Source organism: Cyclopterus lumpus, chromosome 12, assembly GCF_009769545.1.
Source record: "Cyclopterus lumpus isolate fCycLum1 chromosome 12, fCycLum1.pri, whole genome shotgun sequence".
Lineage (NCBI taxonomy): Eukaryota > Metazoa > Chordata > Actinopteri > Perciformes > Cyclopteridae > Cyclopterus > Cyclopterus lumpus.
The window spans coordinates 14,366,781-14,428,619 of record NC_046977.1 but is presented as its reverse complement, the minus strand read 5'-3'; the positions used below and the strand labels follow the sequence as shown (position 1 = coordinate 14,428,619).

At 42.5% G+C, this 61,839-nt stretch overlaps 3 protein-coding genes across 3 annotated transcripts; 2 read left to right on the top strand and 1 right to left on the bottom strand.

Annotated features, from left to right (window-relative positions):
- Nucleotides 1-6,567: 6,567 nt before the first annotated feature.
- On the top strand, nt 6,568-7,644 carry LOC117740121 (heat shock protein 30-like). Its single transcript, XM_034546307.1, is given in 5 exon segments — nt 6,568-6,741; nt 6,743-6,936; nt 7,227-7,449; nt 7,452-7,495; nt 7,534-7,644. Coding segments are annotated over 5 exon segments (696 nt in total). The 5' UTR covers nt 6,568-6,585; the 3' UTR covers nt 7,613-7,644.
- Nucleotides 7,645-9,581: 1,937 nt separating this feature from the next.
- LOC117740120 (N-acetyllactosaminide beta-1,3-N-acetylglucosaminyltransferase 2) lies at nt 9,582-10,922 on the bottom strand. The gene has a single exon (XM_034546306.1). The coding sequence runs from the start codon at nt 10,920-10,922 to the stop codon at nt 9,582-9,584; it is 1,341 nt and encodes a 446-aa protein (XP_034402197.1).
- Nucleotides 10,923-12,640: 1,718 nt separating this feature from the next.
- On the top strand, nt 12,641-28,918 carry smad2 (SMAD family member 2). The gene is made up of 11 exons (XM_034546305.1): nt 12,641-12,802; nt 15,166-15,687; nt 20,085-20,174; nt 20,726-20,919; nt 21,199-21,333; nt 21,528-21,602; nt 21,752-21,805; nt 22,041-22,253; nt 22,528-22,665; nt 23,207-23,351; nt 25,036-28,918. The coding sequence occupies exons 2-11, from the start codon at nt 15,371-15,373 to the stop codon at nt 25,157-25,159; spliced, it is 1,485 nt and encodes a 494-aa protein (XP_034402196.1). The 5' UTR covers nt 12,641-12,802; nt 15,166-15,370; the 3' UTR covers nt 25,160-28,918.
- Nucleotides 28,919-61,839: the final 32,921 nt, after the last annotated feature.

The following is a 61,839-nucleotide window of genomic DNA, read 5'->3' as shown; positions in this document are numbered from 1 at the left end:
TGGACAAACAAAAGACATTACGGAGAACAAAGGCACATGTGTCGGGAACAAAGGCGCTCGTGGAGCAGAGAAACGTGTTGCGGTCCATGATGCTCGTGTGAAATTAAATGATGCCCTATGAAAAGGCGCAGCAGGCGCTTTATTTTTGGCTCTGTAACTGATCTGTCATATGTGAAATGTATCGTGGGTATAAATGTAAATGAATATGTTGGTAAGTGTTCAAGGACAAGTGCATCGATTATTTTCAAAGATGTTTTTTTTTAATCGAGAAAGATTTTCTTCAAATTTCAACAAATCACCGTTATGCTGAACATTTCGACATTTGGGGCTGCCGTTCAACGGTAAACCTAAATAATTGAATACGATTATAAATCAAAAAAGCATGTTTTCACACAAACACAGTTAGTTTTAGTTTTGTGTGCTGAGGATATACAATGTTTAAACTTGAAACATCTATTGGCAACCTAACAGAATGGGAGATCATGGAAATATATATATTTTTTTCTGCTACAATATTTTTTGAATATTTTCCCTGCATTTGCCAATTGGAGTGTGTCAGAACTCTCAGGACATCAGCAGGAAAAGCCATCACTCTCTAGCGTAGAGTGTCAATGTATTCACTATATTGTCAATTTATTCACTATATTGTCAATTTATTCACTATATTGTCAATGTATTCATTGTATTGTCCCCCCAAAAATTCCCCAATGAAACAAGAAATGTCATGTCCATTGCGTGACCACGACTTTCTGCTAAAATTCCCACAATGCAATGCATCACATCCCATTAGAGATGCGACTTGTCAGTGATAATGCAGTGACAATGGTGAGTAAGGGTCTGAAACCTCAAGCTCAGAGTATATGAATTAGTATAAGAAATTAGTGAATGAGTGAACAAAGATGTGATTTTGGAAACAAACCAAAACTACTTTTGGAAACCCCTAGAAGTTTAAGTTGAAAGTTGAAAAATATATTGTTTTTTTCATGATTTCTCCCTTAAATGCAAACGTTACCAGATTTTCATTCCTGATAATATAATCAATGCGATCTCACAGAAATATGACCTTAACAGCACTTTTAGGGTACAAAGCTAACGTTAAGCAACACAGTCTGTCTTTGGGTTAAAAGAACGTTGGTTATGAAACTTCTTAAATAACACATAACTGGGTTAAACAGGCAACCCACTTAGGCGGCCCACACAATTTGAAATTTAGTTTCAAATTGCCAGTCTCCTGGGTGAAAGTCCCGTGTTTGTACTTTTGTTTGTATCGTGCACCCATTTACCCCGACCTCCATCTATAAGTCTGATCCAAACATATTCTCATTGAACCTTGGAATTTGTTTGTCCACCACAACTAATTGACTTCAAATGTACATTGTTTCCGTGATGCTGGGCCATAACTTCAACACTTTACAAAGTGTGCTGATCGGAGGTTGTGATATTGTGTATGTATTTCCGTGAGATCAGGCTGAAATATGAATAAATGTGTCTCTTCTCGAATGGCTCATTTTTTCTGATGAAACAAATAATAAATTTTGCTTCCACCACAACAACAGAGGTGATTGGCAGGTCGCTCACCGTTATATGTTTTTGGTTTACTTTATGCGATGAGGAGCTTCAAAAACCCTTTCTCGGTGGCTAAAGGTTTTTGAAATGCAAAATTCATCTTTCTTGTATAGTATTGTAAGCAGCAGTCTTGTTATATGGAGTTGTTGTCATGGTGTAACGTGTAGTTCTGATCACCACAGTGGTTTGGCTTTGCTTCGGATTCAGAGATCTAAAGACCAGAGAATGATTGTGGTGGCTGACGGGTATTTTGTAGGATTATTGGTTTGATTTTTCATCAAACAAACATTTTACAGTGATGGACTCGGCTCGTATGGATCTGTACCGCTTCACTGTAGAATGTGTGATGGCGGGGGTTTGAAAGATGGGGGCTAATGGGGATTAGGTTAAACAGACCCATTAAAACATGAAAGCTTGTTGAATGCTGATGTGGGAGTATCAGACATCTCCTCTTCGAGACCCAGGGCTTTAGGGCATTGTGTGTGCACGCACGTGTGTGTGTGTGTGTGTGTGTGTGTGTGTGTGTGTGTGTGTGTGCGTGTTGCAAATGAATCAACAGTGATGAGAGCCGGCTGGTTTCTATTACCTATTTAATTATCCTCCATCAAACAAACAGGATAGCACCTTGAGATCACTTAGACCACTGCACACACACACACACACACACACACACGCACACACGCACACACGCACACCCTTGCACTGCGAGTCCTCAATAGTAGGGGGGTCACGTTTACTTTCTGTCATGTTAAATAAAGGAGAATCAAGGTCACCAAAGCCGAGAAAAACACAAATGCTTTCACAAATGAGCAAAGTCCTTTAATTAACCTGGTTCTCTGACCTTTTAAAGGAAGTAAAAACATCATAATAAAGGTAACAAATGAGGCCATTTAGTGGAGATGGTATCTTTTGATTTATCTCATTGAATTCAATGCTAATGGCCATTTTTAATGTCATTGGTTCAGGAACCGCGAGCTCGTGCTGCCATTGACTCAACGCCACCGAGGGTCAGCTCAAGCACCAGCGAAGCATCGTTTCTGCCGAGCAGTCCTTTGTCTGCTGACGCCATCTGACTGGGCATAAAAAGATAAAGCCGCTCTTGGAAATCAAAATATTTATACAGATGATTTTTTTTTCTTTTTTTTGCCATTGCCAAATCTAAAAAACAAGCCATTTGGATGCTGCAGCTGGGAAAGAGCAACACGGAGTCTGTGTCTGAGTGACAGCTGTGAGACATGTGTTACTGCTGGTGTCTGATTAGGCAGGGCGGTCTGTCCTCTGTCTCACTCTCTCTGGCGTGATTACATAACTGGCAGCGAAATCTCAGTGTGTGTACAGTATTTGCGCATTCGAAAGCAAGTTTTTTTGTGTATCGTGCGACTTGCGTAGTGTGACCTAGAAACGTCGAGCATTCTCTCACAGCTTCATTAGGGCATAAACCAAAAGTTCAGAATCTAGAACCTTAAAATGATCACCCTGTCAGCTCCCTGATACACCGTGTGCGTGTTTGTGTTGTGTGTCCTTTTGTGCAGTTGTTTGCCCACTTATTTTTCTAATGTGTTATGAGCTTCTCGCCGTTTTCTTCATGTTGGCCATCATTTATTTCCACTACCTGTTTCTCTCTGTCACTCTCATGCATGGGTTGCATGGGTCACACAAGAAAGAAACGTTCCTTCAGCCTGGAGACCGCTGCTGGTGCATGTTGATTTATTTGTCATGTAACCACCATACTTCAGTTATTTAAACCCCAAACCTCCACCTTTTCCTAAACCTTGGCTGTATGCATCTAACGTGCGGAAATTGACGCGTGCTGTTTGGACCTTCGTAGGAAAACGCACGAATAACGAGGAGTAACTTTTCCATATCACACGAACAAGTTGGATGAGGACACGTTGATAGAAACCAACATTCACCGTTGGAGAGAAACCGGAGACAGACGGCGGTTTCGCGTGTCCATCCACCCCGACTTCCTCCCTTTTGTAGATTCCGCGGCTCCAAAACAACACAACACTACTTCCTCTTTTGCTCCCGACAGACAAGAGTCATAATTTCTCCGCCCTCTAAACGGCCTCTTCACTTGAACATGTTGGCTTTTTTTTTTCGATATGGATACGAGTGACTAATTTTTGTTATTTTACTCGGGATGAAAGCCATATGCCGCAGTGTGTGTTGCCCTCGGGTCGCCATTACTGCGCGGAGGAAGCTTGTCGGGCTTGGAGATCACAGCTATGTGACGAATTCAGAAGGCTTCGTTGTTGCAATTGGAAACAAATTACCGCAGCTGCTGAATTCATGCATCCAAAGTCACCGACACTCCCAATAAGATGCATTGGGAAGGACAAAACTAAAGCGACACTTTATCGCTGGGGTTTTTACATGCATTCATCTTGTTGCAATCATCATCACATCATCATCATCATCATCATCATCATCACAGACTCACTTGTAATGTTGACTTTTTTTTATCACTGGAGCAGACATTTTTCCAACTCTGGAGGTGCACCAGATCCTCACAGTGCAGAAAAGGAACATGCTTTTTACCTCTGGAACTCTCTCCGCTGCAACTCAATAATAGAGATAAGGAAGGCAGTGCAGGAGCGTTATCAGTTCCGGGTCCTCCACACACAGGGCCACTGCAGCATTTCACTACCTCGCTTTCTCACTCGCCCTTCTCTCCCCCCCCCTTGCGTTGCCGAGTCCTGCCTCATCACCTCCCATCCCACTCCTCTGGTGTTCTCTCATCCCCCCCTCCCCGCCGCTGCATCCTCTCTCTCCCCCCCCCCCTCCCCTCTCTACCTCTCTTCCCCTCCTCCCCAAATGTCTGTCTTTTCGAAAACTGGAGCAACGTCTTAATCGAGGCTCGGAGACGTGACGGAAATTTCTAAGCAACCACGGCTCTGCAGTACAGACACACACACGCACACGCACACACGCACACACACACACACACACATTCTGCTTGGCAGCCAATTAACAGCCTGCGATCCAGCGCCAAAGGAATAACTGCATGCTGATGAGCTGGCGGCTCTACGTGTGTGTGTGTGTGTGTGTGTGTGTGTGTGTGTGTGTGTGTGTGTGTGTGTGCGTGTGTGAGTGAGTCTGTGTGTGTTTGTGATGAGCTGGTGGCCGTCAGAACCACTTACACAGATAGAAGGATATCTCTTTTATGTGTTTGGGGGGAGAGAGGGGGATTATGCCGCATTAAAAACCATCTTCGTGAGGGACAAACTAAGACAGGAACAAGGAAGTGTGTGTGTTTGTGTGTGTGTGTGTGTGTGTGTGTGTGTGTGTGAGTTTGATGCTGTCCCGCCTGTCTTCAATACATGTGTGTGTGTTTGTGCATACAAGCAGCATCATGAGAACAATGCGGATGATTTACATAGTCTAATCCACCTCCTCCTCATCCTTCCTCTATTTCCGTTATCTTTCGTTCTCCTCCACCTCCTCCTCCTCAATTCTAGCCTGCCTTCACTTTCGGGAGTTCATCCAAAGGTGAACGCCTGGAAAAAAGAAAAATAACTAAAAAAACTCATATATTCTCTTTTTGTGTCAAAAATACTGACACCAGCCTTCACACGATATCCCCGAGCAGCATAGCGCTGTGTTTGCCAGTCCAGGTTTGATCCTTTTTTCATATTTTTGGGGGGAGATAAAAAATGTGTTGAAAATAAGATTGTGGGTGAAAATCCTGCCTCCTGTGTTGTTGTTGCCCTAGTTTATTGCGCAGTCCTCTATATCAGTCTCCTCAGTACACCGGATGAATCCAATGCTGCCAGGTGAAAGGTGTAAACTACTATTACCAAGTGAAAATATATATATATATATATATATATATATATATATATATATATATAATATCACAATTACGCCAAGGTCAGCGAATAACTCATTCAAAAATAACTCATGTGTACAGTGTTTTACTTACTTTTTTCATTTAAATATTCCTTTTAAAGATAACACAAGTGCTATTTTACTTCTGTTTAACTTCCAGAAATCCAGATACGTCATATTTATTTGAATCAAATAGTGTTGTGTTTGATCTAAACCTAAACCAGCATGTGTGGTATAAATAATGAGTGGAAAGTGCAAATTACCAGTTACAGCGTTAATTAAAAGCTGTCGATGTGCATGTGAAACTTTTTTCATACGTTAGTAGAATGTTGATCTTTTGTTAAACTAGGCTGACAACTAGTGGAGGAAAGTGGCTGTGCTTTGGAGGATAGCACTGCTGGTAAATGTGTGCGTAAGGAAAGGCCACCATCTAGTGGATACATGGATATGAAAGAGGATCAGAGGAAATGATGTGCGGAACATAAAAATAGGTTTGGAAAGACTCATGCTGAGACATGAAACAAACATTGTGTTTCATCCGAGAGGCTCAAACGACTAAACATCGGCTCAAGAGGCTGTCTCTCGTGGATTCTGGTATTTCCTCTGAGGTAGCTGGTAGAACAATGTACAGGAGTCACCACATTTCCATTCAAATTAGTAGATGGATGATCTTCAACTCTAACAACCTTTCATTATGTTCCATCTTTGATAAACCAATTTTAAAAGCATGTATTTTGTATCTATTTGGAACGTAACCTGATGCAAAAAAATACATACAGCGACACACACACACACACTCAAAATTACACAAGAATGATGATTTATAAATATTAGAGAACGACATTGTCTTTATCCTTGTCATTATTAAATCATCCAATAAAGACACTATGGAACCAAATAACATCTCAAGTGTACATTTCACATATATTTTCTTCACTTGATGCTGTATTGCAAGTCAAATCCTAATTTGTACTAATAACATCATGCAGAAGATTATTTCTAACAGCAACATTCCTGATCGATCTGGAATGATCGGGTGACGGCCACAACTCAGAGTAACAGCACCCCCGAGTGGAGAGCTGTGGTAGTGACAGGAAAGTTCCTGAAGACTCTGGACCTCTTCCAGTTCGAGTATAACAGCTGGGGCAGTCCCACTGCAGAGACACACAACAACACAGAAGAGAAGACATGTTAACCAGAGGACTCAACACCAAAGGCTCACTGAAGATGCTGTGCTCTCATGGAGTCCAGTCTGCCCTCAGTCCATTGGGCTTCTCCCGACCTGTACGCAGTCTGTGGCCAGAGGTCAAACCTCTGCTCCAACAGCAGGATCTAGTGCAGAGAAAACCTACAAGAGCTCTGCAGCAGTCTGGAGCTGATGGGCAAACTTCACCACGGGATCCTGGTGGAGACGGAGCCTTTATAAACCAGTGTGGCCCTGAAGCCGGCCCCCTACCAGCTGGGGAGAGAGGGAGAGGGAGAGGGAAAGGGAGAGGGAGAGCACTTTGGCCTGACCCTGGACACTCAAGACTTTTCCCCAGAAGATGGATAGATAGATAGATAATTCATCCCCAGGGGTGAATTTGGTTGTAGCAGCAGCGAGCAAGGTTACAGAGTAAACATAAAACGTTAATGTTAAGTATGAAAAAATGCACAATATATATAATACAATAAAATAGCAGAGCAGGACATATTACATTTAAGAAAAAAATCATAATAAAGAAAATGACAATGAACAAAAATGCAAAGTGTATGTGAAAGCGGTGCAAGGTTTATTTATTGATGTTGTTCAATTTGAGGAGGATCTGGCCAGAGGTGGTTTATTATAAAGAAGAGCTGTCTGTCAGGCATGAGGGCCGCAAGCTGAGAGTCAGCGGGAAGACGGAGTAGAAGCAGAAGGACATGGAAATCTGCTACAGACGCCAGGACTTCAGACGGGAGTTTAATCTGCCTGAAGGGCCGAATCCTGAGGCTGTCATCTGCTACCTGGCTCCAGACGGGAAGCTCCACATCCAGGCAGCCAAAGCTCCATGTGAGGAGGAGGCTGAAAGAGAGAGAGAGAGCTGACGATCAGGAGGAGCTTGGAGGAGAAGACACAGCTGTGTGCGTGTGCGTGTGCTTGTGCGTGTGCGTGTGTGTGTGTCTGTGTGTTCACACACAAGGCAGCAGCACACAAGACAAACCTGAGAACATGGAGTCATCTGCATGTTGTTGAAGCCATGTATAAGTAAATGTGTTGAATGATAATTAGGTTGTCCTATTATTTGTTTGTGTTTTCAGGAATGTGCTGCATTTGCAGACGTTCAACACTAGATGTCACTCAAACTCGTGTTGTTTGATGTACCCAAATTGCAGAAATCATATACTTTCCATATCTCCAATTGTGTCTCACTTTGCTAGATACTAGTCTGGGTTTTATTCGTACAGTTTAAAATACTCATACTAGTAATCAAAGCAGAAGTAGTTCTTCTACTAGCAAGTGTATTTAAAATTGAGAAGCTTTTCCATGTAGCTTAGTTAAATGACATTGTAATTACGTCAACATGCATGTGTTCCCCTTGTCTCCAATACCTTGTTAGTGTTCGGCAGCTCAGTCATCTTCCAAGCACGTTACTCTGAAGCCTCTGTCTGCCTATTGGTACCACAATCAATGATAGACACCACATACTAATATGCTGTAATACAATAAAGAGAAGAAAAGAGAGGATTGCTGCTGAATAGTTCAGTGAGGACACACTCAGTATCTTATCTCTCTTCTCTTCTTGTTGGTGTTTTTCTGCCACAGCAGAACACATTCTCCCTGGACCAGACTCATCATCTGGGGTTTCACCTCCTATCTCCTCATCGTCTCCCAGCAGGGTAAACAAGATGTTTTTTGTAGTTTACTTTGTTTTATTGCACCTTTTAAAATATGTTTAATAGGTATTACTTTTATTGCTGGTAAATATAAGGAACATATTAATGGTTGCCTTATTCATCGTCAAAAAACATAATTTGCATCCAGATGTCATACCGCCCTGTAGAAATGTAAAGCAGTGCACTTCTACAGGGATCAAGGATAACATGGAACATAAAACACTCAACAGTCCAACAACTTTATTGTAATGCTACAGTCACAACTGTGGATTTCATAAGTGTGCTTATGGTAAACATGCAGTTAAATGTGATCACTGTGCTGGGTTTGCAATAAGCTGCGTGACGCTTTGCCTTCATTTTGACTCCACGTCTGCTTTCTTAACGATATATTATGGGAAGCAACCAACATGTGATTTGATAACACCATAAACAGCATCAATAAACGATGCTGTTCGATAAAGATATATTTTTAGAATATTTTTTTGTCATACTTTTTTTTAAATGTATTTAAATCCTTGAGGAGAGCAACAAATTTGTATTATTTGTCGTCCATCCCTTCCGAATAAAAGACAAAATTGACAACATTTTACAATTAATAGTCAATTAGATAAAATGACCAGGCATATTTAACAAGTAAGAGATAAGAAATTGTGGATTTCAGGCGTGAGAAACTGAGAGTGTAAAACAATGTACCCCTTTTAAAATCGGCAACATGTAAAATAAGTGATTTAATTGAAAAGTGACTTTTTTTTGTTGGTTAACACAATTATTCTATACATTGTATACTCCCTGGCTGAATGGTAACCCCTGACAAAGTCAAGCATTGTGATGAATTAGTACTGCAGTTACAAAATAATTAGAAAGGATTAGTTGCATTTGAAATGTTTGCCGGAGAGGAGGTGAGACATTTTAAAATGTGACCTGAGTTGGAACTTAAAGCAAAGAGGAGGAAAACACGAGGAGACACAAAGTAATTCATGTGAACAGTATTCTCTTCAAACAATATGAAACAACATGACAGTTATGTGTTTTTTATTGGGTATATAGTAATATAAAACTTTGAAGTTGAAAGGGTACAAATGCATTTTAAAAGTAGCATGTACGCGCCCTTATTGTGTAATGCCCTCATAATAAAAGTACACTTTGAGGTAGATCAGTCTCCGCCTCAGTGTGACGTCACCCTTCGGAGGAAACATAGTCTTGTGCACTTCACCGGGTTCTGCCTGCTTGAGAGGAAGATGCACTCTCAGTGTGTGCGTTTCCTAAACGAGTGTGGCGGCATCATTCATCCTGCACTCGAGGAGTCCTATTTGGCAGGCAAATGAGCCTCAGCAGTGACGTGGCAGACCCTGGAGCTGCTGCCACAGGGTCAGCATCTCGTTGGGACTCCGCCTGTGCACCAGCAGAACGGACCTGTAAGCACAGGGATTTCCCCTGTCCGTCTGTGGGAGATCAAAAGTTAAAAAGCCCGGGTGATGGCTCGGGGAGAGGCCCAGCCTGTGCAGGCACATGCCCAGATACACGTCGTCTATTGGGAAAAGGCGCACCCTCTCGGACACGTCTTTCAATCGCAATGCAAGTGAGCCAGAATACACCACCCCTCCTCCGCCGGCATACGGCGGGTACACGCCTTTGTAGAAACGCTCTGGGATGTAATATTTAGTGGACGGCTCACGGTTGGGCCTTGCGTTGTAGATCACGTCCCCCACAAACAAATCCAGCTCAGTTTTGTTCGTGTAGGCTTTCCACAGGTTGTGCTCCTCCCACTGCGTGTGCAGGTAATCCAGAAGGGCGCCTGTTCGAACAAAGACGTCGTCATCCCCTTTGAACACGAAGACGGCCGTGGGGCAGTACCGCTGCAGCCAATGCCAGAACAGCAAGTCCTTCAGGGTCAAGTTGAAGAAAGTGTCTTTGAAATCCCACTGCAGGATATCCCCGTATTTGTGGTTCTCGAGCTCCAGGAGGTTTCTGAGGTCCGGGTGAGGACCTGTACTTGAGTCCTGCCTTCCGAGGAGGAACACCGTGCGCACTAGTCCTCCCTTCTTGCTGCTTTCCCCCTTCACCAGGCCACTGTGTCCCCACGTTTCACGGATGGCCTGCCTGTTTTCAAAGTTCCCCACCTGGGATTTGATGGCCATGAGGAGCATGGGAGAATCCAAACCAAAGCTACTGTTCCTCCGACACATACCGGGTTGATTGATGAGTAGGGGGTACTCCATGCAGTGCATCGCCATTATAAATGCCCTCATTTGCTCTGGCAAGCTGTTAAAATCATGCATACGAGGGAGTGAACACTTGTGCGACATGCAGGCAGAAGAGCATTCATCTTCAATGTCTGGTAAAAGCTTAACTTTCGTCTCCCCCGGGGTCCCAGTCGCGTTTCCTCGCAGTATTGGGTTGTGCTGGCGGTCCCAAACATGCTGCAACTGGTTCCACAGTGCACTGTCCTCCAGACGGAGGTTCCAGAAAGGGCCAAGTGGGTGAGAGGCCAGGGCAGAGGAGTTAGCGGTACTCCCGGAGGCAATGTAGTGGAGGGTTATTTTTGGAGGCGTGTAGGAGATGGTGACGAATATGGACACCATGATGTAAATCAGAAGGTGGCTGGTCATCATGCAGGGGAGCAGGAACATGCAGAGCAGTCTGCTGTTGCATTTGCATAATTTGCCCATTGCCTGTTAGTGTACAAAATAACACATAAAGAGATTTATTTTTATTTAGTATCTACAAATCATATCAGAGAACACATTTAAAGTGCACTCATCGCAGACTGAACCACTGCAGCGGCGCTGGTGTACCTGGGATATATCTCTTTATAGCTAACACGGCAGGTAACCCTCTGGAGTTTCTGTCTCCTTGGTGATGGTCCAGTGAGAGTTATTATCTGCTCTTGTCTACACACTCCGAGCATCAACCCATGCCTACCTGCTGATAGGCATACAGCCCCTGAAGACGCAGTGTGGTTTAATAAGAATGTAGTGGATTGACTTACATTATTAATTTGGATTTATTAAGGGTTTGTTAGGGCTTTGTGTGCCCTACATCTATTTACCCCTTTTTTTCTAAATTATCTAATTCACCTGCAAAGTCTCCAACACACTGCCTTTTTACCACATCAACTTGAATTTCAATATATGGAGTCTACACAGACAATTACTTTTAAAGACAATGAATTTAAGACAAAGCAAAACAATACTCACAAGTGCTTCTGATCGTCAAGCCGACTGAGATTTGAATAAAAGACACAGTGAATTGTGGTGTCCACCTTTTGTTGTCGTCGTGTTTTCATCCGGCTTGGTTAGAGTGCTGTTATAGCGTATGGCATCTATAGGTCTGTCGCGCATCATTTATGTCCGTAACGATTAAGGAAAACGACGGACATCCTTTAAGTCGAACACCGGCGTCCTCTTACCGCAGTACAGCCGCAGCTGAGCAACAGGTCCCCAGGTAGCTGTGCGCACTGAGCATGCGCCTCTTTGGGCTCCTTATCATCAGGACAATACTCACAGGATTAACGCAGGCTGCGATATCAATGCTGACAAAAGAACGATTTAAACTCAGGGCATCTGGAAATGATTTATCTCCACAGAAATATGATTTGACTTGATTTGCATGCAGGTGCTGCATGAGCGTTTTTTGTCGGCATATTTGCATGAATGATCAGCACTATGCCCGTCAATTGCTAATGGTTCAACATTTCTCCTACAAACACGAACAATAGACGGCTCTAAACATGATGCATATGTGCATGACGTTTTTAAGGGAAATGGCTAACGAAGAAATAGCATTTAAAACAGGGAACAATTTAATTAAAAAAATCTAAATAAACATTCAAAATGTAACAGGAAATAGGCTATAGTTTATATGTATACATTTCAGATTAGTGACCATTGACTATTCTGTTGCCTGCAAATCTACTATCATATCCGGAATATAAGGGCATCACGTGTTGGTACATAACGTAGTTTGTCATCATTAGGATAGTTTGCGTCATTTTAATAAATTGCTTTATGCTTTCCTGTAATGTCAACATGCAATACAAGTGTGTGAGCGTTACGGTGCAGAGGTGTTAAACCACAGGGATTTTTTTTATTTTAAAAAAAGGAAGCATTTTAAAGATAAGCGCATATTAGTTTGTTCTATCAATTAGATTTAATTGAAGAGCGTCACTATTATGCAACCGTGAAGAGGACAATCAAGGTACCCACTGATAAACATCCCCGACATACCTTCGTATACGAAAAGACACGTTTGACGGACGGAAACCCTCAGCCAATAGAACATACGTCTGGCAACAGGTTATCGGCTGAACTCCGGGAATAAGCCAATAGGGAGAGAGAAGAGGCGGGGCTTGCTGGCCTCTCGTCGCCGTTCGTGTTGTGTGACGTGCGAGGCGATACATGTTTGGTTGAGTTTTGAATGAGGGGCCATCATCCCGGCAGGCTCAGAGGTGGAAAATACAGTTTAAAGTCTCTCTGGATGCATTTAAGATGAACAAGCGTCCGACAGGTGACCCGAACGACTGTTCGTCGCCCTTTCATCTTCTCGTCGGGTAAGTGTGCTTTCGACAATGGCGCGGGTTTGATTCGCGAGGGACAACAACACACAGCAGACCTGTTTTATTTGTCTCACACAAAGTAGCAAGCTTGCTAGCGGATTTTTTCGTACTCTTTTTTTTTTTTTTTTCTTCTTTTTTTTTTGGAGGCGCGGGGAGGCGGAGAGGGGAGGGGAGGGAAGAGGAGGGGGGTGTTCAGTCATTTCGAGACAAAAGAAACCGGAATATTTTCACTGTATTTACAGCTCACAGCAAAAGACACCCAGGAGAGAAATCAACTCGTTTTTGTGTGTGTGTAGCTTGTCAAAGTCCACGCACGCTAGCAGTTTACTGGTGAATCGCCTTAGTCGCGTTAGCTTATTGTTCTCACCGTGTTGGTGTGTATGGTTTTGGAGAAGAAGTAGATGACCCAAACAGACAGTTTTCTCACACACGCACACAAAAAAACAAAAATGACGAGACGGCGCAGAGAAACGTTTCTTTATTTTTGCCCACAAGGCCCTAGTAGCCGTGGTCATCATTTCGAGTTGATATATATATATATATATATATATATATATATATATATATATATATATATATATATATATATATATATATATATATTTATTGTTCTTAACGGAACGACTTTCTGTTCAGTCGGAAAACGGTGTTTTGTCCCGGGGACACCCCATCAACAAAAGGTTGGAGGAGTTTTAAGCCCCCCCCCCCTCTCTCTCTTTGTGTAGACTATCAACATTTAGCAACCCGCTCCTACCTTTTTTTTCTCCTCAGTGATCCATTCTTTTTTGCTAAATAATCATTTTTGCAATGACCCCCAAATCAAGGTGACAACACCTAGCGTGTGTTATTCAAACAATTATGTTTTTTTCCCAGACTGCTTTTAATTCCGGCAACAAAGCTACCCCCACCACACACACACACACACACACACACACACACGCACACAAATAAATCTGTTATGTATCTGTGGCTCCTGATGGATAAGCATGCTTCAATGTTTATACAACACGAGCCACCACAGGTAGATTGTAGCTGATTCTTTCCAGGAGACTCGTTCTGAAAGCCACTCCAAGAGCAAGCAGTCCACGGGGTTAAGCCTGTGAAATTAATTCTTAGAAGGAGCTTGGACTTTCAGAGTACCATGCTAAGGACAGTTATCCCTTCCTCCCGCAACAGCTACATTGAGAACTCTGCATCACCGAGTGGTGCTGTCTGTGTTTTTATTCTTTTATTATTCCAGTCTAATTTATTAATAATAGTTTGCATTAATCTACATATAACACATGTGTTTTTGTTTTGAGATGACTGGGTGCATGGAGAGAAAAAATAAATAAAAAGAAGAAGACACATTTTCAATTTGATTTTAACAATTCAATTGGAGTATTCTCTGTAGGTCCTCCTGTGGCTTTGCTCCTCTGTCTGAGCATGTGTGTTTCCTCATTAGACAGGAAATTGGATCTCTCGGCAATACACCGATATTGGATACGGTTACACTTGCAAATCAGAGCTTGCACGTCAATGCCCAGAACAAACGGTCAAGTGTGTGTGTGATGTGAGCGACTATAGTGTTCCACATTTCACTAGCCTTTCTCAGCACAGTTACCTGTATGCATTTCAATTTCGGCGAGCTGCTCACCTGCTTCCAGACCAGGGGTTGAACACGGCCTGACACCGCTCCACTTGGGTGAACAGTGGTTTTAATGTAACGACAGGGTTTACTGCAGGATTAGAAAATGATTAGTTCAGGTATTGACATATAATTGTCCCCTCATACTTGTATTTCCTCTGTTCTCTTGCTTGAATGTATATTTTCTTCAACATATATATATATTTTTTATGGTTGACCAAAATCAAAAAAAAAAGACGCATGATCTTCCATACCCTCTTTGTTTGGCGCGAAATCGATAATTATTTAACTACCTTGAACGTTTTTGAGTTATTTGTGCAGAGCGACCGGCAGTATTAACAACGTATGAGAAGTTAAGTAACTGGAGCTGTGACTCACCCTCAGTTGTTGAGGTCATACTAAAGATAGAGTATTAAATAAACAGCATTTTCTATATGTACAAATACTGGCAAGATATTCAGTATGTAAGCGATCATTTCCCCATCAATAAAGGCGCCGTTAAAAATAGAGCTCTGCGTTAAAGGGATGTAAATTAGTTTACGTGGTTTTGCACAGTGACAAACATGTTTAGTACAAATGGGCGAGCTACAAACGTATAATGGCTCTAGGCTAAACAAAAAAAAATGCCATGAGCTTCTCGTGTGGGCATCATTTATGTTATCGTTAGGAGAAAATGTTATGTAATGAGTTAATGTGTCCTTTTCTCCTGTGTCCCATCTGTTTCTTATAGGTTTCTTTGGATGTACTCTTCTCACTCCCAACGTTTTGTGCTTTTGAAATGACGTTTCCCCAGACTCCTCAAGACCAATGTCTTAGTTCTGCTTGGATATAAATAACAAAGTACATATATATAGTTAAAAAAAGAAAATCTCCAGCAGGAATTCAGACAACAACCAGACAATCACCCTACTTCCCCTCTCCTTATTTCTCTTTACATGAGAAAGAGGGACATCAAAACTCGCTTAACACACACATACATAAACACACAAGCCACCATGTCCTCCATCCTTCCCTTCACTCCCCCGGTAGTGAAGCGCCTGCTGGGATGGAAGAAGACTTCAACGGGGAGCGGAGGCGCTGGGGGAGGCATTGGAGGAGTAGGGGAGCAGAACGGAGGAGGACAAGAGGATAAGTGGTGCGAAAAAGCTGTGAAGAGCCTGGTGAAGAAGCTAAAGAAGACCGGGCAGCTGGATGAGCTCGAGAAAGCCATCAGCACGCAGAACAGCAACACAAAGTGTGTCACCATACCCAGGTGAGACGAAGACACACACACACACACGCACACACCACACACACCCACACCTCTCTGTAGTTCTATGTTATTCTGTCTGTGTCTTGTCCACAGTTACGTACACAACATGGTCATTGACGCAGAGAATACTATGTGTTTCAAGATGTTTAGGTAAAGCATACATTGTCTCAACCATATGGTCTTGGTTATGGTACACACACACACACACACAATATGAGAAGACACAGTTTTTTTGTTGCACGTTTCCTGATCAATTGATGATCAAAAAAATGTTTTTTCTCGCACTAACACACTTCAAGTTGCGCTCACGGTCACACAAGCGCACAGTCCCTGTGCACTGGTATACCCCAATGCCACCAATACAGCCATCAGCACAGCGAAGTGTGTCAACACAGAAGAAAGTAAGAGGCAGGGTGATGGGCAATCACAGACTTGCAGAAAGAAAAGTTTCTGTTGCGTAACACCAGGTCCACTTCCTCAATCTGTTGTGCCATAGGTTAGTGAGGCAGCAGAAGTGAAACCTACTCGGGGGAGGGGGGGGGACAGATGTCTAACATATGTTGGCAACCAAACGTTGTGAACGTTGTTAGATCTCATTAAGACGTGTACATGCATTCCCATCGTGCGCAGCGTTGTTGACGGATTGCTCTATTCCGAGCAGTCACTGGAAGATGCAAACATTTAAAACAATGTTGTGGCAAAATAATTGCATTTAATCTATGTAAGTTAGTTTTTCAGTTTTGTGTGACATGATTAAAAGTTAAGAAAATGAATCCTAGTTTTGTTGCATCCCAGAACTGGATGTTTTTTCTATGTATTGAACTAGTTTTAGGTGTAAAACATTATTTTTCTCTGGTCAGAAATGTTCTTTGGCGCAAGAAACGTCGAGGAAAATGCTGATGTGCCTTAACTGATGGCACACGTTTGAGTAATGTGGTGGGATCGGTGCTCGACATCGGCTCCTCTCTGCTTTGAGAAGTACTCTATCTTAAAAAAAGCTACCGTAGCACATCTACTTGGAAGTAGAAACTGCAAGAAAAACTGGAAAAAGCTTGCATTAATTAGGTAGACTTACTGTGCAGTAAACAAAGTATTTATGTGACTGATTTAAAAAAAAAAAAAAAAAAAAAAAAAAGTATAACGAAGGTTGTTTGTTAACCTCTTCAACCTTCATATATATATATATATATATATATATATATATATATATATATATATATATATATATATATATATATATACACACACACACAACATAAAGCAGAAATAATGAAAGGCAGTCTTAATGCATTAAGATCTGGGCAGTTGTTTGATGTGAAGAGTTGTTTGTGAGAGTTTTCAAGAAGGAGCAAAGCCACGGCTTTTCATCCATTCCATCTCTACGTGCTCTTTCTTCTTTCCTTCGCAATAAAAAGTAATTTGACAGACTTGAAAGTCAACTTAGTTTGTGTAACTGTTTGCTTTCTGGAAACTTGCTGGACTTGCTTATATACTGTAGATACTGTAGAGCCTCAATGGTGGCAGGTCATGTGTCTGTCAGTGTAGATTGCTACCGTGTCGCATGACAAGGTGCATGAGCCAAGTCACCCAGACCAGGTGAAACCTTATCGCGACGAAGGTGGCAAAGTCAAGGGGGAGCCCCATGAGAAGCGTGTGATTAATGTCAATCAATCCACCGAGGGTCAGCAGAGACGGGAGATAACCGGGCTGCCCTGTGAAGATTTTATGAGCTTCCCCTTCTCTAATTTTCTTTCCGGTCTAACCTTTCTTTTTCTTCCCGGTGTCTTAGTTTTACAAAGTATTAATAATAGAATTTGTGCCCCGTTGCACGCCCACGTCAGTCACAGATTAGCTTACCTGGAAAGAAAGAAAGAGGCAATCAAAACCTAATTTATACCGGATGTTAGAATGTGATTTTGGTAAACCTGGTATGCGTGCGGTCAGACAACGATCGGATAGTGTCTTTGCATTTACAGCTTTTGTATTGACATCAATTCACCCACGCTTTGTGAAGAGGGTGAGAGGCCGGAGAGGTGGCAGGGAAAACAAACAGGCGTGGGGTTGGTAGAGGTGGCGTGTGTGTGTGTGTGTGTGTGTGTGTGTGTGTGTGTGTGTGTGTGTGTGTGTGTGTGTGTGTGTGTGTGTGTGTGTGTGTGTGTGTGTGTGTGTGTGTGTCTGTGTGTGCTTGTGTGTGTTTACTTTTCCATGAAAGGGTTCAGCCTCCCCTTTTCATGACTACAGTGATATCAGAGCGGGATGTTCCCGATGGGTGGATAGTTTCTCAGCAATGCACTCTGCATGGACTGCCAGCTGAGGTCGGGGAGAACTAATCACGTTGCAGTCTTAATGCACGCTGAGTAGATTTACACATGCTGCTTTGTACGGCCTAATATCAAATGTATAGAAAGTCTAAAGTATCGATCCAAGGTGTGTGTGTGTGTGTGTGTGTGTGTGTGTGTGTGTGTGTGTGTGTGTGTGTGTGTGTGTGTGTGTGTGTGTGTGTGTGTGTGTGTGTGTGTGTGTGTGTGTGTGTGTGTGTGTGTGTGTGTGTGTGTGTGTGTGTGTGTGTGTGTGTGTGTGTGTGTGTGTGTGTGTGTGTGTGTGTGTGTGTGTGTGTGTGTGTGTGTGTGTGTGTGTGTGTGTGTGTGTGTGTGTGTGTGTGTGTGTGTGTGTGTGTGTGTGTGTGTCTTCACTCTGAGGAATGTCGGCTTGGTAGCAGCTCCTGAAGTGGTGATGCTGGTTCTTGTGAGGCATTTGAATGAATGCCATTGGAGTCTTCAACCTCCAGAAGAGCGCATTTATTTGATTAACATTTTGCTTCATCTGAGGATTACAGGGTTTGGACCGTACCAAGAAATGTTATTTCTCTTATGAGTCACATCGCCTGCTTGTTTTGCGTGAGGTTTTCGTGTTTGGTGAATAAGGCAATTATTGGTACACAAACACAGTAAACACATGATGACGTGCTTTCTCTCCCTGGTTGGTGAGATGGTATTCTTGTGTTGACTTGATGCCGTAGGCCACAGTTAATACAAAGAGAGGTAGCCTTCCCTGTATAATCACACCGTAAACATTGGAATTAGTGAGTAAATAAATTGTCCTGGCTTATGAAGTTGACAGGTTATTTTTTTTCCTTCTGTTTTTTGGGCAGTGGAGGCTTTTCACAAGATGGCATGTGGAGGGTTTTGCTGATCTCTCTGTTTGAGTGGTTGCAGGAAGAAATACGACGCAGGAAGTGGGCAACAGCTTGAAGGAGTCTGGAGATAGGCACGGGAGATATAGCTTCTTGGGTTGTGGAGGACCCAAGAACGAGATAACGGTTTCATGTTTAGGTTTTTTCTGACTCTGGATGAAATCATCCCCATGGTGTTTTTTTTTTTTTGGAAATGATCTAGTTTAACCGATAATTTACGAGTCTAGCTTTTAATCTCCATGTCCACGGTGACTTTTGGGAAGACGGACAATGCGGGGCTTGTGCTGGTGACCTCTTTAGGTGAGAAAGGAAGAAGGCAAGACTTAATCTGTGTCTTGAGATGGTCCACGCGGGGTACTCTTTTGAGTGCGCTGATAAAGTGTCGATAAAGAAGGCCTTGCACAGACAGGCCTGGCAATTACCTTGCATCCGATAAGACAGCCGGATCTCCTCTACCCTCCTTTGTATCAACATGTTGAGGAAACTTACAAGTTGACGAACAGTCTGGTTGTGTGCTTTCTTCAGCCATAGACACACACACGTTGTGCTTGTATACACACGTTTGCGTTGCATCTCTTTTTTTCTGTCGTGACACATCTCGTACAGTCTATTAAACATCTTTTATTTCCTCATTCACATATTGTTGTTGTGTAGACGCATTGCACGTCACATGTTGTCTTAATAATAATACTGATGATCAGCAGAAATGTGAATCATGTGTACGTGATGGTATGTGCAATCAGGCAATGCAGGAAATCATTTATACTCAAAGCCTTTAAAAAAAACAAACATGTTTTTTGTTCTTTTTTAAAAACGAGTAAAATGATCAGACGTGCACGTTCACATAATGTGAGCAGGAAAAGAGTCTGGCATCGCGTTTCCCTCTAAACGTGTTAACATGCAGTCACAATTCAACCCTGTCTGAAGCCCCCTGCATCACCTGACTGCACCACATCACTGTCTGTCCAATTTGGATTAGTCCCATAATCACCTGTCATCCAGTTAGTGTCTCTTTTTGAAAAAACGCAAGGGAAGGGTCTTTTTTTTAATGTCCTCCCTTTGTGCCAATAAGAGACCAGCTGTACGTGTTTGTGATTTCATCCTAATGATTTGGAATGAAACGCCTCATGTTTACCATCTGTTTTATTTTATTTGTTATGCTTTTTGCACGTGTGTGTGTGTGTGTGTGTGTGTGTGTCTGTAGTAATTGCTCAGATCTATGGGGTCTAGGCTCAGGCCACAAGATAGAGCAGTGGGACTCTACAGGCATGTACGGATACCATGACCACAGCAGGTGAATATACTCACGCACTCAAACACACAACAATCGCCTTACATCTGGTCATTCATTCATTGACTGTTCATCTGTTTTTTTTCTGTAATCTGTAGTGTCACTACACACGTGTGTGTGCGTGTGTGTTTGTGTGTGGCCTTCTCTGTTTATTAAGATCACCGAAAGACTTTGAGACTATCTGTTACGTAATTGCCACTCATGATACAACCTTATCTTAAACTGCCATTTGTGTGTTTATGCTTTTTTTAAATATATATAAAAATAAGCATATACAGGCAATAAGGAAAAGTTGCGCTTTATTCAACTTGCAACCGCCAACATCTATTACAATAAGTAAATTATAGGCAAATCTGTCTTTGCAAGGTACTAGTTTCAAAATGCAATACTAATTGGCTCCCTCGAAACTGTGCTGATGAGTCTCACAAAATATACTTTAGTATAAACAGCCTCCTGATCTCAACTGGCTGGAGAGTTGGTGGTAACCCTCCCCTCCTGCAAAGACATGGGCACATTACTGAGCTTTGAGCTCTCCTCTCTCCCGACCTCCTCAGATCACTGGACGGGCGGCTCCAGGTGTCCCATCGCAAGGGCCTGCCCCACGTCATCTACTGCCGCTTGTGGAGATGGCCCGACCTCCACAGCCACCATGAGCTGAGGGCCATTGACTCCTGCCAGTTCGCCTTCAACCTCAAAAAGGATGAAGTGTGTGTCAATCCCTACCATTACCAGAGAGTGGAGACACCTGGTAATGATCCTTGAGAATTGAGTGTGTGTGTTTCCTGTGACACAGTTCTTATTCTCCTTGCACTGCTGGCTGAGATCGTCAAGGTGTCCTCTAGTAAGTCTATAATGACTGCAAGAGTTTGGAGTTGTTGCGGGTTTGTGTTGAGAAACCCCCACTCTAGTTGGGTTTGTTTATTAGTTGTCTGTGTTTTGGTCTTTGCATAAGAAGCAGAATGTTGTCCATTTTAATTATGACAATTTTGATCTGTATAGCAATATTCACACTTCTTTCTCTCGCCAGTGCTGCCTCCGGTGTTGGTGCCACGCCACACAGAGATTCTCACAGAGCTTCCTCCTCTCGACGACTTTACAAACTCCATCCCCGAAAACACCAACTTCCCTGTTGGCATAGACCCTCCTAATAACTATATACCAGGTCTGTATGCGGGGCATGGAGCAAACGCCTTGTTTTATTCTCTTCCTATCTTAGCTGCACCACTAGATGTGTATTCATGTACACGCATCACCTTTTTATGTTGACTTGCAGAGATCTCAGTCTTTCTGATCATGTGCATCAGTTTAAAATGTGTTCTTATTGCTCGTTTGTCTGGGTTGTTGTTGTTTTTACAGAGACTCCTCCACCTGGCTACATCAGTGAAGATGGAGAAAACAGCGACCAACTGATGAATCAAAGTATGGAATCAGGTAGGCCAGATGTGTTATTTTCCTCAGCCTAAAACTCAAAGCACTTTATTTTCTTGTGCTGACAAATGTACATTGTTGCAGCAGTGAACATAAACACTACAAACGGTACCAAATGGGCTTATGTAATGTCCATTCTTCTTTTCTTTCAGGCTCACCTGCAGAAATGTCACCCGGCGCCTTGTCACCTGTCAATCATGCCCTGGGTAAGGCTGCTCTTTATCAGTTCTTCTTTAATGTTATTGCAGGTTGATGCATCTCTGGAAAGTGAATTAATGTGTGATACATTGTTTGATTTGTTGTACAGCCACGCTACATCAACATTTGTCATGATGTAAAATGGGCCACAATCTTAGAATTTGTCGACAAATAAAGGTTTGGAAAATCTGTCAAACGGTTGGTGACGTGTAAAATGTTTTCCCCCCCTCGATTTTCTTGCAGACCTTCAGCCGGTTACCTACAGCGAACCCGCTTTCTGGTGCTCGATAGCCTACTATGAGCTGAACCAGCGCGTCGGAGAGACGTTCCACGCGTCACAGCCCTCGCTGACAGTCGATGGCTTCACCGACCCCTCCAACTCTGAACGCTTCTGTCTCGGGCTTCTCAGCAATGTGAACAGGAACGCAACAGTCGAAATGACAAGGAGACATATAGGTAAACACACGCCCTTCTACACACAGAGACGGGGAACACATCAGTTATTATTATCAGTCTGCTGATTGATTTGTTTGAGAAAAGTGAGTGGTATCTTTGCAGAGAAGGATACTTTTGGGAGGTCAAGGATCTGAGATGTCGAGGGTTTGGGAAAAGAAAGATTTAAAAATGAATTTGATTCAAGATATGCTGCCGAATAAACATGGTATTTTCTATAGCACGACATTTCTGAATTTGTCGTCTTCCCTTTCTTTGCCATCCCTTTTTGCATTAGGTCGCGGTGTGCGGTTGTACTACATCGGAGGGGAGGTGTTTGCCGAGTGCCTCAGCGACAGTGCCATTTTTGTCCAGAGTCCCAACTGCAACCAGCGATATGGTTGGCACCCTGCCACAGTCTGCAAGATACCACCAGGTTTGTGTGCAATAATACTGTTTCTTCCTTTTCCCCTTGAGCCAGGCGGATGCGACACAACTCACAAAAAACGCCGACATTTTGGCAAATCTATCTGGGAACTCAGCAAAGTATCTCTGCCTGCTATGGCGAACCTTCATGGTGCCAACTGTCTGGAGTGAGGAACACCTTGAGTTCTTCCACCTGGTATTAATGAAGTGAAGCTTGAGAAGGCGCAGCGACGCCCTCCACAGTGTGACAGTCTTTTCTCAGACTCTCACCCACACGCACTGACTCATCTTTGCCCATGCAACTTTGAACATTACATTCCTGGCCAAATGAGCAGTGTGAACAGTATCATTACTGAGGCACAGACACTCAGGGGTGGGGACTGGTGGAGAATAATCACCAACATGCAGCACACCCACACCTCACAACGCATATGCTCGGTGCTTCTAAGTTATGTCATGTAGCAAAACAAACATTGTCTAATCTGCAGTACATTTAAACGCTTTCAAAAAATACTCACCCCATCCTTATATTTTGTTTACTTTTTTTGCAGGCTGTAATCTGAAGATTTTTAACAACCAGGAGTTTGCTGCACTGCTGGCCCAGTCAGTCAATCAGGGATTTGAGGCAGTCTACCAACTAACCAGGATGTGCACCATCAGAATGAGCTTCGTCAAGGGCTGGGGAGCAGAGTACAGGTGTGTTTCTCTCTCTCTCTCTCTCTCTCTGTCTCTCTGTCTGTGTGTGTGTGTGTGTGTGTGTGTGTGTCTGTCTGTGTGTGTGAATGGAGGGTCGTCGGACCAGAAGCTTGCACAGTGAAGTCAATGAGTGTGTCCTCATGAAAGAGGTCATGCTGGAAGCTTGGGGACATGACGACTTGCAGGCTAAGCAGTGGCTACTGTTGGTGGTTGTTATAAATAATTTGATGGTGTGACACCGCTTCCTCCAGTTTAGGCGCCCTCCATGTCCTCATGTTTAGCACTGTCACTTGTTTGAAATTGATAAAATGGAAACAACGTTTACAATTTACTTCACCTAATCTGGCTGTTATAATTGCCGGTTTGACTGAAGCTCAACTTCTGGGTACTGTGGCTCTCAGGTCTGCCCTGTATTTAGAGGAAACGTTGCTGTTATTGCAATAAAAGGTTATTCACTTTATTATGCACAGGCAGGGGTCCTGCTTAAGTAAAACTACAAATCCTGGTGCAGCATCTTTGAAAAAAACCATAATAATAATAATAAAAGCACAAGCAATGATTGTGTGTCAGTAGTTGTAATCATTTTCAAAAGACTCGACATCCAAATCCAGCCCAGCCCTCAGATCTCAGCACGGCCCCAAACCATAATACCTGGCCCTAACAAGCAGTTCAGGTTTCACCCTCCGATCTTAAATCACAGCTGCCTGTGATCAAACAGATCAAACGTGACACGATAAAAACCTGACACCATTTCTTTTAACAAATGGTGCAAGTGTTTGGAACTTTAGTCTCGTCTCCCCCTCGACCTAACACAGGTACATGAATGCAGGTCTGTGTTTGCATATAAAGATGGGGGGGGGGGTGGGGGGGTGACAATGTTCATTATGTAAACAAGCCTTTGCGAGGTAAAAGGTTTGTTTGAGCTTTTGCATGCTATCATCTGCATTGCATGCGTATAATCGTCTCTGACATTTTACAACAAAAGGTGGAATACAATAGAGATTACACGGCATCTGTCTGCGTCCGTGTGTCTCTCCGGCCCTCCAATTGTCCATCCAGCAAACATCTGCTCTGCTCCTGGCTCTGCTCTGTGCACCGCCCTGCCAGGAGCCAGACGGCGGTGTTAGTGGGGGCTGTTTTGGCTTGTCGCCGTGTAACCCGGCTGGTTGGAAGTCAATGTCTCCGCTCTCTGTAGAGGCCGGGCCGAGCCTGGCAGGGCCACGGCGTAGTCTGCTGTGTTTGATCATCTGGTGAAACCTGGGCAATGCAAGGTCCCACTCACTTTTTGGATTATTATTTGTTGTAAATCTCTTTTGAGGAAAATGCTCTACCACTACTCCACACGTTTTAACAATAGTACTCCTACTACTTCTTGTATTGGGCTACTACTGTTTGTTTGTTTTTATTCTATATTTTAATGTATTTATTTTCAGTTAATAACTGGGATAAGAGAGTATGAATGTGTCTTGTCTATCCCTTTAGTGCTGAAAGAAAATATTAACATGTAATGTGATAGGTGAGATTGTCATTATCTACAAATACTACCAGGGTTGTGACGCACATTCTAATCAAGATATGCATAATACATATCATAACATATCATATGCCAGAACGCTTTGACTCAACAAGATGTTTTTTAACCTTTTCATGCTTCATTTCATTTTGATTATTTTTATTCCTACAGACGTCAGACAGTAACCAGCACTCCCTGTTGGATTGAGCTGCACCTCAACGGCCCCCTCCAGTGGTTGGATAAGGTGCTGACCCAGATGGGTTCCCCGTCGGTGCGGTGCTCCAGTATGTCCTAAACGGGGTTCTGCTGCGCAAAGTCACTCTGACATTTCACAACATTTGACCAGTAAGTCCTGAGGAAGACCACCGTGCAGTCTTAATCTGACACACCAACAACAACATTATCATGAAGAGTTTAAAAAAAGGATTACACAATGGACCTGGAGGATGACATCGCCGATGGACAATAGTGGAACGTTAACAACGATGTCACAGTGGGCCCGATTTTGGCTCCGTTGGATTAAAGTTAGGATTACATTCCAGTAATCATGGACCTGATAATTGAAACCACCCTGCAATATCAAACTGACGAGAGTGATGTCATTATGGACCAGACTGCATTCATGTTTATTTGACTGAGGTTCTTATCCAGAAGCGCAAAGCGGCACGGAGCTTAACTGTCCTGCTTCGGGGATTGAGCTCTCCAACCACTTTCCTTAGTTTTAGTGACCAAACTTCCATTCTATTTCTAGCTGAGATTCCCACTTTTCCTGCATTTCTCCTGATCGTCCCTGTGATGTCGTGATCACACACCCGACTACGCCGGACCGACGGTCTTCGCTCAGAAAGACCACCGGGAGGGCGCGTCGTCTCTTAATTCATATTACATACCCTGTCCTCACATGTACGTACACATCCACCAACACACAGGCGAACCGTTGCAGTTCTTGCGCCACTTAACTTTGCTACTTGTGACATAACGACAAGTCATTTGCTCTGCATGCGCGTTAAGTCGGTCGGTGCCGCTCGACCGTGAGTATGCAGCGGGGGTTTGATGTTTGAGCGAAGAATCGGAGCTGAAAAAAAGCTGCTAGCCGGCACCGATAACTGGAATGAGTCATTTTCACAGCGAGAGCATAGGACGCGTCCCTCCTCTGGAACGTCATACAATCATTCAACCTGTTTTCCGGCTGTAATAAAGACGCACAGAGTTAGCCACAGTTAACCCAACAATTTGCTCCGACTCGCACGCTCATACTCTCTTTCTCTCTTACATTCTCTTCATTAACTTTTTACTATTATATTGGCCTATTTATGAAGGAAAAGTTGTATGTTGGACTTGGAGACGTCGGTTGAAGACACGCACCCTATAAATGCAGTTCAAGAATCTCAATGTCGCCCCCTGCTGTCCAAAAGAGAAAACTATATAAACGCCCATCACTTAGAGGACGTAGAGTCCCTCTTGATTACATGCTTGAAATGACGCACGGTTTCCCCATTATTTACATTCTATTGATCGGAAGACGAGTCCTGCAGGGACTTAAAAATGTCTTCTGCACTGTACTTGCACTGCCCCCAAATGATGCACACTTGATATTGCTGTAAAAGAGCAAGATATGCTTTAAAATGTACAGTTGGCAATGTTAAAAAGCCCAATTTTAAATCGAGACAATTCCAAAAGATATCTTCCATATTTTTCAAAGAATGTTCACTATAAAGAGTTTTTCTTCCATATATTGCCTGAACTGGCTTATTAAAGAGTGTTCATTTGATTCGTAATAAAATGTCTTGCCCCCAATCTAAAAGCCAGCTGGTACCCACGTCGGTATTTAAGAGTCCAAATTGTTAGTATTCAAGCTTTAAGTATTTGAGGAGCTAGTTATACTACATGGCTATTATTTTCTTTACACAGTGTTTAAGCTACATTTTTGGATGTTCCCGTATTTTTTATATATGGATATATTTAAGATCTTCAAACCTTTTCTTCCCTTTTATTAGAATTCAGTATTTTTTTAGAATATGCCCTCCGTTCGAAAATGACCACAGCTTGACGATGAGTTATGAAGTATATACAAGAGGATTGAACACTTTAGTGATCATAAACACCATACTCTTTCCATCGAAACCTGATTTCTGGCTGCTAAAACGATGAACGTGGCCGGAGGACTTTTTTAAATCCATCAGCTGTTACAGCCGGTGTGAAAGTTTCTCTCCTTCCTCGTTCTCGTTCTCCAGCTCGATGGGTGTGACCCAAACTAAGATAGTGCTGTCCCAAAGACCGAGCGCACGTATTTACAATATGTCCTTTACACTGCAGATCCGCTGCGTCATAAACTTACCTGAAGTTTAAACTTTCCAATTTCCTTTTGGGGGTTTTGGTGACTTCCAACTTGTTAGGTTACAAATCAAGAAAAAAACAAACACGCATGCAAACTAAACTATAATTCAGACTTCTTTTCGAGATATTTGGATGTAATCCAGCAGCTGGGCTGCAGTAATATTTCCCATGAGCAGTTGGTATTCATTTTTAAAAGCTGACTTTTGGAAGGTGTATTTGTGGAAGTCTTTCTTGCTTTAGCGATGTAGGACGTTCCAACATGCAGTGTGAAAGCTGCGGCCAATCCAAACTCGGCACATGTTTTTACTTCTCATGACTCCTTATGCATGTATGGTTGCACACGCTTCAATTCCTGCGAGCGCGTTCATATATGCACACCTGATATTACGGCGTTCCAATGCGAGGCCTGGTTCCTCTTCAGCGTGTTCCTCTCGTGTGTCCCAGCGCATGAGCAGAACGTCGACAGTGAATATGTGGACCGTCTCGGCTCATACGTCACATTCCAGCTTTCTTTTCCTTTTCGGTGGTCTTAACTCGGTGCTCAGTAGTGCCAGCGTGCACACAAACCCGTTGACGTTTCCTGTTCGATCTCTACTGCAACATGTGGGGGAAATGTTGACTTTATTTTTGTACATTTCTTTTTAATTTTTTTTTTTTTAGAACTAGTTGTGGAAATCCAAATAAGGGTTTTTAACACGGGTTTTTAGTTTATCATACAACGGCTGAGATAAAAAGTCCTGGTGTTTAATCGTACATATTGTGACCATTATAAGATTAAATTGTAGAAATCGTGCGCGGCGAATCCTGAAGAATACTTTTGCTTTTTAAGGAAAACCTTTTTCTCCGTTCATCGAGCATTTTCCTGGGTCACATTTCTACCACCAGTTGGAGACCAGTTTGTCTGTTCGTATGTCCACCTGTCCGTCCTGTCGGTTTTGCTGGTCTTGTTTTTTGTTTTTTTTTTGGGGGGGGGGGGGGGGGGGGGGGGGGGTCTTTCATTTATTAGGGGAAAAAGTTGACTCGACTCTGCCGAGGAAATATATATATATAGTGTTACCTTTTTTCTTTTCTTGTTTTACGGTGGTTGTATCACTGTTTTAAAAAAACAAACAACAACACATATTTGTGTCTATGCAGTGGCGTCAAATAGTTTGGACGATGTATTCAAACACATTTCCTGATGGTTCGGTATGCTGTTTTATGCATATTACCAGGGTCCAACAAAAGCCTTTTGTATCAACTTTTTTTCCCTTCTTTTTAAACGAGTGCCACCCAAACATCGTACATCAACCAGCTGTCTCCGAATTCAGTTTTTGGAGATGGAAGATGAGCCCACATTTAGGTTTCATGTCGACCACAGCTGCACATTTCTAAAGGGTCAACGTCCCTATTTTACAGATTACATATTTTGGTTTTTATTTTTTCTTATTGTGATGACAATTGTGTATCCCCAAACACGCCTCTTCTTGAGAAGGGTTGCTGGTTGGAGAAAGTGAAGTTTCTACATGTCACTGGTGATGTTATTGTATAGTTGTACTTTAATTTGACCGTACATGCCGCTATCAGCGGAGCATATTCCATTAGACGACGAGCTGTTAGGATTTCTGTCTTCTTCAAACATTGATGACGATCTTCATATCGGCTTTCCATCTAGTCTACATATTCAATCAACTTCTTACAGTGTACACTAATAAAGCTGTTTTAATTCAACTGGAAATTGTGTCCTGTGTTGCAAATTCTGAAGTGGTGCGGTTATTAATAACTCAAAACGAAGCTCATGGGCTTAACTAGGCACAGTTTGAATATACTAATAATTGTGTTATTATATATTATTCAATGTTATTTATTAATTGGATCATGATACAATTATAATGATATGACAAATTACTTGTGTTTTAAGAATTCACTTTACAGTTTTAACACTTAAAAAAAAAAAAAAGTTGAGTAATAATACATTCTTTAAAGACACATAAAATGCAAGTGAAACTGGGGTTAACTTGTTATTTTGCATTAATGTTGCATTTATGTATGTAAAATTGACCATATATAATCAATATGTTTACAATAAATTCAGTCTTATATTGATCACATGTTCAAATGCAAATCTTTTCCTCAATTTTGATATTAAAGCTTCAACACATATCATATTTCATTTGTGTCCTTAAAGTAACTGAATGTATACAGTGGTCAAATGTATGTGGGTTAGGAGTGGGAGGAATATAGATTTGTTTGATATATATTGTGTTCACTTTTGTAATATATGGCCATGACCTCTGCCAATCCCAAAACAATGTTGTCCCCTAATGTTTTTCCACCAGGAGTAATTTTCAATATTTCATAGACTGTATAACATATTTGTATTATTGCATTTTAATATTCATAATGTAAAGACCATGTCGGCAAAATCCTAATTCAAGCACGCCTTTGTTTACTTTGTCTCACGTATACTAACGACGTGCAGGTAGGGGGCGTGGCCTACCAATGACTTGGGAACCACGTGAGGTAAGCAGGTGTCATAAATACCCACTGGCATAAACACAACAGAAAGTTACAGAGACAATTGTCACTACTTTACTAGATGTATTATTATATTATTATGAACATGTAACAGTCTTCTAAATGCATGACGCTTGCCAGCTAGCTGTGTGTTAGTGTCGAGGTGCACAACAACATTGTTAGACAGTTAAGACGTTAATAAGTATTACTATAGCTTCTCCTTTTCGTTTTAGACCCAAAAAGGAAGATTCAAGAAATACAATTGAATGCAGTTTATAAATCCACGTCACAACATTAAGTTATGGTTCATATTGTGCTCGTGGCGCTATATGCGATTCCCTCCGACCGCCAGCAGAGGGCGGTAGAAGCCCATCAATGGAAGACCTTCGAGCGAGAGTCCGTGTATTCATCAAGTTGAACCCGTTTGTATTGTTGTTCGCTTTGTAATCTCTACAACAAACTGAACCTCTTCTAATATTGTACGTCATATTCATATTTTTGTTCTTTTTTTTTTTTCAGTAGATGTTTATGTGTTTTTACATCAAGAAAAACTCAGTTTTGATACATCATAACTTGGTCTGTCTGTGAGGTTTGTGTCGGTCACAACCTGGAAATTAGGATTTTAAAGTTGCCTTTTTTTTCCTCCTTTTTTTTTTGGTAAGAAGTAGAAGTTGCATTTCAAAGCAGATTCAGCAAAGACAAATAACAGGAGTCTGAAAAAAAAAATCCAATCTTGCTTGAGCAATTATGTTTCCATTTTCCTTCACACGCACACGCACATTGGATCAAAACCCTGCAACGGTAATTGATGAATAACAAATAAATAAAATGCTAATTTCTCCCTCTGAATAATTTAGATTTGTTTACCATCAGCGAGTGGAGCCTCCGCCTCTCTCGCCTGTGCGCAGTGCAGCAGGCTACTTAGCACGGTTAAACATCTCGGAGACATTAAAACACATTAAAAACCAGCGCAGCTGAGAGGTTTTGGTGGCCCGAGAGTAGAACCCGCCTTTGAGAGCGAAGACGTGTGCGCGCGTTGTGCATTTACTTTATTTGCGTCAGGAGCGTGCACATTAGTCGGCCACATTTAACATTTAACATGTACCAAATTTAGCACAGAAAAAATGGCGCATTTTCATCTGAAGTCGCCGGATTCATTGAGTACTGCAAGTGTGTTGCTCCACTCGTGCTTTTAGATATTTTAATCGTTTTTTGTTTTGCGTGATGGTGCACATACATATACAGAGGCCTTGTGTGGGCCAAGTATGTTCCTGCCTGCCAGGGTGAGTGAGTACTCTTTCTAAGTGACCCGACTGTGCTCCATTACCAGAGCATCATTAAGCTGTTGTTGTTGGAGGCTCACCCTCCTTCCTTATGGTTGTTGGCCCTTGGATCTCATCCCTTCCCCCGAGTCCCATCGCAGCACCGAGCAGTAAGCATTTCCCAAACAAATTAATCCTACTTCCGGAGTGTACCTAAACTTTCCGGGAGTGTGTAATGTAGGCTGGTAATGGTGGCGGTCGTTCTCATCTCCCCGTGGTTTGCAGAACGGATTTCAGCTCATGTTTATGCTTCTGAATGGCCAGTTCATTCCTGTGACTGTGGCGTCCGCTTTATGGGCCGGGTATCGACCCGCCGGGCTGTAACCATGCTGTCTCTCATGCAGCGGTCCGCAAATGCAAAATGCTTTCCAATAACTGTGAGAGTAATTCAGGTTGGTAAATTACAGTCGGCGGCGTACTGTACATATTGCAACAGTGAGCTCACGCCAGCTTGTTAGGGCGTGTTATGGATTTCATGAGAACGTGAGGTTGGCCGGGTCAAATTTCTTTGCTCGTAAGCAAATGCTCCCGAAGAAGAGAATATTCTGTCGATATCACGTCGCGTTAAGAGTATATCGGAGTGTAATTATGGGCTTTGGTTGGCCTCTGTGTTAAAGAAATGACACTGTAACGGCTGTTTATAACAGTAAAGTTACATTAAACATTTAAACAGAATATTGCGTTCAAATAAATGTTTGATATTTTCTTCATTTTTTTTGCCCAGGATGTGTCTCCTCTTTTGACAAACAGTATATCGCTCATATTAAATCACATATTTCAGTAAAGATTCAAAATTCCACGCTCGATTACTAATGTGTTGGCTTCTTATCCGTTGCTATCCATCAATCCATTTGGCTTTATGTTTATGCCCATATATCGAAGGTATAAATCGCACCTGAAACTCACAGGGGAGGATAAAAAAATAAAATAAATACAATAAATATATAATAAAATTTAACTCTGCCGGTCTCACGTCTTTGATTCCTGCTGATGGCAATGTAGGTCCTGACATACGACCTGAGCGCTGACCCCAGACTGTCATCCATCATTAATATGACTTTTGTTTCTGATGTTGTGTTTGTGCCGTCTGACGTCCTGGGGTAAGGTTCCTCACATTTCACCTCCCTGACCTAAACCGTAGACGTGATGTGTGTGTGTGTGTGTGTGTGTGTGTATATACTCTCCTCTGTTGGTGTGTTTCTTTGCCGGACAAACTCTCTTTACTTGTTGGCTGCAGTTCGTAGAAAGGCACTTTGTGTGTGAGCGTGTGTTCGGGGGCCATAGGACCTGAAGAGGGGTAATCATGTATAAGTTATGTCAACTAATTAAGACTGGGCCCTAACCTATGGCTGACCCCGAGGAAATAACAATGCGCCATCGAAAAGGCTTTGTACCTGTGGCCTCTTGGCCACACCGGAGTGTTGGATGTCCTGTGTGTGTGTGTGCTCTGGCTGGCTGGTGGTGCAGGGCTACCTTGATCTGGTAACTGGAGCACGAGGAGAGAAGAAACGAGAGAGCGACGAGAACAGAGAAGGGGTGAAAGAAAGAAAGAAAAGTGCCTCTTCAGTGAAAGAAAGTAAGAGAATCAGAAGCCCGGCCCATGTAATTAGGCCTAAATGAGTTTTCCACTGACTCAGTGGGTCGTGGCGATGCAGCGCCGGGACAAAGATAGACTGGAGGTCAGGGAGTCGTGGAGTCAGGGAGACGAGAGTCGCTGTCGTCCAATGAAGAGAGGGGGCGCAGTGAGCGGCGTGGGAACGGCAGGTCTTCTCTGGTCAAGGTTTTGTAGGACCAGCTTTGGTACTGTAGTTCCTTTACATTGAGATACTTTGTGAGTAAAACACTCATATCACCAGTTTCACTCAGTTGGAGAGAATTGCTTCCCATAATTGTCTTAATTAAAGGCCATAATGTAAATAACAAGGAGGTAGCTGAAGTGGCTGGTTCACTTTCAGGTTCCTGGTGTTGTGCATGCTGGTTCACTGGCACACTCCCATTGCTCACTGGAACACTTCATTGATGTTATTAGTAACACCTTCATTTATCTGACATCTGCTGTGAGAAACAATTTTTTGGAAACGTATGATTTCCAATGTTTAATGTGTCTTGGAAAGCCAAATATTTCATCCCACTCACCCACGAGTGGCAGAACTGTTACATTTAGGATTATTTCACAGCTTCATACAAGCGATATTTGTATAATTGGGGAGTTTTTCCTGATCCGATGTGAGGTCCTGGGACAGGGATGTCGTATGTGTACAGATTGTAAAGCCCTCTGAGGCAAATTTGTAATTTGTGATATTGGGCTACATAAAATAAACTGAATTGAATTGAAATAACCACTTTTGAGCAGAGGCTGAAGCTCCAGCTGTTGTACAGGTAGTTATGTGTGTGTGTGTGTGTCTGTGTATGTTCCAGCTGTGGTAATTATACCTATAAAGCAGATTATGACACCTGTCAGGGTTACATTTGATGTAATTTCATGATGAGTCCGCTTCAGCCAAATTTATTCTTAAACTGATATATATATATATTAATGGCAAAAATAAAGTTAGAAAAAGGTCAAGAAATGAGTTACAAAAGTTAAAGTAATTCTTCTTTAAGTTCCACAGTCTCTCCTTTTCTCATTAATAGCACATTTGAAACAAAGAATATTGTGCTTGGCAGATTAAAAACACCTTTAGCGATTGCTCGGTGCCCTTTGGATTCGGAAAGACGATTATTTTTGAAATGCAGTGGGCAACCTGAAGAATGCCCATCTGTCACGCTAAAAACAAGCCTGTTTGTCTGTATCATGCTCATCATAAAATGTCATAAACAGTATGAATGCTCAATGGCTTCGGCCTGGAGGTGTTACTGTTAAAGCCATTAAGTAAACCACTTCGGTCCCTTTCAGCTGTTCTTTGGTCCCAAATGGGGGAATCTCCTCGTCAGGCTCCTGACCAGCCAGCTCTCCTCAAACCTGTGGCGCTAATGGACAAATAGTTCTGGCATTGTTGGTCTCTTTTTTTTAAAAATCCATTTGCCACAAATCAATTTGGGGAAGTGGAGTTCAAACACATGTTATGTATTCTTATTGGTCATCTGTGAGTTATACATTATCAACCAACCACAGGCCATTGGGAACCACCTGCAGGAAGTGTTTGTGGTCAAAATGACATCAGCGCGACCCATTCGTGACCTGCACTCAGGTTGGGTTCAAAAGGTCACTGGATAACAGCAGGGGGTCGGGGAGATGGGCCATGGTGGAGGTCGTACTGTAGTAAGTTTATGTCAGCTCACTATGTCGATAGGAATTATCTGGCTTAGCTGGAAATATGGAATTGTATGCCAGTTATAAAGTGTAAAAAAGCATTACAGGACCATGTAACTGGGACACTTCAGTGGAATGCAGCAATCGTTAATGTTAATAATTACACCAGTGCTATCCCATAATATAAAATGACAAAATGTTCATTATGAAAAGAGTATTTAGCACTTACTAATTAAGTCTACGTAATGCATTGAACGGTCACGCTATTATTATGCGTCAACGATCCGTCGCAACGTGTTTCCGAGTCTAACACCTCGATCCTCGTCATCCTCTCTTGTTCTGGTCCGTGTGTTTGCGCTCTATTGTCTCTATTGTCTCTATTGTCTCTATTGTGTGAAAACTACAGTATGTGTTCACGTCTTATCTTGTTACTGTGCTTAGCGACGAGATACTGTAGCGCACACACACACACACACGCACACACACATGTATATTCACACCTTTCCTTTCTTATCGTTGCACACACACCTCCACCCCCCTATTACCCCCCCCCCCCCCCCCCCCCCTACATGTGCTACATGGCGGGGTGTGTGTGGGGTTATGAAAACAGTTAGGCTTAATAATTGATGTTCTGCATTTCAATCAATTTTACCACAGTGTTAGGCTAATTAAGGTTAGCTCCATCCTCCCAGGGGCTGTTCTTGTGTGTGTGCGTGCGTGTGTGTGTGTGTGTGTGTAAGAAGGTGTGTGTGAGAGAGAGGGTACGTGTGTGTTTTCCTGTTCCTGGGGGCTCCAAGCTCAATTTATATCTGAGAATACATGGGAATTCTCTATTTCAGGAACAAGAGATGAGAGAGAGAGAGAGAGAGACTCGCTCTCTGATTCTCGCTCTTCCTCTCTCTCTCTCTCACTCTGCTCTTCCCCTCCCTCTCTCCCCTGGCAGGATCCTAAATGCAATTAACACAGTCGCTTTACTGCCTGCTAATTATTAACACACACTCACAAGCACACGCCCATCAAACACACACACACACACACACACACACACACACACACACACACACACACACATACAGTACAAACACAGAGAGCGGAAATGATTATTTTATGCTGGACTAATTTAAAGTTCATTGACGATTGTTTTAATTAATTAAATAAGAAAAGTACACACTTTAAAAAAACGTCAGGATGCCAGGCGGGCACTGCAGGCGTTTGCATATGAAGGTAATAATTATCCCCTGTGTGTGTGTGTGTGTGTGTGCATGTGTTAGCTCATACATTATATTGTGTGTGTGTGTCTGTGTGCATAGTTTGCCCAGCCATACAACCTTAAGGTGTGTGTACGTGTACGTGTATGTGTGTGTGTGCGTGTGTTAATGAGTCTTTAAACCCTCTATGCCAGTATTTAACATGAACAGGAATAACTAAAGAGTCCAATTAAGAAGCAGGGACTGCTTTATGTGCTGCAAATTTGTTTCTATGATTAAATATTCATGGGTGGGCCATGCTTACCAGAAGAGGCCGGACCTCTCCGACTGTATCAGTTTAATTTGTTTCATTATCAGTCATAAAACGGTTACTTGCACATTCAGCTTAGAAGTGCTGGGTCAACCTCCACACATGACTGACCGCTTCTACACGTGGCTGCTGGGCCTTGTATGTTTTATTAACGTTTTAAAGTTTTGTCGATTCAATATCTGTTTAGTACAATCACATTTCCATGTTGTATTTTTCTGTTATTTCTATCCCATTGTCGGCCTTTTGCTAGAGACACACTTTTGTCCTCTAGGGGAGTAAAATATTAGGTTGTTCATCACTGCTCTCGTGGGACTTTTGGATATTTTGACATGAATCACATGGAAAAGAACAGGCATGAATAATAATACAATATATATGATGGAAAAGCACGGACGTTATTGATAACATTCAAAACGACTGGATTTAAGGGAGCTTGTGTGCTTTGAAAACAGCTGAGCCACTCAAAAGCTCAAATCGGTCCAGTCTGGAAATTGATTAATTTTAATTATGCAGATTATAACCACCAGTGTGTGTTAATGCCACTTGTTCTGCACCGTCGTGAGAATGACATTTGTGAGGATAAAAATGTGCAATATTATATCTGTTGGGAGCTTTCAGTTTTTTTTTGTGTGGTTCAAATCATGTCTACATACTTTCATCTACATGGCTGCCAATAGTTGAAGAGATTGAGAAATAATAGATTACGAATAAAATCTCATGATGTTGGAGCCCATGATGGCAACTATAAGTAACATCAGCAGTGTTCATCATAAATATTAGCAGGTAATATAATCCAGTGTGGTTTTAGAGCCCTAAAAAGTCAGGCAACGAGCTGGGTTTATATGTGTGAACTCTATTCTGCTCTTAAAAAGCTTGTGTGGTGATGTGGGTGATATATTTTGCATTTTAGAACACCATTTTTACAACACCAACATTGTTATGATTATCAACAAGGATAAGCACGCATTATTTGTTGTTTTAATCCCGTGCTAACAATATATGTGTCCTTAACATAACATTTGTTTTCTTCATTTGTTGGAATTCCCATTGACTGTCATTGATTTGTGTACTCTGCATACAACATCGTCTGCTTGCAAAGTGAAGAGTTTGGATTCTCATCCTTTTCATAGACGTCCTTTTTAATACACGCCATTCTGGACCACAATAGTTGCTCCAATGTAAGCGAAGAAGACGCGGAGAAGGACAAAGAGACACACACCGAGCTAAGGAGACAGACTTGTGTGCTGATTGGATGTGCGCTGGGAAGAACTGATCTAGTGCTGTTATTGTGTTTTTTGAAGAGTGCACGTAGTCCGCGTGTGGCCTCAAGTAACATACACCAGGTGTGTTTGTTTAATAATGTCAAAGGAAAAAGGAAAAGGGAGAACCAAACAAAAGAGACAGACAGACTCTAATATAACTAAAAGATGAAAGAGAGCGAATGAACAGGGAAAGACCTCATATGAATATGTGTGTCTGTGTGTGTGTGTGTGTGTGTGTGTGTGTGTGTGTGTGTGTGTGTGTGCGTGTGTTGCATGTGGTGGACTCAGGTGTTAAAGTACACTCCCATTACACTCCAGACACAAGGCTTGAGGTACAGAGCCACCGTCCTCCCACCTCCTGACCTCCCCTATGCCCATCTCATTTCATGCTCCTCCATTGAGTCCTCTTGTCTTTTCTTTTTTTTTAATCCCCTTTCAGCCCATTTCCCCTTTTACAGTCCGCCTCCTCTACTCTATATATTCACTGTAAGTTATTAAGATCAGTAGTTTGGGTAGATTAACTCACGAGTTTGGTACTTTTTAATCAATGCGAGATGGAAAATATTAAACCATATTATAAAGTTATGTCAGTAATTTCTTATTCTATGCAGATAGATGGAGTTTAGTAGCAGAAAAAAACCTAGGACATTTAAATCTCACAAACTCAATTTTGATCATTTGAATTGCTACTTTTAAAGGATACATTTGATGTGACACCTGCCTTTCCTCCACTAAGAGTGGGCTGTCAGGGCTACTGTGTCCTCCTTGAATGAATATGATTCTTTTTATTTGACAAAAAAGGGATTTCAGAGGGAAGTAGACAGAAAGGTCTACAATATCTGTCTAGATAATCTAAAGTCTCAAGTGACAGTGCAAAGTAAACCACCTCATCACCTGGGAACCAAGACAATGAAATTATTGATCTACACTGTCCCTGTACAAACTCCTTTAAAAACTCCTTCCAACCTATTCAACGTTAAACCACAACTTAATCCAGGAAACCAGCCTGAAAAGAAGAACATCTGAAACAAGAGTCTCCAGGCCGATGCTACGCTGTGATTGGCCGATCTGCGTTCGATGGCGGGACTTAGCAAAGTGTCACACATGATCCTCATGCCTAATTTCAGCCTCAATAGGGCAACAACTGTGGCAGCACCAAGGGTGGGGAAACTTGTGTGGACCGATGACGAAAGTGAGCAATAGAGCTGCTGGTCGCAACAGTAATCCCTTGAGATTCATGAATATGGTTTGACATATTTCTTCTTGTGTATATTGTTTTCTTAAGTTACTGCATTTGGCAGCACCTGATTTGAAAACAAAAAATTCTAACATTTCAAAAATGTGCACAACCTCCTGTCTTGCTCACACGCTACTGTTTTTTGTTTCGCCCTCCATCAATTTTGACCATTGTCTCTCCATTTCCTCTTGCCTTTTATAGAAACACCTATATTTCCTATTAATTCACCTCTTATTTCCTCATTCTGACTGTCACTAAACACAGAGGCACTGCAGCAGGGCAGAGGGAATGCATGGGGTCTAGGGGTGGGGGTAAGACCTCAGGCCTGAGGGCACAGAGCCATAATGTGGGGCTAATGTGTGTGTGTGTGTGTGTGTGTGTGTGTGTGTGTGTGTGTGTGTGTGTGTGTGTGTGTGTGTGTGTGTGTCCATCTTGTTCCTCTGTTACTCTCCACTAGCCTGACCACCTTTTGTGCATGTGCGTGTGTTTGACCGAACGCATGAATATGTGAAAGAAACTCCCATATGGTGGTGTATTTGTGCACATGTTTGTGTGCATTTGTGAGAATGAATAAATGTGTGTTGCTGTGTGTGTGTGTGTGTGTGTGTGTGTGTGCGCGTGTGTGTGTGTGTGAATGGAGGCCCCTGGCCAGGCCATACGTTATTGATGCTCCCGCCTCGGGGTATGTCGGGGGAAATGGATGTGTGTGTGAGTGTGAGTGTGCTTGTGTATGTCTGTGTGTGGGTACGGGGGTCACGTTGTGTCGTCAAACGGCGGCTGGTGAAAGATGGCCAGCGCTGATATGATCAGTCATCTGTTGATCAAGATGTACTGCTGCCGCCTCGTCACAGTTTCTCTTGGAAATTCACTGTTAACTCGTTCCTCTATCACTTCCTCTCTCTCTCTCTCTCTCTCTCTCTCTTTCTCTGTCTTTGTCTCCCTCCCCGTGTCTCTTTGAATTTCACTATTGCTTTCTTTACTTTTCTTCTCTTCTTCTTTTCATTTCCAATGGACTTTAATGTAAGTACATTTTTTTCAAAGCTGTGATGAAGATCGAAATAATGTTTGAATGAGGAAATAGAATCGTAGAATAATAGAAAACTACAAAATGCAAGAATCTAATGAATCACTCCAATAACATGAAAGATACTGAAAAAAAGAGGGAGCACAGTATGAAAGCAAAATAGAAAATATTTTGTCTGTTTTTTTTCTCACACACACACACACACACACACACACATACTCAACTCTCCTACTTGTTGTGTTCTTTGTTTCTTTCTCATGTCTTAACATGTCAGTATTTCTTTCTCTCTTTCTCTCTATGTCTCACTCTCGCCTGTATTTTTTTTTATCCCACTGTCACTCACTGTAACACAGTCTGGGTCTTGTCTCGTGTGTCTGATGTGACTTTCTGGTTTGACAGTGATGTCCACGTGTGTCTGTGTGTCTTTTTACTCTGAATCTTCTTTCTTTGCCCTCTTACGTCGCTCAATATCTGTCCTCTCTCTCTCTCTTGCATCTGTCTCTTTCCCCCTATTCTCTCTTCCTTTCATTAAAGTGTCATGTTACGATGTACACACATGCAGCCAGGAAACGGTAACACACAATCACATACATGCTCGGTAACCCACACAGATGTTTAAATGCACATGCACACTGTCCAACATTGAGTCAGAGTACAAGAGAAACACTCACATTTGAGTACACACACTGCGGTGAGTAGGTAATGCGCTTTAGAAACAGTGGTTAACTGTAAAACAACAGTCTAAAGTGCTCTGCGGTGAATAGCTAATGGACTTCAGAGAGTTTGGTTTTTTAACCTTAAGGCGCTGTTGTTTTCTGTGGTTAAAAGATATGGGGTTTCACTGTGTGGTTAAGAGCTCTGTTTGTGTGCGTATGCATGTGCATATATATATATATATATATATATATATATATATATATATATATATATATACAGTACGTTTGGTACTTGCTCAGAGATTATCAGCGGTCATTTAATTTGAAATCCAGAAATTAAAAAAATCTATAGGCTCACACAGAGTTGCTCATGAATACATTGATATAATGTGTTTGTGTGACATTCTCTGAAAAATAAATACTGTATACTCACTTGGTTAAGGCTCTTTCTGGTGTTTTTGCATGTTGTTACGTAACGCCTGCAAGTAATACGATTGTGACTCGTAGATAAGCCTCCTGTTTTGTCTTAAATAGGGAATCCAGTGTATGTAATTTAATCAGAGGTCATCATTTACATTTCATCCTTCAGATGCAGTTTGGTGGTTTATGGTTTAGCACGGTCTCCAGTTCTGTCTTCTAACTCTTCTATATAATAAATTAGTAAAGACCCGTGCATGGTGTTTCCCCCGTCTCTCTCCCGGTGCATGATGGGATATGCTCCAGCCCCCCTGATCAAGTCCTGTGTTCAAAGTCACTCCCTCCTTCATTCAGTCACCCCTCACTGTACAATCGGCACTCACTAGTTTACTCAATAGGGAAATAAACAACTTCTGCACACTTATTAATCCTCACCATTTTGAAAATCATTGAGGGCACTACACAGTGTTTTTAAATATGAAATCAGGGCCCGAGTCTTGTATAAAAGATGGAGCGTTTAATGTTTTTCCAAAGCACACTAGCTGTTGTCGCTCGGCCTGTCATGTATGGACATAACCTTGATCCTTTTTGCTGACCACATTGCAAACTGACCAACCAAATGTAAAAGTTTAAAGACTAATCGTGCCTAATTTGCATTCAGTTTTAAAATGTTCTTAAAGAAATATTAAAGAAAGAATTCTGACATTCTCAAAGTGTTATTGTACTTTTGTAACTTTGTTGGTATATAGGTATACTGTATATTAAATGTATGGACATACTGCGGTTATCTATCAATGGGAATGCTCACTTTTGCATATTTACACATTTCCGTGCGTAGCTGTGTGTGTACACAGAGTATATACGGGCACATCGATGAATATGTCTCCTTAAATCACTCACCGCTGCGTTGGTGTTGTTTTCTGTGGGAAATGGATAATGTCTTTACAATGTGTGGTTAGAGTCGAGACCAGTACAGTTCATTTTGCACTGACCCCAACTGATACATAATGTAACAGCCCTGACCACACTGATGTATTAGTGGACTAAATGACTGTATTAATGGAGCTCAATGATGGGAGGAAGGGAGGCACTAAGAGGCCTGAAAAGTGCTTTAAATGAAGGTGTGGACCAGTGAGTGTAAGAGAGTGTGTGTCTGTGTGTGTGTGTGTGTGTGTCTGATAGATTATTTGATTTGCTGTACTTGTAAGGACCAAATCAGGGAATCCATCACAAGTGAGGACACTTAAAGGATTCCCAAGTCCTCTTTTAAGGAAAGAAGTGAAACAACAAGTGAAATCGCAGGCATTCTGCATCTGCCGAATAATTGTTCTATCATATTTGTTGACATGATACGGTTGTGGTTGTGTGTATGACGTCTGACATGTTTAAAAGCATCATCCATTACTTTGGCACGGTGTCAGAGTCGGATAACGGAGCGAGAAGTGAACGTTCCCATTAACACTAATGGTGTGGTGAAAGTAGTTCAAGTAAAAGCTATAGTGGGTTTGATTTAGTAAGTAATGCCCATGCTGATCTTGAATGTCCCGGCATCTGATTGGAAGCTGTTAACGTGAAGATATATCAGAGCTCAGCCAACAATCTCTCTGACAATAAAGGTAAACTTTGTCCAATTGTATAGAAGTCTAAGAGAAAATGACTCCCACTTGATTTATTACCACAGTAAACTTTGTAAACAAGAGTGTATGGTCTCAATCGCTAGTTTAAAATAATCCTGTTCAATACAGCATGATGTTCATTGAGTAAATTAAGGTCCCATTTAGAGTCAAAGGCGAGAGCAGGATATACTTTAGGGCGGGACTACCTTGTGATTGACAGGTCGCTACCACACATTGTCCGGTCCTTTAGTCTGTGTTATCTCTTACAAATTTAACCCTTTTACAGTTTTATTTCCTTTTCATGAACTAAAAAAAAAAGTCTTGTTCGGTTGTACTTAGAGGCTGGTTGCAAAAAATAACCAAGATGGCGTCAGCCAAAATTCCAAACTCAAGGCTTCAAAACGGCGGTCCACCATCCAATGTGTGACATGTCCACTTTTTTAACATACATATTTTTATACTATATTTAACAAACTCTTTGTACAACTTACAAATCAGTTTGGATATGTGCTTCGGTGGATGTTGCGTTGGTCGCAGGTCACAGCATGTAAGGGCACGTGTATTGTGTGTGTGTGTCCTTGCCAATGGGATGATGTGTTTGTATGCCAGTGTCTGCTATCCTGACATGTCTCTCTGCTTCATGTCATTGCATTCGTCCCCTAGACGAGTAACACTATCTCCAACTCTCATTCTCCCTCTTCTTCCTCCATTCTTCCATCCTTGCTTCCTTTCCCTCTCCCTCACGCCTTACCTTCCCCGATCCCCAATCTTCTAACATTCATCCTTCATTCCCAAATCTCTTTAGCCCTCCCTTCCTCCTTTAGTTCTTCAGTGTCCGGCCCGAGTTGTAAACAACTGTCATATCTTGCCTTCTTAAATAGCCTTCACAGTTGGGCGAGATTCACACACACACACACACACACACACACACACACACACACACACACACACACACACACACACACACACACACACACACACACACAAGTATATCTCATCAATGTTTCAGAGGGAGGACTGAATATGAGCTAGCTATACCTAGTCCTCACTTATTTACATCCGGCTGCCCCCGCGCCACTGAAACCTCAACAGCAACATCAATGATTCATCAGCCAATGTTTTAGCAAAATGCATGCCTCGTCTGTCGATACGGAGGACAAGAGGAGGGGGAGAGGAGGAGGGAAATGATTGGAGGAAGGGGGGAAGTTAAGGAGACATGACAGCGGAAGCAGTGAGGGGATGGAGGGGAGGAAATATAAAGAAGATGGGAAATGCAAGGAGGCAAAGAGTAAGGAGTAAGCTGCGGAGAGAGGAGATTAAAAGAAAACAAAGCAACAGGAAGTGAGGAGGAGAGAGGTGAAAGAGAGGGATGAGGGGGGGGGAGGAAAAGAAATGAGGGAAAACTGAAAAGGAAGGGTAAAAAGGGGGAGTGAAGGATCAAGGAGAAGGGAGATGAGAAAAGGGGGAATAGTGGAAGAGTGAAAGGGGGAGGAAAGCAGGAGAGGAGAGAAACTAAGGAGCTGGTGAGGATCGATCCAAAGTTAGGAAAGAGAAAAGGAGAAAAAGGGTCGAAAAGGATGACCGAGAGTAAAACAAGCAAGAATAGATTAGAAAAAAAGAGAGATGGAGAGGAAAGGGGAGGTAAGGGAGATAAAAGGAAGGAGTGGGAAAAGAGAATCAGGAGAAATGATGAAGGGAACGGAAGGAAGGAAGGATATAGGATAGACGGGGCATCTGGACAAATTGAGAAAAAGGAAGGTTAGAAAACAAGAGACAAGAGAGTATGGAGACGACAAAAAAAGAGAAGAGGAGCAAATAGGATTTATTCTTCTCTTCCCTCCTCTTCCTCCCACCTCCTCCCCCCCCCCCCCCCCCCCCCCCCCCCCCCCCCCCCCCCCCCCTCCCTCTCCTGCTTGTCTTTTCAGTGTCTTTACAACACTTGATCCCTCTTTTACGGATGAAACAGGGTCTTTTTTTCATCTTATTTTTGTCATAAATCAATGACATTCTGCAGACGCACACAGACACAGGAGTCCGATATGTCTTTTACTCTTTAGATTTCAGTAGAACATGACCCCGCCTTCCTCCTGGGGCTTTAAAGGAGTTCACGGACATTCACACATTGATTTAAAAAAAAAAAAAAGTACCTGCGTTTTGAGATTGCGGTATGTGTGGTTTTGTGCTTTTGTGGTTTTGTGGTGTACAGTTGCACAAGACACAAAGACAGAAAGCGTAAAAGACGAATGGGCAGGAAAGGCTTTTTGTTTTGGATCCTTCATTCAAAAACAATCGGTCGTTATTCATAATAAGACTGATGCAAAACACCCAATTGTATTGAGAGCCTGAACAGTTTGTCGCGTTTTCATGATCTAATTTAGTTGTTCACCCAATTGAAATACATTCAATAAATGTTAGATCTTAGTATGATGCGCATTAGGTATTAAATCAATGATGCACAATCACTGAACTGCAATTGATTAAGTTGAACACAATCAATGTGTCAGTCATTTTACAAGACGTTTCATATAATAGCAAGACATGTTCTTCGTTTGTTTAAAAGACTTTCTTTCCTAAAAGGTATCAGTTCAACGTAGTTTAAAAACCTTACTGTTATCAATAAATGATATTTCCCATTGAGTTATACTGTGGTGATATGATCATAATGATTTGATCCTGTCATGTGTTTGTGTTGCTTTGCAATCACAAACAAAATTACGTAAATGTCTCATACATTTTTTCTTCTGATGCATAAAAGTGAAACGCAACTCCTTGCATGAAACATTACGTTATATTATATTAGTTCATGTGAATTATTCTCTGATCTACTGAAATCCCTGTATCCATAATACCCTCAAGATATTGTTTTATTTATTGTGTATCTTATTTTGAAATGTCTAAATATGTTCAATACATACATGAAAAAGATTAGCGAAGTGAATGACAGACAACCAGAGGGGTTGAGAGAGAAACAGGAAGAAAGAGAGAAAGAGAGAAAGAGAGAAAGAGAGAGGGGTAGTTGGCCTTGACTTTGAGGAAGAGTTGTTACACGGTAACAAGGACGAGACACGGCCGCTTTCTCTCTCTCTCTCTCTCTCTCTCTTTTCCTGTCATTTGGCGCCCAGGGTGAAATTATGATAATAAGAGAAAGGGAAAGCTATTACTGTGTCTGCTCTCTCATTATGCAAATGATATTAAACAGGCCCTCTGTGTGTGCTATGTGTGCGTTTCTGGTGTGTACGCAAGCCTGGGCAGCTGAGCAGCCAGGTGCATGCATGTTCTTTTCTTTCTTTCTTTTTTTTATGTCCGTGCCTCTGTCTGTGTGTGTTTGTCTGTGTGTGTGTCTGTCTGTGTGTGTGTGTGTGTGTGTGTGTGTTGGCATGTTCAAAAAAATGTCTTCCTTCAAATGCGTATTGTGTGTGCGGGGTGGGTGTCCTGGGGCTGGGGGTGCTTATCGCCACGCAGTGATTATAAGGTGTCATCCCCCCCCCCCACCCCCTCCCACGTGTTAATTACACGCCGTGCTTCCTTCTGCTCTGATGACACAACACACACATTACAAAGGTGCACTGTACGGTTGTGTGTGCATGGGATTACCGCGGGTGGCATGAGAACGGTATGTGTCCCCGTGTTGGTGTGCGTCCCCGTGTTAGTGTGCGTCCCCGTGTTGGTATGCGTCCCCGTGTTGGTGTGCGTCCCCGTGTTGGTGTGCGTCCCCGTGTTGGTGTGTGTCCCCGTGTTGGTATGCGTCCCCGTGTTAGTGTGCGTCCCCGTGTTGGTGTGTGTCCCCGTTGGTATGCGTCCCCGTGTTGGTGTGCGTCCCCGTGTTGGTGTGCGTCCCCGTGTTGGTATGCGTCCCCGTGTTAGTGTGCGTCCCCGTGTTGGTGTGTGTCCCCGTGTTGGTGTGCGTCCCCATGTTGGTGTGTGTCCCCGTGTTGGTGTGCGTCCCCGTGTTGGTGTGTGTCCCCGTGTTGGTATGCGTCCCCGTGTTGGTGTGTGTCCCCGTGTTGGTATGCGTCCCCGTGTTGGTGTGCGTCCCCGTGTTGGTGTGCGTCCCCGTGTTGGTGTGTGTCCCCGTGTTGGTATGCGTCCCCGTGTTGGTGTGCGTCCCCGTGTTGGTGTGCGTCCCCGTGTTGGTGTGTGTCCCCGTGTTGGTGTGCATCCCCGTGTTGGTGTGTGTCCCCGTTGGTGTGCGTCCCCGTGTTGGTGTGCGTCCCCGTGTTGGTGTGCGTCCCCGTGTTGGTGTGTGTCCCCGTTGGTGTGCGTCCCCGTGTTGGTGTGCGTCCCCGTGTTGGTGTGTGTCCCCGTTGGTGTGCGTCCCCGTGTTGGTGTGTGTCCCCGTTGGTGTGCGTCCCCGTGTTGGTGTGCGTCCCCGTGTTGGTGTGCGTCCCCGTGTCCCTGTATTGGTGTGCGTCCCCGTTGGTGTGTGTCCCCGTGTTGGTGTGCGTCCCCGTGTTGGTGTGTGTCCCCGTTGGTGTGTGTCCCCGTGTTGGTGTGCGTCCCCGTGTTGGTGTGTGTCCCCGTTGGTGTGTGTCCCCGTGTTGGTGTGCGTCCCCGTGTTGGTGTGCGTCCCCGTGTTGGTGTGCGTCCCCGTGTTGGTGTGTGTCCCCGCGTTGGTGTGCGTCCCCGTGTTGGTGTGTGTCCCCGTTGGTGTGGGTCCCCGTGTTGGTGTGCGTCCCCGTGTTGGTGTGCGTCCCCGTGTTGGTGTGCGTCCCCGTGTTGGTGTGTGTCCCCGTGTTGGTGTGTGTCCCCGTGTTGGTGTGCGTCCCCGTGTTGGTGTGCGTCCCCGTGTTGGTGTGCGTCCCCGTGTTGGTGTGCGTGTGCTTTAATGTTCGCCGAGCTGCAGACCTCCAGGACTCACTCAGGTGATGTCGTCGTAATTGCGGTGGGTATTTGGGGTCAACTGCACCGATGTCACTGCATGTTTACCTGCAGGCAACTGGCATCTTTGACACATTAGCCACGAGAGAGACACAGATGCACCCCAGGAAACTATATTTGAATGTGCATTTGTGTTGACTGATAACGTGCATGTTTAAGAGACAGTGTGTTATTGAAAAACAGTTTAAATCATGGATTTTTCACATTGCTCCCAGTGTGTTCATACACAATCATTGCAGTTTTCTTTTGCCATTCGTACAGCGACAGTATGAAGGAAAGACAGCCTCACAAGTTATTGACACCCCACAAACATATACCGTGTGTATGTAAACCATAGCTCGTCCTATGGTTTTGGCTCCACAGACCATATGTTCATTTCTGGCATCGTTTGAGTGGTTTCATATAAGTGTGATCGTTAATCTTCTGTCACCTGCATTAAGTAATCTGTGTCACGCTTGGACATAATGAAAAATATGAACGATTGTTAAACACTGACGCATGGCAGTCACTGAAGGTCAACGATTAAAAATCAAAGAAATAGTTCCAAGTTGACTTACGTTATAGTTCATATAGTTAATTCAGTAATTGTAGAGCAAATGATTTTGTTTAAATTTGGAAACTTTTTCAATTAAAAGTGGAAGAAAGTGTCATTTATTTTTATCTGGCTTTCTGCCAGTCAGTTAAATTGTTATTGAACAAAGAGGAATTGTAAAATAAATAATAAAACATAAAAAACCAACAAAAAAAACATAGGTAATCAAGTGCAAACAGCTCCTGAAATGTATTTTGGATACGATAACCACGATCACATCATCCAGCCAGTAATAAAATGCAGAATTGCAATGATAATCGATAGTCATTGTATCACCTGATTTCACACACAGTCAATTGCCTTTAAGCAAACCACTCAGGGAGTTATTCTGGGAAAATAATTACAATATTCTTTATGTGATTATGAAGATTTCTTACAGATATTGACAATCTGCTGAGCTTCTGTCTCTTTCTGTCTTCTCTCTCTTCTCTATTTGTGCTTGATTGCAGCACTTTGCTGCTCAAATTAATGAATTTGCTGACTTATTCTTACTTGAATATTGTTGTTATTAATTAATTTTACTTTATTTTAGATATTTGCTCTTTTCTTTTCCTTCCATTAAATGTACTTAACGCTATTATAATTCCAATTTATTTACGCATCTATTTATTTTTCTTTCCTCTTTTTCCTCCGTCTCCTCGGACACGCCTGCACATCTGGTCACATCTGTTCCCACACAGTAGCGACATGTGTCACACTACAACATATTTTAATACGTGGACACAAACACTTCGAATAACTAAAACAACCAAAGATCTGGACCATAATCAAATCATAACATCTGTTTCACACGTCTTATGTTAACGTCTCTATAATTTGTCATCTGTTTAAAAAGTAAAAAATAGATATATAGAAACGATAATAATAATAATGTTGCTGCTTTTATTTGTGAACGTGTGCTTGCTATTGGTGCTCTGTCCTACTCTACTCCATTGCTTGTTTATATGCCTCATACCACACGTCCTCGGGGGTTTATAAATATTGATTGTTACAAAGGGTGGATAGATGCTTGATAGCCTGTCCAGGCCCTGGGAATACACACACACACACACACACACACACACACACACACACACACACACACACACACACACACTTCTAAATCCCACAGTAGCCACAGCCCAATACAATCTCTCTCTCTAATGTGTTACTTTGATTCGGAAAACAAAGGCAGTATTTTCAAATGAAAATGTGTGCGATACCTTTTTTGTTGTCGTCTTCTCTCCCTATCTTGTTATATTGCCTTGTGTTAGTTCTTAGTGTACGGTATATAGACCCTGCAAATAGAGATTAGTTTACAAGGCTCCTGGAGAGATTAGACCTGTCTTCTGCATTTGTGTGTGTGTGTGTGTGTGCGTGTGTGTGTGTTTGAGTTTGAGCGAGACAGGTGAAGTGAAAGTGGACTGTAAGTTTCTGTAAGTTTTTAATAACCTTATAATTACCCTTTTAGTAACTTTTTGACACGCCCGATCCCATGACGTTACGAGACGGCCTCCACAACTCTTTGGCCTCCACAACTCTTTGGCCTCCACAACTTTTGGGGGCGTACGTACGCCGTGCTGTGAAGGATTAAAGGTGTAAAGTCTTTTCTATATTATGGTGGAACAACATGCGTTGATCTTGAATGCTTATCGACTGTGACCGCAGGGCTTGTCAATAACGAGACGATCGACTTCAAGCAGAATTGTTTGGTGTCTGTGTGGCCTCAGGGTTGAGGGTCCAACCTCGATCTGCAACCCTCGCCTTGTGATTGGCTGCCCAGTCACATCCTCTATTTGAGCACTTAAACATCATACTGTATACTCGGGGAATCAAAGCCACAAAATAAGTGAGCCCAAAATAAAACAGATTGTTGTCAAGAGAAGTTGATCACAGCGATGCTGCGTCTCTACATCATGAATTCCTATTAATATAAAGGTCCATGAAGCACTAACAGAGCACTGTGTGCCATCTTGTAGATGCTTTATAAATCCATTAATACACCGGCTGCTCTGCAGCTTTTACAAACCTGCATTTCAAAGCCTGAGAAGCGGGAGCACTTGATGATTAACAGTTCATATTTTTGTCAGGAAAGTTACATTCATGTGTCGGTGAGAGAATATGTTTTGAACGTGGTTTCCATTAACTATATTGTCAACAAAAAAAAATGGGGAAAACGACAGAAAACAGACATGCACAGTTCACATAGAGCTGCGGTTTTTGCAAATCTGAGGAGACACTCCAGTTCAGAGTGAATCTGAAGATGAAAGCTTTCCACTAAGGTTTGTTTTATTTCATCAAGCAAGATCCCTGAAGAAGAAGGTTACACAAGATCATTGATTAAAGGATAGTTTTCTAAAGGCCAGCCAGTAGGCTGTCCCTTAGTGTTCATCATGCTTTCTATAATCTAATTTTTCTTCTCCTTTTGCATCACTTGGCAGCAAACATCCAATATCTTTTAATATGAATTCAGAAACTCTTCAATTTCCCATTTTTACATGACAGAGCTCACTGCAGAGACTTCTGTAGATGTTATTTGATTTTGTCGAGATGTATGTGAATGGTGCCGCACATGTTCAAAGCCTGAGAGAGAGTGACAGGACGGCCCCTCAGAGCACACAATAGATTGAGATGATTGGATTGAGGCTTGGCTAAAAATGCGGCAGGACCACTTGAGGAGGTTGAGTGTCTGAACAGGAATAATGAGACAGCGAGATCAGACGCTGTATTACCACGATCCCATCTGCCAGATACTTCTGACCACTCCATAAACCGTCTTTCTTCCACACTTTTATTTTTAAAAAGGGTCCCCTGTGAGAGTGAGAGAATAATGAGATGAAAAGATAAGACAAGCTGTATTTCCTGGTACACAACCGAGTTACTGGACACTTGTAACACATTCCCCCTCACACATGTTAGATTATCCTCTGGGTCCATGTGACTCTGTGTGTGTGTTCTGTATCAAGGTGGCATATTTAGGGCAACATGTAGACCACCATTTTTCCACCAGTATACACACCTGGACTACATACGATGTTTTGGGGCTGTCTGTGATACAGGTAAGTCCATGTCAAAATTGTTTCCTGTTATTTTTTAGAGCCCAAAATCACAAATTTGCCTCAGAGGGCTTTACAATGTACAACATACGACATCCTCTGTCCCAGGACCCTCACATTGGTGCTGGATCCCTCCCCCCCTCCCTCAAAAAAAGAATTTTAACGAGGAGAAAGAAAAGGAAGAAACCTTTGGGAGAACAACAGAGGAGGGTTCCCTCTCCCCGAATGGACAGAAGTGCAATAGATGTCATACAGAATAAAAATCATATCAGACTTACAACACATTCAATGCACATGATATAAAAGATTCATATAATGAGCCCGCTCGCTCGTAGAAATGCAGCCTCAGCTCAGGCCGTCCCCCCCCAAAATATTGTCAAAATGGCCCAAAGATAAGGATTGAGCTATATAGCAGCATATTTAGTCCCATGCTTTTGTAAAGAGAGGTTGAGTTATTAAATATTGGTGCGGTGTGAGGGTGCCCATGTGGTCAACGTCTTTGTTTGGACACATAAGGCTGAGAGTGAGAGGAAAACAGCAGTGTGTGTGTGTGTGTGTTTGTGTGTGTGTGTGTGTGTGTGTGTGTGCGTGCCCCAGCTCATCTCTCAGGTTGTGTGTTAGTGTCTAATTCCCAGTGACAGATAACTGGTCGGACCAGCACTGTGTCAGCTCTGTTTAGCCGGGACAGGCCTCCTGGAGATTAGACCTAACTCATAACCACAGACGCCAATTGTCCTCCAACACACACACACACACACACACACACACACACACACACACACACTGACAAGCCCGCACAGACACATCTGTATAGGAGAAAATTCACTCCATAAATGGATATGGGACGACAGTGGTACACAAACAAACACATACACATGTGTACAGATGCAGGTATTATACAGACACACACGCATACGGACTCATAAACAATCCTAGACAGACGCACACACACACACTGTTCCAGATAAAAAACAACTTATTCAGTACCTGTCACCTCTGCTTAATAAATAAGAATCTGGTTTTGCCTTTTGTGTGCGGGAGGAGAAGTTTGAGGTGTGTGTTCATTTGTGTGCAGTTTGCGAAGAGATGGAGAAATGGGGATGGGGGGTGAGCGGAGGAGCGGAGCTGTCTAGATTAAGCATGTAGTCGGTGTGGTCAGGCCCCTTAATGAAAACCAATAGAGATTCACGCTGCTTTAATGAACAACACACACACCTCGCAGCTGCAATTTACACCTGCAATAAGGCCCTGTCACTCACCCTGCATCTCTGTGCGTGTGTGTGTGTGTGTGTGTCTGAGAGAGGGAGGAACAGAGTGGGCAGTGTGGCCTTTTCTATTTATTTCTTGTCTTTCTTTCTTATATTTTCTTGATCTCTCTTATTCTGTCTCTACGTTTCCTTCCACCTGTGTCTCCCCTTCTTTCTCTATACATTTTGTTATTCACTCCTTCCTGTCAGCGGTGGCGACTGAGCATTCATGACTCATGTGTGTTTGCATGTGAGACTTGCAGAGTCAATCTGGTAGGTGACACCCCTGATCTGGCTTCTACATCCAGTAAGCAACTCTGTTGTCACCGAGCTTGAGACACACACACACACACACACACACACACACACACACACGCACACACACTCATACGCTTGAATGTACCAAATCAAGTGTAAACTGAGTGACAGCTGACTTCTCTTTTTTGTCTTTTCTGTTTCCAATATGCTCGTTTGTGACAAGCCAAATTGTCACTTTGTTCAACATTAAAATATATAACACAAATAAAACAGAATTACATCTACCGGACACCTGGCCTAATGTGTCCGTCTCTGTTTCTCTTATTTACACTTTTTATTGAATTCATGCTCTTGAACAGCAGTACATGTTGCCAGAGCATGATATAATACGGATTTCATTAACCATCAACCAAAATGATTGTATAACAATAACACATTTCCATATCCGATGTGCCACCTTATTGACTCTGAGTTACTGGATTGAAGTAAAAAGAATCAGTGAAGCATACTGCATCCTCTTTGTTATTTTGTTATGATATGGTATGAGACATAAAGCCTCTTTACCAAGAAAACAATTACTCAAACATTCATCCAAACCCACTGATATTACAATTTGTTACACTTTTTTTATTGGAGTTAAACTCAGATTTGAGCTCTGGTTGTAATGCAAAAGATCAGATTCTGAGATCATGTTAATGATGCAGTGTCTTTGTCTTTTGTGATACACATTGAGATTGTTGTTTGTGTGAATGATATATTCTGTGATTGAATGATTTGACTGTGTTATGCTTCACTGAGTCAAAATGAATCTCGAGAGGCAAAAGCTTCTTTGAACTGTCGGTCAGGACCTCACCAGATGTTACTTATTAGATGATCAGATTGATGCCGGACAGCAATGCAATCATGTATTGGTAGCAGGATAATACAAATCTGATCGCAATGCACTTATTTTTCTGATATGTATGGGGGAGGAGAGGGGTCAATGAACTGAAATGGCTTTAATTATAAAATATTTGACAGATATTCAAGTGTATTAAAAACAATTTTATAAAGACAACAGAAGAGGAATTAGTTAATCAAGAGAGGTTTAAAGATGATATCATTATTTATGACATGGAAGAAATGACAGATCGCTGGAGTGCAAACAAAAAGAATACAAACGCACACATGGAGAGGAGAGAAAGGGGCGGCATGCGGCACGCGGCATGCGGCACGCGACACATGGCATGCGCCTTTCCTTCTGCAAGAGAAAGACACTCGATTTGATTCTTTATTTTGAGCAGCACGAACATCAAGAGCATCAGAGATCAAGGCTACTGGTCCTTTCAGTTATGTACATAATCATTGCAATTCTGGAGAGCGATATAGCTGCACAGCCTACGTGGTGCATGAAATGCAGTCTACGCTGTGGGATGGTATTCTGATCCGGCGGGGTAGTGAGAGGGGAGTGTTACCTTTGTCGGTAAGCTGAGGTAAAGTAACGGTAACAGGTCACAGTGGGTTATCTGAACAGGTATTTGACCTGTCTGACCTGACGGTGTTACGACTACACTGGCAACACGATCGCAGCCTGACCGGGGCTGAGTGCTGTGACTAACTAATTCAGGAGCCAGGCACACACGGGGTAGATGGGATGCTTCCTCTCTGTGTGTGTGTGTGTGTGTGTGTGTGTGTGTGTGTAGTAGTAAGGGATGTAAAGTTAGACGGGCATATGACACTTTACTTTTCCATCGTGGTTTGGTGTGCTCTCATATCCGAGTGTGGGAAAACATGGCTGGAGAGAGAGAGAGAGAGAGAGAGAGAGAGAGAGAGAGAGATTCACTGGACATCATTTGGAGAAAGAGAGTAAATACGGATACAGGGGAGAGTTTGAGTGACACTGATGAGTCTGAAATGTAAGCGCAACACCATCTCTACCTCAGTATCACTTTTATACAATCAAATGACACACACACACACACACACACATACAAACACAACACACCTTCTGCTGTGGTTCTGCCACAACATTACTCGAGTGCTTTCTCTAATGCTGCCTTGAATTCCTATCTGTTACTTCTGCCACTATGACTGCTGCTGATCTAAATACTACTATTACCACTGTTTACACTTATACTATTATACTACTTGTACTGCTGTAACTGGGACAGAATCCCACTCCTGCCATTACAACGTAAGACGGAAACTTGCAAAGCCCACGTTTTTTTCCACTGGAATAATAATTTACAGCACTGCAATATAGCTCCATCTTATTGAGTAACGCTGCCTATATTTCAAACTCATAAATGTCTCCTTTTGCGAAAACAAGTCAAGTCCTGCCACCAAAGTCTTTCAAGAGTTTTCTATAATGCAGTGTCAGTATCTTGAACTCACACAGAATAAGCCATAAGACACTCGATCCTTGATGATTTGTGTTTAAGAGTTTCTTTCTAGACACAAAATGATTTTAGGCTGCCTAGAGTTTTGGTTCATACACTATTATGGAGTGCTTGGCCCCTCATTATATACACATGTATATATTGTAATGTGTCAAAGAACCAGAGCAGGACATTTCTTTTCTTGCCTTCATTAGACGGATGGCAGCGAGAGGTAGACTGGAAACGGGGGAAGAGAGAGAGAGAGGGGTGTGACATGCAACAAAGGTCAAAGGAGGACAGATACAGAGGCAGAAGAGATGAGATCCTCTTTTCTCTTGTGTGCAGAGCAGTGAGAAGGTAATATAACACCAAATAGTTAAAAACAACAAATTCTAACGGACAACTATTGTTCGACGATTATCGTGAAAATAAAAACAACTCAAAGTCAACTTGTTTGTACAACCACCAATGCAACTCACACATTTTGTCACGGCAGTATTTTGTTCTTCTTCCCCCTCCTAATTGGATTAATCTCATATTAGATGTCATCTTAGTGTGGATTACGGCGGGAACGTCAAAACACACACACACACACACGTCTGACTTTCACTTGCGTCTCGGCTGCGTGGCCAGACGGGTGAAACGCACACCAGAACGCCTATCACCTGAGCCGCCTTGGGTACACACTATTACTTTCCCCTCTGTTACCTTACCTTCACACAGTGTAACCTCTCTTAATAATTACCTCAGCTTACACGGACGCATTGAGAGCTCAGATGACGATGACCTGCGCGGCGGTGAATTCAAGCCTCTCCCGGTTCAATTTCTGCAACGGAGGCAATAAGTTCGACGGCATCGACGCGCAATAAAGTCCGCTGGTGATTTAGCTAAAAGACATATTTTTCTCTGTATTAACCGTCCAATAGCTCTAACAAGCCGTTGTGTCGCTTCACTAAAGACTTGAGCCGTTGCTGCGACCGCCGCCTGCGACCGCCGCCTACAACCGACACACGTGTCAAAAAATGTCAAGGTGTCCCATTTTTTTAACGAATCCGGCACATTTATTGTGACATACCCACTAGGAAACGCAACTAATGCCATCAAGGTCTAATTATGAGGCAGCTCTGACTGCGCTCCGGGCGTCATCCATCATACTCTGTGCTGCTGATACTGTCTCTGCCCAATATAAACGCTCGTAATCGCGCTCCGTCTCATGTGCCATTTGTCATCCTCTATGGCCGACTGGGTTTGTACTAATCGCGACTATTACATCCGTATCACTACACATAAGCAGCCCCTAATGGACTCTGGGTAGGGTGTTGCTAATATTCATTGATTGCACCAAAACACATGTAGATTTTCTGAAAAAAAGTAACTTGGTTTGAACTGATTTACACCCAGCTTCCTCCGTATCTGCCTATAAGTGCACACGAACAGCCTGTTTCTGGGCTGAAGATGGGAAAAAAATCTCTAGCATTTTTTTATTCACTCCAACACAATTACTCTAAATACTTGCCGTCTTTATTAAGGAAACAAACACAATACAACGCCTGCACTGTTTGAATGAGAGAACGCGGTGCAGAAATACCACAATAATGAATGTCACGTTTTCTGCATTACAATGAATGCCCACGTACATCCCTGTCTCCCACACCACCATATTAATATCGCCTTAAGGGGGATGGAGGGGGAAGTGAGAGTGAGTGAAGGAGAGGCCTGCAGGCCTCAGGGCTGTCTTTTCCTCTCCTTTTGCCTTTTTTATCTTATGGCCAGTCTCCCCCTCCACAATTTGTACATCTCTTATTCACCCTCTTTTCTTATCTTCTCCTATGCGTCCTCAACCCTCTGTTTATCACTCTGTCTCCTCTTCTTCCTCCCATTCAAACGCTCCTTGCCTGGTTCCCAGATGCCTCGGGCTGGTCCCTTGGTCTGATGGCTCCCAGCAGGAGGGAGGACTCAGGATGCAGGAGTACTGGGAGCACACAGAATGCCACATAATAGGATGTTGTACAGGACTGCTCTGGACAATGTAGTTTAGATTCAAATGTTTCAATTACAACAACAACAACCACATTCTTGTTCTTTAACCTCAACCATTCAAATATACAACATTCTTCTCACCAATCATAAACAATTCAAAGCACTATTTTCCCATTTAAAGTGGTTGATGTGCAATGGGAATACTACATTTTTACCATTTTAATAATAGTAGTATAGTGTAACAGAAAGGTGGGATTAATTCAAGCAATAATGTACATAAACTGCTCATGCATCTGGTACCCATAGTTGAACACATTCAAGTTGCTCATGGACATTCCTGAAAGGCCGTCTGGGCAGTGTAGGAAATCAAGTAAACTTGCTTTCTTTTTCTTTCTTTTTTTAATCCATTACACATGTTTCTCCCAATGTATCACATATGGGAGAAAAAAATATTCAACTAATCAGTTGACCTACAGAGGTAAGAGTATAGCAATATAGTTACTAACAAATCAGCAGTTTGTAGAAATAGTCATATGTTAAGAATGAGTAACTTTTCAATGGTGGAGTCGACCGATAGTTAGCAGCATAAGTGCTACGATTGCCATTGTATATGCATAGTCTTTTTACTAAACTTAATCTGATGTGTGTGTGTGTGTGTGTGTGTGTGTGTGTGTCTTCAAAGTCTTGCCACTAAGGCTTTTCACTCATTGTAAATCACTCAGCTTTCACTTGGTTGCGAACACCAGCTGCAGTAAATGACTCAAATATAAAATGAACACTTTGTGTGTTCATCTCATCTCTTCAGTCCCGAGCCCTGACTGCACCGCATTGTAAAGTAATAAAGCAGTGCGTAGTTTTCACAGAGAGCTAGTAATTATGGGAGCGCTGTGATGAGAAGCTTTTCTCTAGATAGACTAGATTGGCCATTCATTACCAGCCCTACACACACACACAGACACACGCGCGCACACGCACACACCTACACACACTCTCACACACACACGCGGACACACACACACACACACAAGCTGTAGAGAGACAATGGAGTGCAGGCTGATTCAATCTGGGCTTGTACTTACAGACAACAATGAGATAATCAAGTAGAGCATTACACCACCCACTGCAGGGCTTGGTGTGTGTGTGTGCGTGTGTGTGTGTGTGTGTGTGTCCCAGTCTCATAGCTGCAAATCGTACCCCTTTTTAAGGGACAAGATCATGTCATTCCGTCATGTTGTGTGTGTCCGCCTGTGTGCAAACATAATAGTTAACACGATACAAACACACTCAGCAGAGGAGAAAGAGCGCAGAAAAATAAAGAAATCTCTCAGTTTCCCCATCAGCGCTCAGTGGAACATGCACTCTCTGGGGAAAGCAAGTTAAAGAAAATATCTGAGCGGATGAGATAGAGGAGGGTGAGGAGTAGAAGGCCTGTTATACCCCTTTCCGATCAAAATGAGTGTGTGTATGCAGGGTTTTTTAAACATGAAAAGAAGAAAAAAAAGAAAAATACATGATTCTCCTTTTCCATTTTGAGTACACCGTGCAATTGTGTTTATTTTTATATATCTATTACTTATTCAGTCTTTCTTTCACACTCTCGAACCAAAGTGGGTGATTTTTGGAACAATACAAAAGACGGTGTTGATTAAGTTATTGTTTAAGCAGTTACCACGATAAGCGAGGTACAATTAACATATTAACCTTATGTTTTGCACCATTTTATACATTATTATAATTTTTCCAAATCCCTGTCGAATCGCACCAGAAAAAAAAGGGCAGAAAATGAGAGCGTTTCAACCTGGCGTTTCCATCGCTGCCGATCGAAGCTGGAGCCGAGTCATTTGGTGGTAGTGTTTTCTTTTCGCACAGTGGGAAAGGGGCTTCATTTCTAGTTGCCGGGCGAGCAGAGTTTACCATAATGAGGGATGCTGTCCCTATGTCTTTCAGCCTCCTCATCTCACCAGTACTTGGTGTCTCTCTGCTTCTCAATTGATATGTGCTTGATTTCCAACAGCCCCCTCCGGCGCCCGCTGGGGAGCCTTTTTAGATTTTACGCTTGGATATATCTGTTTAACTCCCCGTTTACCCCTCTGACAGCACGACGACACGACGACACACACACACACACACACACACACACACACACACACACACGCACACACACACACACACAGACGTGCAGAGCTGCCGGCGGAGAATGTGAGGGAGAGGGATGCTACCCCACGGTCCTCTGGGAATTGGATATAATACAATACAATACAATAAAAGAGACAGAGGAGAGAAGGAGAGATGTTTTTATTGTGGCGTAAGACACCCCACATCGATGTGTGTGTGTGTGTGTGTGTGTGTGTGTATATGTCTGATATGTGTGAATGCTGTTAAGAGGATGGAGCACAGCTACAGTGAAACTCATTCATCAGTTCATGTTTGCAGGACCAGACGCTGAGGAAAAGGAGGCCTAAAAAAAAAAAAAACATATTTTCAGCGTGACATGTGGGAAAGTAAAGACAAGACCGGTAACTTATAAATGAAACTTGTTCTTTCTTTTCACCAATGTCACCTGCACAATGAATACACCAACTTCTTCCTCTCATAACTCCAGACATAGGGTCATTTATGCATCCGTGTCCTGAGGTGTGTGTGTGTGTGTGTGTGTGTTTCAGGGTTGGTATTATGCTAATGGTATTTGGGTTGGTTAATACAATACCTCGAGGGAGGAGGAGGGTCTGCGGCTACGTGACCGCGACCAACAGCCAGCAGCGTGACCGATAAACGGACGGAGTTCGTCCACGCCGCGCTTCCGATTGTTGTTTTCGGAATTATCCACGCAAAGAGTAACGGCATTGAAGAACGACACGAAGAAATGGGGGAGGCAAAAGGGCCATGGAGCACAGATATCCGTTAGATTATAAAACAATCGATAGCTAATGTGCGTATTTATGGGACTTAGAAAGAGAAATGCAATCCAAGATGAATCCATAAAATCTAAGAGCCCATTAGATTAAAATGGCAGTTTTAAAAACACTAAAGTAATTTAGTGAGACTGAATGCTCGGCAACATTTCTTTCCCCCTCTGTCTTCTGTCGTTGGCTCCCTTCTTCCATGTCCACTTTCATTGCTGCATTCATCCTACACTACATCATTAAAGTTCCCTCTGTCTCGCTCCCTTCCCTCCTACCTTCATACGTTCGGCCTTCCGGACACATTTAGCAGAGAATAGATCCTGAGCTGTGGCCCTCTTTTCATTCATTCCTTCGTCGGCGCTATTCTCTCATTTTATTGTCCTTTTTTTTTATATTCTTTTTTTCATCCTGCAGGACACAGCTCTCAATTATTTTTTTCAGAATTAGAGATTTTTTTATTAAAAGAAATATTGTGAAAATGGTTAAAATCAATCAATCAAATGTCACTGCGTCATTTAATTGTTTCAATCTACTTAGGTTATAATGTATCTCTGGAGTATAAATATTGTTTGGTAACTGGCGGTTCTTGTATTGCCCGGAAGGAAAGAAATAGATACGTAACTAAATAGATGACAAACATAATTGATCTATAATGTCTTTTATTCTCCTGAAACAGGCGTGACCGTCGGAACATAACTATCGATCCCCCTCATCGCTCTCATCGTCACCCTTTCTCTCCTTCCCTTCCCTGTCCTGAACCCTTGACCACGACCTCCAAAGGTCAGAGGTCAAGGCTGAGGGTCAGCTTGGTGACACTGAGAAGTCGAGGGACCCGCCCGCCTCTTTTTCTCCATTTAAGCAGCCGGAAAGAATGCGATTGTGGCATTAGATTGATTGTTGTTGCATGCCAGAGACCCGCAGTATCTGTGTGTGTGTGTGTGTGTGTGTCTGTGTCTGTGTGTGTGTCTGCGTGTGTGTTGTCGCGGCAACAACAATGCATTTCAATAGGCCTAATGTGAAAGCTGTCAATACTGCTGATCCAAACCACAACGCTTCATAGGAGGTTATTGCCCTTTGACTGATAGACTGTGTGTGTGTGTGTGTGTGTGTGTGTGTGTGTGTGTGTGTGTTAGTTAATTGACAGATGTTGGCTCTTACACAGCAGCCAGAGGGAAGTAGAGAAACCATGTATTGATTGGTTCAGTCATGATTGTCAGCTGTCTCCTCTTACATTTATTCTCATATTGTTTTTCATATATTGCTTCTGGGGGTTTCTCTTTTTTAGTTTTTGTCTTTCGAATGTAATAGTTGCAAGTTGTTTTTGTTTTACATTTGCACTTAAATTACCGTTCTTTTTTTGTTTTGTTAGACTTTAAATGTTTTCGATATTCATGAGCACAAGAAAATGGTCCACCTGTGACAAATGTTAATGTTTCTGATTGCTCTCCAAAGACAGCTGAGATAGAGAGTATACACTTTTGCAGATTTAAATGTAGAGGAATTGTAATTTATTCTCAATCATGTAGTCTCAGCATCATCTTATTTGTTTTTGTCCACAGTTTAGATTAGACGCCATTTATTTAATGTTTGTGCCCCAGTTGAGTTTTTACCTTGATAAATTGTCCTTGGAGCTGCGCGGTAATAGAAGGTTTCATATTCACTTTTAACGGGATATTACACAATTATTACTGGGTGACTGCACCCTGGCGTTTGTACGTTATTGTCTATGCGCGTTGGTGTACATGTTTACATGTTGACAATGATTTCTGTAGTATGTGTGCGGGAATTGTGAAATTAGATGTTATTGAGCTCCTCTGACTGGAGTGTCCCTGTGGTGCCTCTTCTCCCTGCTGGATATCAAACGACACACATACACACACACGCACACACACACACACACACACACACACACACCAAATCCCTGTGGTGATTATCAGATCCACCCCAGATCCTCTCCAAGCCTCAGACTGAAGTGGAATTCACTTTGCTTTTTATTTACTGGCTATAGAAGACCTGACGACAGCCGTATAAAGCGACCTAACAAACACACTCTTACACGTGCGCACGCATCACGGCTCCAACAATACACCAAAAATATACCTTTTCCTGTCATATTCTCATGTTAAGTATTACAATGGAAGTGTCTTTAAAATACGCTAACAGTTAATAGTTGTAGATCATTTCACTCTCTCAAAAGCAACTTTACTTGCATCAAGGTTTTTCATTATCCTTCGATCACTGAGCTGTGGTCTATACCTTTAAACTGTTTGTGTTGTGACATTCAAGTGACACAGAATGGGCTAAATGCAAATTCAAATTTAAAGAAAATACTCTCGTACTTGTTGTGTACTTCAAAAGGGTTCCCTGAAGGTGGATTTTCACGTATTAAAGCATGAGCATGTTGTAGCTTGAACGGCATCAGCTGACACAATTGTACTAAAGTTGGCCAATATTGTCCACCAGTGTATTGGTCGGCCTCTCAGCTTTTAAACCTGTAACACATCTATAACAGGTGGATTTAAATCATATCACCTGCATGTGTGCGTGTGTGTGTGTGTGTGTGCGTGTGGATAAGGATTCTTGTTAG

Excerpts from the sequence above, each read along its gene's own strand:
- LOC117740120 (XM_034546306.1), bottom strand. The coding sequence starts at position 10,922 with ATGGGCAAATTATGCAAATGCAACAGCAGACTGCTCTGCATGTTCCTG.
- smad2 (XM_034546305.1), top strand. The coding sequence starts at position 15,371 with ATGAGAAAGAGGGACATCAAAACTCGCTTAACACACACATACATAAAC. Across the intron at positions 20,920-21,198 it reads CCAGAGAGTGGAGACACCTG|TGCTGCCTCCGGTGTTGGTG; the intron begins GTAATGATCCTT and ends TTCTCTCGCCAG. Across the intron at positions 22,666-23,206 it reads AGTCTGCAAGATACCACCAG|GCTGTAATCTGAAGATTTTT; the intron begins GTTTGTGTGCAA and ends CTTTTTTTGCAG.